The sequence below is a fragment of the Centrocercus urophasianus genome, unplaced genomic scaffold (assembly GCF_019232065.1).
Source record: "Centrocercus urophasianus isolate 14NV4802_14NV808 unplaced genomic scaffold, USGS_Curo_1.0 seq_30, whole genome shotgun sequence".
In the NCBI taxonomy this organism is placed as follows: domain Eukaryota; kingdom Metazoa; phylum Chordata; class Aves; order Galliformes; family Phasianidae; genus Centrocercus; species Centrocercus urophasianus.
The window spans coordinates 4,750,238-4,821,758 of record NW_024884867.1 but is presented as its reverse complement, the minus strand read 5'-3'; the positions used below and the strand labels follow the sequence as shown (position 1 = coordinate 4,821,758).

The 71,521-nt window shown below is 42.4% G+C and overlaps 1 protein-coding gene across 1 annotated transcript; it reads left to right on the top strand.

Annotated features, from left to right (window-relative positions):
• Positions 1-38,899: 38,899 nt before the first annotated feature.
• On the top strand, positions 38,900-69,383 carry ZNRF3 (zinc and ring finger 3). Its single transcript, XM_042828746.1, has 8 exons — positions 38,900-39,120; positions 57,683-57,757; positions 59,293-59,424; positions 60,323-60,433; positions 61,124-61,291; positions 62,117-62,219; positions 62,634-64,379; positions 65,422-69,383. Exons 1-8 carry the CDS (start codon positions 38,941-38,943, stop codon positions 65,463-65,465), a joined length of 2,559 nt encoding a protein of 852 aa, XP_042684680.1. The 5' UTR covers positions 38,900-38,940; the 3' UTR covers positions 65,466-69,383.
• The last annotated feature ends 2,138 nt before the right edge of the window (positions 69,384-71,521 follow it).

The window sequence follows — 71,521 nt, the reverse complement described above, 5'->3', positions numbered from 1 at the left end:
GGCCATTCAAACTCAGGAAGTGGAATTATTTGTGGCATTGAGTCACCATTTTGGATGTTTTCTTTGCTTGTTACTCTCTTAGACAATGAAGACACCTGTGATTGGTTTTCTGTCATTTCCCGTACCTTAAACGTGGTGCTCAGACTTCCAGTAATGATCTGAAGGACGTTGGGGTGATAGGTTTTCTCTGGTAAAACTGAATTCCTGGTACCTGTTTTCAGTTTGCATTGGTGTCACGTTCTTGCGGCGCGGTGTTTTGGTGCTGAGGAGACACTGAAATGTGGGTGCTTAGAATGGGATGGGGGGGAAAGGTTGTTGAGCACTCACTGTGTGGGTCCATCCTGATGCACGGGTGGGAGACCTGGAACCTGTTTGCTTTGTCTTATGTGAGAAGGCTGCCTGAGTGTGATGCTCTACTGCTACCTGTTGGGTTCTGTGCTGTGAGAGGGAGGGATGTTTTTTTTTTCATGAGTTATGAGTTATGAATGAGTAGCTACAGGTGTTGGGAGCATGTGAAGAAGGCAACCCATTGAAGTGTCTTGCTTAGGTTGTTCGTGCTCTTACGCTTTTGTCTTGACTCTGTGAGTTCCAGTCTAGTTATGTCAATACTTGTAGGAGGCTGGTTATTCTGGGCTTCTGAACACAGTATTATAAATAAAGATCTTTCACTTTTATCATCAATGAACGTGGTATAAAACCTAAATCAATGTGGAATTTTAGGGGCTGGTAGCTTAAAAGCTGTAGGCCTGCAGTAAGTGAGGCCTTGGAGCATAAAGACACCTGTGTGAACTGTTTCTAAATGGATCTAAGGCAATAGTAAATGCATGTTTCTAGGTGTTACTACAGGAGTACAAAACTCAATGAGGAACTGATGTTTCAAGAGGAAACTCCTTTGTCTGTAGTGAGCAGTACTGGATGGAATCCTTCTACCAGAGCCATGACAGCACTCCAGGCTGAGGCTGTCCCTTGAGGGCAAGGCAGGAGACAGCGTAAGAAAAATGAGGTAAAAGGTATCTGAGTATGGAGGAAAAGGTGTAACAGAGCAAAAAGTGCTGATTCTTGGAAGGATGAGAATAAAGATGGCAAAGGAAATAAGCTTATGAGTCTAGGTCTTGAATTGAGGCCAGCTAGTGCAAGTTTATTTGCTTCCCCATTTTATCCCTTATTTTTGTCCATAGAAAGTCATTGGTGGCAGTTCAGATAATTTTTTCACGTAGTTCAGTGAGAGATTTTCAGACTTAAAGATTTATGCAGTTGCATCCTTGCCCTTAGCAGGATGCTGACTGCTGCCTTTCAGGTACTCCTGTTGCTCATTCAAGAGATGGCACTGGGGCAAAAAAATCCCAGAGGAAAGACTCAAAAATTGTTAAACTTGGAGCTGTTTTGAGAAGTTTTTCATTTATATGTATTTACGTTAAGACTGGATCTATGTGAATATAATGGTTTAGATATAATTACAGTCTGCTTTGCAGTGTTACCAGCGCTTGTGGCCAGCCGTGCCCCACGGATAGGACTGGCACACACTCACCCTGAGCACACTGGATGTGACTATAGGATGGGTAACTTTGTTTTAATTGCTTTGTTCACAAAGGGCTTCTGAAATGGCTCTGGGTGAAGCAGGTAGAGGTCATGATTTGGTGTGGCAGAACTTGATAAGAACAAAATGTAGGCAGCTTTGCTCAAAGCGGGTCTTATAGGAAAGTCTCGAGTAGTTGTATAAAACCATTGATTAGCATACATTGTAATTTTCTTTCAGTTTATACCATCTTGTGGTGGAGTATGTATTTAAAAATGCTCCCTTTTTTATTACAGTCTTCCAGTCGTTTTGTTTTGGCGTTTCAAAGTGAGGCCCTTCTGGACCAAAATAACTTTCACAAGCATAGTTTTTCAAAGTGTGAATGCTTTCAAGAGGCCAGCATCTTCTTGGTTAAGGAGAGGTGACATCTGGAGGCAGCAGTCTGTCTTACCCTCTGTGTGAGTTCTTTACCCAGCTCTGGAAGCAGTGCAAGTATTTGCATTAATACCTAATGCATTAAAAGTGCTCCATTTAGGAAGTGTTAATGTTTAACTTGAACATACTATCTTCCTTTGGACATCTACACTTTACTATGCAAGCGTGGTCAGAACAGGGGTGGTTGTGTCTGCATATGGAGACAAAATGAATGCAAGTTGAATGTTTGGCCTCGTTTCTTGTGCTTCCTGACTTGAAGGGAGAGCCCTTCACATTAAAGAAGATTGGCAAAGGAAGAAGAGATTGTTTTCAAACAAAGACGTGTTTTGAAATTGCTACAACACGAGATTAAAAAAATGAATGCGTTTTTTCTTGACTATCTGACACTTGAACCAGACATGACCAGGAAAGTGTGACTTTTATTTTTTTTATACATCCAGTAGAAACCATCAAAATGTGTACTTTACTGCACTCGCGCCACTGGTGGAGCTGTGTTTATGTTGGGACTGAGTAGCAGCGCTCAGAGAAAGGATTGTAGTGCCTTGGAGTGTCTCTTCACAGTGATGAGCTGCTATCATTCTTTATTTCCTTTTCATGCTTCTTTAAAAGACTTCTGTTGTTGCATTTGGCTTTAAGATGAAAAACCAGTTTACAAAGGTTGATTAGGTGCCTGTTATGTTCCAGACACAAGTACGCCCTTAAATATGCAGCTTAATATATGCAGACTCTAGGCTTCCCAGACTCATGTTGCTCTGTACCATGTTCATGTTTACTGAAGTAAAGATTTTTCATTGTTTTCTAATGCTGTTGGCAGCTTAATCTTTCTGTTTGTTTTCTGGAGCTGAAGCTGTTTTATTATTTTGCATCATCGTTAGTAATCAAGCGAGCTGAAGCCTCAGTGAGGAGGTGAGGAACTAAGGGACATATTTGAGAGTCAGCAGTGGTGGTTGGAGTGCAACTGTTTAATTAGCTGTACAGGCACAAATGTTGCAAGTATGTGTCTCCTGCTGTGAATTTATTGCGTGCGCTTGGTAAGCAGCTTTCAAATGCTTCTGATTGTAGTGTTTGAAAAAATTGCTTTTAATTCAGAAGGACCCTAGTTTGCACAGTTTCTGCCAACATCTGTTTTCCTAATTTGATCCTTTTGATGCTCGTCTGCTGTAAAACAAAAAATAAAAGTAGTAATTTTGGGTGGGAGAAATCCTTCTCTATTTCTCACTCTGCCTCTCCCCAGCACATGCTAACCTAACTTTTCAATGGATTTACTGTTGGAACTGAAAGCTTCCAACCTTAGAGCCAAGCATGCATTTGGAGAAGCGACTTGGAATTATAGGAACTATTCTGTTCCTTTTTGTACACAAGTGTATCAATTATCTTAAGTCTGTAGATAGTGGGGAAGAATCTATATTCAAGTCTGTGCCTTATTTTCTGCAGAAACCATCCTCGAAGGCTTATGGACTTCTCTTACTTGAGCCTGGCTACACGGTGGCAGCTGCAATTCAACCCCAAAATAATAATAATGGAATCTGTATCTCCTAGATAAAATATTATACATATAATGTGCCAGTTATGCAGATTAGTGCTCTGTTCCTTTTCCACTGAAGTCTTACTGCTCTTTGCTGGTTTTGGAGGTAAGGATGGAGGTTCAGATGCTCAGTGTAGCAGTTGCTGATTTTTTTATTTTATTTTATTTTATTTTTTTTTTTAAAGACTGGCAGTTCTCTTAGGGAAATGTCCAAGGCCCATAGATGGTGTGTGTCTGTAACATGAAAACAATACAGGTTTGCATTCTAGTGTTGCATTTTACAAGGATCCACCTTACCCTCTCTTACTTGTTTTATATCTACTTAGCATCTGCTTTAGGGGGCTTTTGTCTTTCATGCTCTGATGATGAAGGATTGATGAATGCCTGATGGATGCCAAGCTGGCAGACATCCTGCATGGTGCGCAGCAAGACCGAGGGGAACTTGTGAAGCAGAGCCAGGCGGTGCTAGTGAGTTCAGTAGCTAATAGGAGCCAAGGGCTAGAGAGCTGTTTTTACTCAGAGGCAAGGTATCCCCAGTCTGCTAGTTGGCAGTGTTCTGTCTGTTTCGAAGATAATATCTTTTCATCCCCGCACTGCATTGAAAAGGCATTGTGGAGTAGTTAACACAAAAAAATTCTCAAGGTGTGATCTGCTTGTCTTCTGCTGTTTGAGAAAGCAAATGGCTCTGGCTCTGTGTTGCCAGAGCTCCTCCTTCCCCACCACATTTTTTTTTTTTCAGTGTATCTTTCAATGTTTTGATATTGGGAGTTTACAGAGATATTTCTGCAGTAAAATGACAGGACTGCTGTGGCACACTGGGATAAACTTATCAACCATATGTATTTTGTGTATATTCAGTTGCCTCTGGGAGCTGTCTCCCTAAATAAAGGAAGTTAAAGATAGGGGTTTCCTTTCATCTATCCCTCTTGTCATCTTCAGACAGCCATGAGAAGGTTCAGAAGTCTTGAAATCTTTCAGATAGCTTTAGTATTAAGCATAGGTCTCTGATGTGGAACGGTCAGCCAATGTTTGCTTGTGTGTGATGTATGTGGTACAATTAAATTGAAGTTGCACAAGGGTGAAGCTAGGAAAAATAGTTTTTAAACTATGCAAGTGGTTTCTTTTTCCACATCTTGAAGTGTGCTGGAGCCTGGACAGACATTTCAACTGTGCAGGCAATATGGGAAGAAGCTACTGTCCTTGTCAGGTCTGAAGTGTCCTGAAAGAGTTAAGCTCTAATTAGCTCACTCATAAGGTATTTAATATCCTTATTAAACTCAACTACTGGTTTACTTTTTTTTTCTTCTTATGGTGAATAAAATTTCTTGAAGAGCTGAGCCTCTGCTTCTCAGATCAGAGGCTCACATGTTGAAGCTGGCAGTGCTAGAGGCTAGTTCCTATCTGTGTGACAGCATTTTTAATTTAACAGGACCGGCTTTGATGTGCTCGAATATTTATAGGAAGCTTCAGATCACTGCAGTATATGTTCTTTTTAACTGGAGCAGAAGTTCCTCTTCATGCAACAAACTTTGATTCTCTCTGTTTACTCTTGGGTCCCTTTTGGATTTGCAGTTATCTGAGAGGTTTTGTGTTACAAAAATACAGTTTGAGTGGGGGAGGAGCTGCTCAATTTCCCTTCTAGTTTCTTCAGTTTGGGGGGTGGTTTGCTTACTGCATCTTAGCTCCTTGTTTCAGCCCAAATACAGCTGGTGACATTGTGGGAGAGACTGATACAGTGAAATTGAACTTAAGCGAAATGCAGTTATCATACAACGTTCTCCCATCATCTGTGGGAGCTCTCCTGTGTCTGCAGGGTCTCAGACCTGAGATTTGTTCAAGTCAGAGGGCACTCAGGAAGACGTGCTCATGTCCTGGAGAATGGTTGAGATTGGAGGGGATCTCAGAGGTCCCCCAGCCCTGCCGTGTGCTGGCTGCCCCCAGCTCAGGCTGCTCATCCATGGCCTCGGGCGCCACACCTCTGGGCAGCACTGCTGGGGCCTCACTGCCTTCTGAGTGAGGAATTGCTTCCTCACATCCAATCTCAGTCTCCCTTCTTTTAGTTCAAAGCCTCTCCCTGGTGTCCTTTCACTATCAGACTGAGTAAAAAGTTGCTTCCCTTCCACTTGTAAGCGCCCTTCAAATACTGGAAGGCTGCAATGAGGTTTCCCTGGAGCCTTCTCTTCTGCAGGCTGAACAGCCCAGCTCCCTCAGCCTTTCTGCACAGGAGAGGTGCTCCAGCCCTTTGATCATCTTCGTGGCCCTCCTCTGGACCTACTCCAACAGAAATAACAAGAATAAGAGCTTTCAAGTCACTTTGTGGCTTAAAGAGGAACTGAAAATTTGAGGTTAAGCTCTCAGTGGGAGCTGATCAGAAATTATGGGGGGAGAGAAAAGAAGTTTTAGGTGGAATTTGCCTTTTTTTTTTTTATATATAACTATTCCACTTAGATGGTTTGGCTTACGTGGAACTCTGTTCGTGCTCAGGCAGCAATCCTAATAAAAGAGTACCCAGTGGGTCAACTATCAGCTCAGAGTTTTACTTCTCACCTTTCTTTGCCTGGGCAGCTTACCAGGCATGCTGTCTCTGAACTGGAGCCCCTCCAGCACCAAGAGGTGGGCTCTGTCAGAGCTGGCACTGTAGGCCCTTTCCAAAACAGTAATGTGGAGTTTTTGCCACTTTCGCTAGTTTTGGTATCTTAGAAAGGCATGATTGTGGTTGGAATCTTTCTCTTGATTGTGCCAGAAGAGGAAGTGTCTATGTCATATGAAAGTGTTTGTCAGGCTAGCTATTCCAGTAAACTACTTTCTTCCTTTTTTTTCTGCTGTGTTTCTGTTCTTCCTACTTTATCTTTACAACTTTGTTGTGGATCTCTTGTGGACTGCTTTATCATTCTTACTCCTTCCATAGAAAGCCTTATCATGGTCAACTGGGACATGAAATCATAGAATAGAATCACAGAATTATAGAGTATCCCGAGTTGGAAGGGAAAGCAAAACAGCAGTGTTTTATTTCCTAGAGTTTTCCATGCGGATGCCAGCAGTTGGGGCAGATCTCTCTAGTTTGCTCTGCTTTATTGTTTTCTTCACAAGGTTCTGTATGTTTCATGTCATATGGCTGTGTAATTGTGACTTTTTCTATTATGCTTAATTGGGAACTCAGTTCTCCAAGCAGCAGATTTCTCATGTAAAAATTCAGCCTTTCAGGAATGGTAACTTTTTATGCGTATTTTAATGCATGTCTTACACTGGAAAACATTTGTTAGTGTAGACATTCCTACTGCAGATGCTCTCTGTTGGTACAGCCTATTCTCATTCAGCAATTGATTTCAATTATGTCACTGTCTGCATAGCTAAATAGTGACAGGGAGTGACCGCAGGAGAAGTGATTGATTAGCCCCACTGCATTTGTGCCTGTTTGATGCAGGTAGTTTGCTCAGAGTAATGCTGCTCTTGTTAGGGCAGTTCTGCAGGGGAACAGGGACCTGCAACTTAATGTTGAGCTTCTAAAGTACACCAGCGAACAGAACTGTGCTAGAAGTCAGCTTATGGAGTCTGAAACTACAAAAAATTAGTATGATATCAAGAGAAGAGCTGATCAGAACGTGAAGCAGCTGTGCAGTGTCTTCAGGAAGTCAGCATTGTTCGCTAAAGCTGATGTGAAGTCTTCTAAATTGTGTGGCTGCTGAAATACAACTTTGGTGCTTGTGTTGATGGACGGATGTGTCTATGACCTCTTTTTTTTTCTGCAGCATCCTTATGAGATGGGAGAATTTTTGAAGTATCAAATTATTCGATGCTTTTGTCTCTGAGAAGGGTTTATCTAAAGATGGCGATGGTTTTTGTTTGGTTTTTGTGGAACTTTGGTAAAGCTGTAAAAGAAAGCTGATACTACTGATGTGAGGCTGTGTCTTAATGAGTTTCCCTCTTGCCTCTAGCATATGGAATTATTGTAGTTAAAAGGAATTACAGAATTCAAAGGGAACAAAATGCAACCTGTGTATGGCACCTGTGTGACATGTTGCGGTTAGGCCAACATTTTCTCACTGTTAGTGTTCTGTTGCTGAGACAGATGTCCTCATCCTTGTTCAGGGGCTGCAGTTCCTTCCTTGTGGCTGAAAAATCTCGCCTGAAGTCATCAAGACCAAGGAGAAGCTGCTGAAAGGGCCCAGATGCTCTCAGGGCTTTTGACACGTGATATCCCATGATACAAAGGATGGGAGAAGGAATGGAATTCTCCATTTATAAAGTCTGCTTTTCCTCGCTCTTTTCTTGCCCTTTTCAAGTGATTTGAGATCATATCAAGTGTTCAAGGGCTGGATGGACTTAAATAAACCCTTATGCTAATAAGATGTTCTGCAGAGGAGTGTTGTGAATGTGACCACGATGTCTCAAGGTGCAGCTTTCATGGTGAAGAAGTTCTGTCAGGGAGGGATTATTACAGAGCTTGTAGCAGAGACTTTGATCCTGTCAGCATCCACGCTCAGTTACTGGCACAAATGAGAACTGTGTTTTTATTGTTCAATTGTTTCTCCAGTTTCCAACTCTGCTTCCCCAGTGAATATATTTTTCAGTGATGTTTTATGGTCTGAAGTCATTGATAAACACATATGCAGGCAGTGGCTGGAGCCATTGTGGCTGAGCCATTGAGTCTACAGCTTTATAGTCTTCTCAGGTTACTCGGATGGTTGTACTCTTTTAAGTGAGCTAAACAGCATGTGCTGCACTTGACAAATGTTACTCAACCTATGTTTAGAGAAGGAATGGACTTTGGAAAATTTTTCAACTTTGGAAGGGGCTACTTCCATCTGATGAAGGATATTGAGCATCTCCTGCGATTAGAGGAAAAAATGTTTGGAAAGCATGTTTGCATATAGAAAGCTCTTTTTCTGTAATTTAAATACATGAACATTGAAACTGTTTTTAAAGAAAGATAGTGTCAAGCTTTTGACCCCCTTGCGTTTAATCTGCTCTGCTTAAGCTATTCTTATTTAGTGTGATTATTCATTTGTATAGTTTTAATTTTGCATAATGATTCTCTCATGCAGATCAACAGGCAATCATATTTCTGCTGTCTTGGTATTTTCTGATGTGTTGCCTTAGGGGCAAAAAAATGAGTATATAAATTAAATCAAACTAAAAGAGGGGAGACATAAGGAAGAATTTTTGACACTGAGGGCAGTGAGGCACTGCACAGGGTGCCCAGAGAGCTGGTGCTGCCCCATCCCTGCACACAGCCACGCTCAGGGCACGGAGTTGTGAGCACTGCTGGAGCTGTGGGTGTCCCTGTGCACTGCAGGCAGTGGGAACAGATGGCCTTTGGGGGTCCTTTCCAACTCCAACCACTCTATGATGCCTATTTGTTTGGGTAGCATCTCAGAAATACGTATGACAACACCAATGTTGTTGCTCTGTGGAAACCCAGTGTTGTGATGTTTTGAAATGCTATGAGTTCTGACTGATGGTGGAGACCCTACTGTTGTTGAAGAATTATAAGCAGGCTTTGCAGACGCTGTATTGCTCTCGCTGTGCTTTTGTGTTAGGAGGAAGCAGCAGACAACAGCATACATTTAAATCAGTCCTATTGCAGAGGCAATTTTTGCCAATCAAGTGTAAATTATTTTCTGTCCTTAAATTAGAATAGTAGAATCATAAAATGGTTAGGAGGATGTTGAAGAGCACCCAGTTCCAACCCACCTCCGTGAGAAGGGACACCTCCCACTAGACCATGCTGACCCCCAAGGCCTTGAGCACCTGCACGGATGGGGCATCCATCACTTCTGAGGGCAGCCTGTCCCCATGCCTTGCCACCCTCAGCTATAGCTGGTTTCCTTGAATGGGAATTGGTGAAGCTAGGAGGATGTTTGCTCCCTGTGTGAGCAATGTGACATACTGTTGCTGAAAAGGATATTGCTAGTGAATAACTTCCTAGATAAAGATCTTTTTTGGACTAGGTTATGCTGCCTGGGCAGCTGAAGTATAGATTTAACAGTTGTACTGTCCAAATGCTGCTGAATCTTGAAACCCAGTGATTATAAAGATATTCCAGATAAAATAGTACATTCTTCAAAACAAAACACAAACTAACATAGTAAATACTGGAGGTGAATGCTGATCATAGTCTTAAGGTAGAATTCTGATGTAGGTAGTTTCCTAGGGAAGGTTGAAGAAAAGTACAGATCCTGAATGTGCCTTAAGGGAAGGTGATAGGGAAGGAAACCTCACCTTTTTACATAGCATTCTTGACAGAGAATGAGACACTCATTAGAATGAAGAGAAGAATGAACTTAGAAGAGAGAAGCCCTAAAGCAGTCACTGGGTGTAGATCTGAGTCATTGGAGAATATGCTGTAGCACTTTCTTGTGTCTTTAGAGACTTTGCTCTAGGGAGAAGCCTGTGAGCTTCAAGAAAGAGGCTGGGTGATGACTTTTAGCAGAGAGCTATGGGAATGGTTGGAAGATCAGTGGAATGGGTCAGAATTAAATCAGTGCTCTGCTTTGTTATGGGCGAGTGTGTGCTGCCTGCTTAAAGGGATCACAGAATGGTTTGAGTTGGAAGGGACCTCCAAAGGCCAACTGGTCCCTGTCCCTGCAGTGCACAGAGACACCCACAGCTCCATCAGTGCTCACAGCCATGATGTATGCCACCCATGAACTGCCTCTGTTCTGTCCTTAACACCAACACCTAACAAGCAGGGATATCCATCTCTTGTTGGATAAAGTTTGGAAAGGAATGGAAACTGATAACTGATAATAGTATAGAATGCTGAGGAAATGGAGCTTGTCACAGTGATTGGTATATGGAGAAGAAGAAATCAGGTGTGGCCTTCTGCAGCAGAGCTTTTGTGCCTTTGTGTCTTCTTCTGAGCCTTGTTTGGTACTGAGTTAACATCAGGTAAGAGAAGGAGCTGTTGGTGCTCTTGAAAAGCTCTTTGAACTTACATGTGTTGCTGAGCTGTGTAGCAGCTGATCAGAAACAAACACTTATGTTTGTTACTATCTTAATTTTTGCCTTTCTCAAAGGGTTATTAGAGTGTGTCTAGGTGAAGAACAGCAAACCTGATTTGAGAGCGGTATGCAGAGCTGAATCCTGTCGTATGAGCCAAGAACATGACTTCCTAAATAAAGGCTCTGCCCGTATGTGTGTGTTACACTGTCTGTTTGGACTGTGGGAGTATTGCAGCCTTAGGTTTCTTCTGATTGTGACATGGTGTGAAAATAAAGCTTACATTAATAAATCAAAACTAAATCCTTGCAGATGATTTGTCTGGCCACCTGCACTGGTTTGGGAGAACTGGAGAAGATGAAAATTAGGACTATTCGAATAATCTGCTTCTAAAATACAGTTAACTATATAACTATGTAAAGTGAACTATATAAAGCAAAAAAGCCTATATCTGAGGGCTTTCTCAAATGGATCTGTGGTGGATGTCTTTGCCTTAACTGAAATAGAAAGCAAGACCATTGGAGTCCTGTTGTGCAGTAATAATTGTGGCTTAGTGGATGCTATGATATGTGAGATGTTCTGACCCAGCACCCATCTTTGCAGGGTGAATAAATGGTGGGTTTCTGCCTGTTTTCCTTTGGAGGCACAGCATTAAATATTCATCAAATGTGTGTTGAAAATCTGAAATAAGATTTGTCTCTTTATGATGGCAGTCTATACCATTCCCCTCTGTGAGCAAGTAGGCAGCATGAACAGCTTACTTCTTCTATTGATGATTTTCAGCACACGTGGGTGTTTCTGTATAGAGCAATCTGTTACTTGAGAGGATTCAAGCTTGAACTTATACAAGGATACAAGGTGTATTAGAGCAGGCAATAGTATATTTGGGGAGCAACTTCAAGGAGTCAGATATTTTATGCTTCATTTAAACTTGTGTATCTGTAGATGGATATTTGCAAATGTTTACCGTGACCAGTGGAGTAGAAAACGGGAGGAAAAAAATAGGATAAACCAGTAGTTCAGAATTCTTCTTATAATTAATGTTTGTGTTCAAAGGGAGAAACTCTGGTTTGTTTTGAAAGGATATGCTTTTAATCTTGAGCAGGGTGTACCTGATACAAGCTAATTGCCTTTGTTTTATCTGGACTTAAGTGCGTAGTGAGAGAATTGAGGAGAGGAGAAATGATTGCATGTGATGCTCCCTAACTGGTGTTTTTAGTGTCTTATCTCCATCCTTCGTGATGGAGGAGGTCTAAAAGGACTCTGAAGGGAAATGCAAAGGTGTTCTGGAACCTTGGTGCTCTCGCCAACCCTGTGCATGTTGCCTGCAAAATAATTACTGCTAACCTTCATGATTAGCTCATAGATATGGAATATTTGCAGTGTTCCAGTATTTCACATACAGGTTGGATTCATGACAAGCTGCACGCAGAGGAACTAGAGTTGGTATTTTTTTTTTTTTTTTTAAGTTACCTTAAATTAATTACAACTAATTAGTACTGCTTTGGAAAATCAGTTAAGTCAGTTTGGTACCCTTCTTAAAGATTTGAAGTCAAACCAAGGAGTCTGACAAAGAATTAGAGCTGAGATAAAGCAGATCCAAAAGTTAGCTATTAAGCATATATGCCACAAAGTTACAGTGGGATTTAATTTCTGCTCCAGTGTTGCATAAAGAAGGGATCTCCTACATACCTGGTTGTGTCAGTGCACCAATCTGTTAGCATAGGAGACTTCTACCTTAGATTTGTGTGCTTGAAGTTCATCAGCTACTTTCACTTTATTGCCAGTCTTGCAACATGAAGCGTTTGGCTTTTTTTCAGTTGCCCCCATAGTAACTAATCCATTCATAAAAGCTGTCAGTGTGACTTCATACGCTTCCAGGTAATGGTGATCTCTCGTTAACCTGTTAAATAGTTTTGATTCGGTCCTACTTGCTAGTTCAGCACTGGTAAGGCTTGGAGTGTGAGAATCTGCCTTCAGTGCTGTGTTTGACATTCAGCCTCAGACATTACTGTGTGACATCCACATTTCCTAAAGCTGATGTTCTTCTGTATCTGTCTTGGCCCCAAATACTAAGAGTGCTCTTTAGCCAGTTTCATATTTGTACAGAATTGTCTGACTTGTAACTTTTCAAGTAAGGAGGAGATCTTACAGACAGAGACTTTAAATTTCTAACCCTTACTTGTCATAAATGAATTTGCAGTTTTTATGCTACTATCTGTGTCTCTTACTGTTTATATACCTTCGTGTGAGTGACAAATATAATGACAAGGAGAAATACAGAACTGGCAGTTAAATAATAATACTGCTTTGGCTTCAGGAATTTAAACTGATATATGCAGGCTGAAGTTTGAAGCCTAGCGTGTTTGTAATAGACTTTGTCATTGCATTTGTCTATTTTGAAGAGTTCAGCATGAGACTCCTTTCTTGCTGGGCAGGTGGAAACACTTGGACTGTCTTCCCATTTCCCCCCCTACTTCACAGTCCATGCTCTGTGTGCAGGAATGATGGAGCTGTGATTTTGCTCTGTATCCAGTGCAAGTCTTAAGTCTTTGCATCAGGATTGTAGTTCAGGAGTTTAATAACTCTTCATTGTCCTTTTTCTCTTGAATTTGTCCAATACCTTTTGAAAGATTGTTTACAGTACATATAGCAGAGAATGCTACGTAGCATTATATGTAGAATCCACTTGGATTGCAATGTCCGTCCACAGGCTTGACCTGTGCATGGCATTTCAGTTGATTTAAGTTGAAGTATGCCCAACCATCTGATGAAATAGGGTGCTGTGAAGTAGAAAAGTAAGTGCTCAGTTGACAGCTGGTGAGTGCAGTCCTGGAACACCAAGCCATACCTATGCAGGAAGGGATGTTTGTAGCAGAAACCCTGTACGTCTATACCTTTGTGAAGAACAAGAGTGGCAGTGTCCCACTTGCAGGCACGCTCTCCAGTGAAAAGGAGAGAGGCTGAAAAATGGCTGTCATATGTATTTACTTCTGTACTACTTGGCAATAGAAAGGAGTCGAAGGGGCTTTGACAAATTGAGAGCAAGTCCTTAGGCCTGATGATCAGAAGCCGTCTGTTTTCAGACTTTTCTTGTTCTTGCTCCTTTTTACACTGATTCATCTGTGAAGTTGTAGTTAGAGGTCTCTGTGCTGTGTTCCTCTTGGGAAGCCAGAGGGTTGGAAACATAGCTCAGTGTCCCTTGGCAATCGTCTCTGCTTCTACTTCTAGAGTGTGGGGATGGGTTGGATAACCCACAGAGAGGGGAATCTGAAGATGTCCTCTAAATTCATAAGACATGAGATCCTCTGTGGAGAACAGTGCCTGCTCACCTCTCTACTGCAGTCACCTCGGGCAGATCCTGAAGTTACAGATGACTAAAGTTAAGGAGACGGCTCATGGGCTGAATGTTGAAGATTCTTAATAGTTTTAGGAACAGGTTTCCTGACTTTGCTGCCAGTCAGAAAATGTAGGTCTGGGACAAAGGCACTCAACTCTACTTCATTCCTTAGCACACCCAAGGTGTGTACAGTTAACATGCACACACCCCTTGGTGTTTTATTGCTTTCCACACGTGTACCCCTGACTTCTCCAGCAATTGTTCTGTCCTGCTCTTAAGAGCTTGGGAACTGTGCTCCAGCAAGGTGAGGCTGTTGTAAAGAAAGGCGGGGGTAAAGGAGTTCTTTGACCATCAGACAGAAGACAGCATGGGAGGCTAACTGGTATGCTCTCTAACTTTGGCAAGTTCTGAACGACTAGTAAAAATATTCGTATTACACTTAAGGGTGAACAGCATTGCCTGTGGGTGATGAGAAACAAATACTGTGTGTTCATCCATCTCCACCTCGTTCCTGATGATAGTGCAGCCAGTAGGGCTTGTGCTGTAGCATGGGATGCTCATGTCACCTTCAGAGGAAAGGTTTGTCTTCTGTGTAGATATGCAGCACAGTCCAAATGAACTCCTTTACCACACCATAGCTGTGCTTTGGTTTGCCTGTAACGCTGTACAGATATTCAAGTCAACTGAGCTCCAGAACAAAAAATAATGTGTAGAACAGAAATGTAACAGGAAAAGTGGTGTGGACATCCTCATCCGTAAGCCAGAGTTTTGCATGAAGTAGGCAGCCTCTGTTGCTTAATAACCAAGCAAAGTCAAGTTTGGATCTTGTAAATTCTAACAGGATCTCAGGTTTTGCAGATTCTCTAAATGAAATACATGATTGTATACACTAATGTCATATAGAGCAAAGTGGCTTGTTTGAGATCAGAGTTTACCCACCACCTGTTTTCAAAGATGAGCATCCCCCTGTGGTCTGTGTGTGGATGGAAGAGTAGTTCCAGGTGTTGGTGTGTTAATGACTGTGGACCATCTTAGCCTGAAACAAAATCAAAATCCAAGGGCACATGAGAAGTAGAGGAGTGTGGTACAACTATGATGCGTTCCATGTAGTGGGGAAATAATTGCAAAGCATGGACTTCAGACTTCAGGAGCAACCTCAAACACAAGAAAACATTTTACTGATCCCATTTTCCAGTAAGAGGAGCACACCTGGTGTCCTCTTATCACTCCAGTTGCCTCCCACCATAAAGGCATCCAGGCAACTTCAATATTTTCTGTATTCTTATTTGAGACTTGTTTGCAACAAAAGCCCACCGTCTTGCTGCTTGCTACTATGAGAATGAGTGGGAGGCCAAGGGGTCATTTCATCTACTGATATTTGTACCGTAGTACTGAACATTGGGTCCTTGGAGGGTCCAATTTTAGAGGATATTTGGGTATTTATAGCTGACTGTTTACATGATTGGAGTAATGGTTTCTTGCAGAAACAATCTTACGGTGTCTTATAGAAACAATCTGTGTAACTATCATAAGCTTTTAGAAATATTTTCCCCATCAAAGCAAGAAAGAGGAAAGATGAGAAGGCAACTATTGGTATGTCACTTTTAATTTAAGTCATTAGCCTAACACAGTCTTTAGACTCCTGGTACCTTCTTTTCTTTTTCTTCACAATCCTCTATGGAGTGTGTAGCTTACTGGTTACTGAAGGGTTAAATCATCTTGCTTTTGGAAGCAGCTGGGCAGTTTACACTCCTTGCTGGGCTGTACAAAAATACTTTTCCTTTGAAGTACTGGGAGGAGCGGCTAAGGGTAAAACCTGGAATGGGGTTGCAGCTTGCAGTTTGTAGTGGGCTTAGCTGCAGCAGGCAGCTGTGCCTGCAACTGCTGTGTGAGATGGCAGCGAAGGTCAGGGCTGCTTTCTCTCTTGCCTTTGCAGTCTCAGTTGGAAGACTTTCTTTTTGAAATTCTTTAAATGCTATTGTTGGAAAATTCTTGGATTGGGACAGGTTGCAAGAACTATAGATTTAAAAATATCCCTTCCCATAAAGACGGGACAAATACAGGGCCCCCATTGAATGCTCCTTGGCTGCCTGAGATTTGATCTGGTAGTGAAATACAAACTGCTGCTGGTTGTGGTGAGAAAGATTCACCTCCACTGAGTGGTGGGAAGGAAGTCAAACTCCTTTGCATAATGTATGTGCTAAGAAGAGCTTTCAGGGGTCTTGTTTCCAAATTTGCTTGAATCTGCAAAATCTCATTCCTGATGCCAGGTTTGGAACGTGATGAACTCACTGTAGCAGTGGAGCTACTGATGGGATGAGAGTTCTGCATCCAGGCTAAATAGTGGTCACTGTGCTTCTGAGGAGCACTGTGCAATAGGAAGCCTTCTGTTGCATACAGAATACTACATAACTATGAATGAAATTGCCTGATATGGCTCAAAGCAAATGTTTTCATAGATGAAACCTGATGCAAGATGACTCCAGTGCACTTGCCAGCAGTGAAACTAGGCAAAATGTAGTGACTCTGGTTTTTTAGGGTAATACTTGGCAGACTGGTAACTGGTTATGGAAAATATTTGTATGCTTCTTTGGGGGAAGGTTTGAATCTGAGAGAGATAATTGACACCATTATATTAAACTGTGGAAAATAAACTTCCCTTTAGTGATCGCTGCCAATAAAGGTGATTAAGAGCAACTTACCCACCAAGCAATAAGAAGGTGACATTATAATGCCTTTGTTCTGTGTTGGGAAACCTGCAGTCTGCTTTTCACTTCAGGAAAGGGCTTTATTTTCTTTAATTCTAAATCAGCAGCTTATCAAATGTTAGCCTGCTTCAGGAACTGAGGGGAATTCTTTGGTGCTGTCTTGGAGCATTTTGGTGGGGGGACAGAGGGGAAAGTTGCTTTACATTTACTTCCTATCTGAACTTCTTTAACTGTCCCCTGCCCTCATGTAAGTGAGTTTGTAAGCTGTGTGTGCACACATTGCCTACCATCGTGAGATGATGCTTTGGATGTGTTCCTGCTGGGCAGGTGATAGTGCTACATGTCATCTCCAAATTTCTGCTTGGATTTCTCAACTGCCCTTAATCCTGTCCCTTATTTTTTACTCATAAGGGTCTGACAGTTGGCTGTTAGTAGCGTCACCCCATTTGTTTCCTGCTGCTCTTTAGTTTCCTACATTTGCCTCTTTTTTTCCTGAATTCAAAAAGCATCAAGAATTGACCAGCCAAAAAGCTGAATATTTATCAGCACTTCTACTCTTTTGATTCATATGAAGGGTTCTATCCTTGAAATGCTTATTAATACTTGTAGTACCTTGCTTTCCCGTTTAACTACTCAAATTCTAGGGTAAATATTTAGTAACATAGACCTAAGAATCTCAGAAGAGGTAGTTGGCATTATTCCAAAGCTGTCACTCAGAATCTTCACTGATTAATGCTAAACATGTTTATTTTCTGGGAAGGCAAGGGTCAGTGCCGTGGCAGAAGTGAAAGCAAATGGTCCTAGAACAGGGTTTTGAGGATATTCTATTTCATCAGACCTAGATTCTTTTGTGTTGACCACGTGGGTCATCTTAGCTAGCACTGCATAGACGAGAATTAAAACCTCCATCCCATTTACCATGCCGTTGATTTGTGACAATCACGATGCTTCCATTTGATGCCAAGGATGGTTCCTACTTATTTATTATGAGAGAGAAGTTGGTCACTCTTCATATTATTATTAAATATCCTTTTAACTAAACGGAGTCCAGAGAAGCAAGAACGCATGGCTGGTAGAGTGACTTTGCTGTGCGTAGCTGAAAGGCTAATGCAAAACTGTCACACTCAACTTTCTAACAGTAGGAAAACTGTAGTCTGGCCAAATGTTGTTACAGTGGCATACGTGCACTGACTGTGTATTTTTGTCTGTCTCTCCAGGCCATGGGGGTGCACACACTGTTTCAGCGTGGTAACAAAGCTGCTCTTGGGCAGGAATGGGTGCTCCTGCATTGCCCAAAACTGTGCAAGCAAAGCAGATATTATCAGTGCTGGCCCTGGGGCATAAAATAGAAAGATCAAAGCGCATGGCAGCAGCACAGAGGCTCTTCAAAGCCTGAGTAAGGCAGGATTGATAGAGAATGAGAGAGCTCTTGCTGATGTAATCACAGCCTGTGAGACAGGTTGTGTTGTGCTTTTTTTTTTTTTTAATTTAAACAAAGGCACAAAGACAGTCCTTGTTTGTTTAGAGGGGTGAAGCATGTGCCACAGATGTAGGGCACGGATACCTGAGTATTTAGAAGCTTTCCATGGGTAGCACAGAGCCCAAGATTTTAGAAGTAGCTTTGAACTCTCAGCTTTGCTTTTTATTGTGCATGGCTTCTGCATGTGGTATTCTCCCACTTGTGGTGTCCATGTGGGATCAAGTAGGAGAACGGCAACAGCAGGAGTGCTTGTGTTCAGACTGCCTTCATTATTAGAGTGGAAACTATTTTGTTTTCTCTCAAACTCCCACTAAAATGCTTTTGGATTTGTTTGATTCCACCTTGCCTGTATTCTTTTTCAGAGGGAAAAGTGATAAGCCTGGTTTGGTGTCAGGCAGCACAGGCTTGTCCAGGCACAAACCATGAGTAAGGAAGAAACAGTTTGTTCCCCCTTCATTTATGTCAAAAGGAGGAAGAAGAGGTGTGACTTCACTGTAACAGATGTGTAGAGATGGAAAGAGTTTTCCTTTTTCTCTTCTACAAACCTCAGTTTCTTTATATGCTGTGGCTGCAGAAGTGCCACAGAGCTGTTTCTGAACTTCTGTTCTGATTGTAAAGGTGAAGGATAGAAAACGGCTTTACAAAGGGAACCTTGTGAAATTGTGACCTAGGGCATGATAGTGTAGCTTTTCCACCCAAAGATATTTGTACAGTGTATGGTGGATGATGAGCTACTGCAGTCTGACATGCAAAAACTTGGTGGGCATGGTACGAAGACTGTATTACCAGAAACACAACCTGTATTATTTGGAGTAGTTGCATTGATTTTTTTTATTTTATTTTATTTTTTCTTTTTTTTTTTGTAAATATTGGAAACTCAGGCAAAACAAGCTCACCTGCTTGGACTGAGAGTAAAGCCTCCATGCATGTGTCTGCTCTTGGTGCAGACTTCAAGCGTGTGTATGTGAACTGCCTGAACATGCCCCATGGGGGGGATAGCTGCTCTTGTTAGTCTCTGGAGAGCTGTTAAAATTCTGAAGCTGAAAACTCATTTCACCATTCTGCATTGTTTTGCATACTGATTGTTTTAGAAGAAAGATCTAATGGTATTATCTTGGTCTCAAAACTTATTGCAAGATGCTGGAAACCACAATGATTATTTCTAGTTGGCAAATCCTCCAGCTTTCTTTCCCCTGTGGCCATGAGATTCTTTACAGTGTAATTCAGATGAGTGCCCAAAATTGTGGCACTCTTAAGTTTGAAAATCTGTCATGGTGGAAAGGATGGCTGTTGATGTTAATGCTTCTTTCCAGGGTTAAAGCTACTTTGTAGTCTGCTAAATCAGTTTATTATCTTAATAACAAGTCCTGGCTCACAGTGGTGCATCCTCTTTTGTCAAGTATCTGAGATGATAGTGGTGTTCCTAGTGTTGTCTCATATGGAAGCCTTTCCATTTTGCTCGCTAATATCAAAACTTCTTCTCCCTCCTTGCCTTGAAACTTCACTTTTGCGATGCTCTTCCACAGATGTCTGTTTGATACTTTACACTAGCAAAGGATCTTCAATACAATTGAAATACACTGCTTTTGGTTTCCATTTACCAAACCTTCAGGCACCAGGAAATCTACGTGTCTTCTAGAGCTCTGAGATGGGCTCTGACATGCACTTTTCTTAATGCTGCAGGCACTTCCCCTCATGATACAGAGAGGCTTGAGAGAAATTCTGGGATGGGAATTCCAGCATTTACCCTGACTTTCTAGGAACTCATGCATCCACTTAAAGATAAATAAATAAAAATTCCTGCTGGGGAATCACAATGAGATGTTGGTGCAGCCTCACCTTGAGTACTGTGTGCAGTTTTGGGCACCGCAATGTAAGGAAGGTGTAAGACTTCAGAGAGCATCAAAAGAGGACAGTGAAGACAGTGGGGCTCTGGAGGGCATGATGGATTTGTGGCTGAGGTCCTTCAGTTTGTTCAGCCTGGAGCAAAGGAGGCTGAGGGGAGGCCTCACAAGGAATGATGGGGAGTGCTGAGCTCTGCTGACTGTGACAGGGTTCAAGGGAATGGTGTGGAGTTGGGTCAGGTGGGTGTTAGGGAAAGGGACTCCTCCAGTGGGCATGGAGCAGACTGCCCAGGGCAGTGGGCACAGCCCTGAGCTGCCAGAGCTCCAGGAGCATTGGGACACTGCTCTCAAGTACAGGGTTGGGCAGTCCTGTGTGGAGCAGGAGGTTGGACTCCAGCGTCCTTGTGGGTCATTTCCAGCTCAGGATGTTCTGTGGTTCTAAGAAACTGTAGTAATCTGGTCTGTTGTAAAGAGAACAGTTGGTGAAGCAGGTTTTCTATCTGTAGGAGAAAATGCATTGCAGGGTACAACTATTAATATGGCATCCCCATGGTTTCCCTTTTAGAGACAATAGGATGAAAATAAGATATGCTGGCTGATTCCTGTGTGCTCTACTGAGTGCTCTCCCACTTCTGTCGGCAGTATCTGTGGCCTTTCGATTCATGCAGCCACGTGAATTAACACAACTGCCACACCAAGTTAGCCTAAAAATTAATCTGCTTCAGTGACTTTCTCTGGCAGAATCTAGTTGTGGATACTTAAGAAGGAATATAAGATTAAAGAAAGCACATGGGGAAAATTCTGCAGCACATGCTTCCAGGCTCTACTGACTTGTGCCTTAGGACTTCCTGTTAGCATCAGCTAACACACACAAGCACTAGATGGCTATTTCACCCGCTCTTTTTCCACTGTGTTGTTTCACGGATTGCTTATCTGACTTTGAGACAGCAAGATCCTGTTTTTGAGAGCCCTTTCAACCATTTAATGCTATGACATCATACTTACTTTTGAAGAGTAAAGGAGTCTGAGTTGGTGCATTGCAGTGCAGGAGGCCTAGAACAGCAGCTTAATTGACACCTAGTTAAATTGCTCACTAACACAAATGGAAGGACGAAGAGTAAATTTCCAGAATTATCTCATCCTTACTGGTCAGTGTAAGTTTCATAGGTTTCTCTTTCTGAGCTATGGGTGAAAATATGTTGCCAGGAAGTCATTGTTCTTTCTGTCTTTCTAATTCTGTGCAGCAGCTGCGTTGTCTTTAGCTGCTATTAATGTTCAGAGCTCTTTGAACAAAGGAGTGTTAGGCTGATGTAAAATCTTCCTCTGCAAGACATTCTCTGTGAAGCTATCTTTTGTCTTGATGGCTCTATTGTAACCATTCCTGTATTTGTGAATGAACAGGAAGCTGGTGATGATAGTGAGCAGATGAGTTTGATCTTCAACGGGTTTTACTCAAACTTCCACTTGAGGGAGTTTATGTAGGAGCTGAGCTGTACTGCTATCAACTGCAAAGTCTGATCATTTACACTTCCTTTCTTTAAAGAAGCTGGAAAAATGTATTGATGTGAGAGGAAATGTGCTAAACTTCTGTATGTATCATATCGTATCTCAATTAAAATCTAGGAATTTTGTCAGTCACTTCATTTTGAAGTAATGAACTCAGTCATGTTTGATTACTGATGAACAGGACAAGTGACAGAATTTTGTGTCTGAACAGATTTGTGCATTTCCAAAAATATTATGAGAGGTAACTTAATGGCGCCTCATGTAGCAGTGATCAGTGGCTAGGAAAAGGGAGGACTTCTTTCCAACAGCTCTCCTTCCATGCATGTATACTTTAAAGCATATTACTTCAGACTGATGATGAAACAAAACATGTCCTTAAAGCCAAACATGAACAGCGTTAAATGTTGTGGAGGTCTTGGCCTTTCTCTTCTGGATTGGCAGCATAGAAAGTGGAGTCATCAGCCAAGTAGTAGCATAGATGTATCCACAGTGCACAATATTAAGTTCCAGCACAGCGAGCTAATTTAGGAAGTTTATTTATTGAAAGATGATGTGATCTTGCACAGGAAGCTTTTGTTAGTCTGTGTAAGTGTGTGAAATAGCAAGCTGAATGCTTGTGCTGAGCTAACAAGGAAGAATGGTGGGAGTAAAGGGTTCGCTCCTTAACAGTGGAAAACCTCACAGATCCTGGGCCTGGAATTGCACCTGATTCTGGCAGCAAGAAGTAGGGATTTGGAGTCAGGTACTACATTAGTTCCACAGTAAAATGTCATGATAGTGTTGGAATCATTAGGTAAGGAGCAGAGTGAAACAAAATCTTATGGGTACATCCAGCCTCCAAATGTCTGCATGTTGCACGCTGTTCAAGTCAGTGCATCCTAAAATTGGAATGGAAGACTTTAATAAAAAGCTGGCAAACAAATCACACCTTATGATTTACTTGCCTTATGACACAAGTTAAGACTTTGAATAAAGTCTGATGTAGAGATGGTGACTAAGGAACAATTATTGGCTATTCCTTACAATATGTGGGGATTTCCAGAGTCTAATGAGTGAAATTAACAAAGCAGCCTTGGCGTTAGTAAAATCATGTATAATTCTAACACAGCAATTTGTGTTACTGTGGGATGGTGTTGAAGCTAAAAGCATATGTTGTCCAAAATAAATTAGGCAAAATTATGGAACACAAATGTGTTGCTTACCCAACCCATTAAACCCAATGATCTGGTGAGGTCTCACCTCTGGAAATCTTTTCGTCATCGGTAGCCTTAATTAAGAAGCATCTATTCTGCCTTTTTTCTCTAGACTGATGCAGTTGGTCACTGGTGGAGGTAGGACACTGCTGGATGGCTATTTGAGCACACCCTCCACCGTTGCTTTTATAACTTCCCCAAGTTTGCAGAGGAACTCTGTGGCAGAGGAAGCAATCCAGTCTCTTGGGAAGCATTCAGCTGCTTTAACCACAACACTGTGTTTTCTTTTCTCATAGTAACTTACCTCATTCGCTGCATACTGTCCAGTTTTTGTAACGTGTGAGGGAAACATCCTACAGACAGGATTCATTCACCCCATAGTACTGCATGACTGGAGTAGAGTTTACACCATTGATTTCCCATTCAGCGAGGCATACCTCCGTGGTGAGGAGTGCCAACAGCAGATACACAGCACTGAACACGAGCCAGTAAGCTCTCCTGGACTTGTTAGAGTGGGCTGTATGCCAGTGCTACAGGAGTTGGTTTAAAAAAAAAAAAGAGGTTTTTGTGGAAGAGAGGAAATGAAGGGGTAGTCTGAAAGAGAGACTAGTCCCTGTGTTAATGGCCACTGGGAGAAGGAATCTAGCAAGAGGTGGGGAAAGAAGGAAAATTGCAGCTAGCCTGGTTTGCTCTACAAACTGGATCAAATTGAGGTTGAAAAAGGAAAGTTTCACGATCAGTTAAATGATAGTGTTTGCAGTGACTATTTCAGCAGTTTGCTACATTAGCGTTAGAATAACTCTGAAATAATCTTTTATTTTCTCGCTCCCTACTACAGAGGTTCTTCAGAAGCCGTTTAACATAGAGCTCATCTCATTCAAAATGGTTGCCATTTGCCACTTGGAACAATAGGACTGAAGCCACAGGCTGCCATCAGGTGGCTGTTCTTAAGAAGGGCATTTTTCTTCCAGCAAATTGAAATGCTCCTTCTCACGTGGTGACATAGAAGGTCTCAATGTTCTCTAAGTTCTTATGTAATAGACTCTGAAAACAGTGCAGTTATTCATTATTTTATCTGAATTGGAGAAGCCAGTGCAGCAGGTATTTTCTTTTATAGGGAGATAGTACTATTAATCTGGAAGCTGTTTTTGGGAACAACTCTTTGTACCATGTTTATGTGCCATAACACTAGGCACAACTTTTTTCTTTTTCCTTTTTTCCCCCCTAAGTATTCCATTTCTCTCTGTGCAGGGACTTGTTTTCCATTTGCTGTGAATGGTGGAGTTAAGCAGAAGAAAGGAATGCTTTTTTTATGTGGTCTCACAGGGAAATATCTGGAGCAGAAATCCATTTACCTCCATCTTCTGTTAGGATTAGATCCAGTGAGTAGGCCTATCTGTTCTTCCTATTGTGGAGCAAAGGCAATTATATTCCTTTGCATACACCTGAGCATCCTCTCAGGTAATTACAGCAGAGGCTTTTACTTCATCTCTACTTCAGAGAGCCTGAGAGATTTGTGCTGGTATCAATGATGGCATTGGATCTGACTAAATAGCTGTATTTAAAGCTAGAGGCAATGGTTTCAAACTAGAAGAGGACAAATTGGATGTGAGGAGGTCTTTACCCTGAGGGCAGTGGCACAGGGTGCCCAGAGAGGTGATGGGATTTGCAATAAACAGGTCTCTTTCAACTTAAATGATGTGATCTGAAGTTTAATTCGTGTGCTGACCAAAGAGATAGGGTGCATCTGTAAGGAATTAACTGTTGTGTCTTGGTTTTGAGAACTCTTTCCGTGTTGACTAATAGAAGTGCAAGTCAAATATCTTCTGCTTCCTGGGTGGTTCTTCCAGACTGGCTTTCATCAAGGTGGTAATCAAGAAGTTACTAAATGCTGGAACTTTCATTTCCATTGACCTTTGCGTTGGACACCAGAGTATTTGTTCAGAGCACGTCACTCAGCCGTTTGCATTTTCACTCAAGCTGCTGTTTGTTGATGCCAACTGAAACTTCATGCTGCTCTAAAATGTGCATTGTAGAAGTGTCTGTACTTTAGCAAGTGTCATCTGCTTCCCTGCTTTGTGTTTTAAGGAGGATTCTAGGAATGAATTGGAAGACAAATACCGTGGAATTATTTTCTACCCAGCATGATACATACATTGGCTAATATTTGAGGACAGTTTTTAGTTTGGATCACTGTCCCAAGCTCAAACCGAAGGTATGTTCTCATTTTCTGTGAGAAGTAATGAAACTGCAGCTGGTTGTACATCCTCTGCTGTACCTTCTCCCTGTTCCACTTCTAATCAGTGAACCAAAGTCTTAATTTTGAATAGAACAGAAAGTCTATCCTATGTGTTGTCATCCGCCTGCTTCTCCCTTCTGCTGCTGTTATTCAACAGGATGTGTCCTGATGAGTCTAAACAGCATTTCAACTATCTGAAATGCAAAACAGGGTGGATAGAAGGATGCAAACATCTCGGCTCTTTCCCTTTTGTGCTTTCCCTGTTGCAAAGTGCAAAGCTACCCATTTGGTATTTCTAGCTGGAGCAGCTCCAGTGCTGTCCTCCATCTCTGAATTTCACTGCAGCCCCAGGGGAAGCTGCACCTCTGTGGCTCTCTCGCAGCTGCTGGACTTTGATGGGGACATGCCTGCACTCTTTCCACTGGCCTCCCTTGGCAACCAGCCCTTTGAAGATGACCTCTTGCTGTTTGCCTGTTGTCTCTCATGTGTTGGATTATAGATGAGAGGTTGGCATGAGGGGTGGGGGATGGGATGGAGTGTTGTGCGTTTTAAGCCTCTTTTCTTTCTGCATTCTCAACTTTTTTTCCTCTTTGGCTTCTACCTCTGTATTTGGTTAAAATGTTGCCATGCATACAGAGAGCAGCCTCTGGCAGAAACACGTGGATCCTGCTTGGAATTTGTGTATAAGACAAAAGGAGTTCTATTAATTTTGTGATGAGGACAGTGCATTCTTCTTGTAAGAATCTATTCCTATTAGCTCCTTTCCTCTCACACCCCATTTTTTTGAGGACAGTTGTTCTTAATTGTAGACACAGAAAGGCTGCTTTACGTGTTCTGTGCTCCTCTTCTCTCCCTCTGGCCCCATTGAAACACGTTCTCTCAGTGACAATGCAGATACGTCACCTTGTTAATGAAGATTATGGTCCAAAACGGAAAGAGAATGAAGCCCTGTGGCTGTGCTGCATTTTGCACAGACTGTGTGTCAACTTCTGGAAGTCCAAACAACTAAACATTACTAAATACTAACCAAATTCTTCTTTGGAGTGGAAGAAGGGCTGAAGGATAATAGTATCACAGACTGGACAAAGCACAAGTGTCCAATTTCATAGTGAAATGTTAACAAGTGACTTGTCCTAGCACAGAGCACTGGAACTGTTTACTTCTACACATTTTACCACCTTCTTTCTCGTGTGTTTTCTCCATGATCAAATCATTTTAACTTATCTTTATCAGCACTCAGTCTGAAGTTTCTGGGCGCAGAGAATAAAATGGTGGTTGACACCTGCCATTGAATGTTGATGAATAAAGTCAGGAATGATGTACATTTCTTCACGTTCGCTGCAAAATGTCCTGCAAATAACTGGGTGTGCCTGTGAGTGCAGTGTGAGTGCCTGAGTGCAGCATAGCACCTAAAATCAGGGCAGGATGTTGGAGGAGTGCCTTTGATCTCTGCATGTAACTAGTTCATCCTTACCTGGAATGCTTCTTAACTGGATGCCCTGGTACTGTCATCTCTTCAGGAAACCCAGCCTCCTTTTAACCTCAATTAGGAGTAGTAATCAAAAGATGTAAACTAATAAAGGTAACAGATTATTCCCTGGACATGAGGCTTAATGAGACAAGTGCAGGGATGGCTGCATTTCTTCTGCTGCTTCTTGAGAAAATCCAAACATTGTGTCTTTTCTGAACCTACTACCTTCATGTGATTTGCTTATTCTTATGCAGCCTGAACAAAAGTAGGCCATGTAGGCTTAAACCTTGTTCTTTGTGTTCTAGGAGCTGCTGGTGTGGGTAATGCAGGTGCACCTGAACTTTGGGTAGTAGGCAGCACCAGCTTGGTGTGTCTGTGCCAAGTGTGTAGAAAACCAAGCAAAACTGATGCTTGCTAAGTCTTCCAAGTGCTTTGACTGGGAAATGGACTGATATGCAGAAGGATTTATGTTTCTGGGTAAGGAGTAAGAATATGCAGGTGAATAGCTAATTAACGTTGGAATTTAACAAGCTAATCCTTTCTTTGTTGATTGGAGCATGATGAAACTAACCAGTGGGCTTGCTGTAAGGAAGACAGGACTTTCTGACTTTCTCTCTGTCTTTAACATTTCTGGTCACACAACAGACTAGAAAAGGAAGGAGAAGAAAAGTGAGTCTTGTGCAGCCTGAAGTAACTGTGCAGTTATCAACCACTGAAACAGCACATGCTTTTGTTCTAGTTACTCTTCCAGTCCATGCATGAGTTGAAAGTCTCTCCTGAATAAAACCATTAGCTTCTAAATAAACTCTTAGCTTGTTTAGATCAAATTGTATATATTCTATAAATACCATTAACCTGCCTTATTCACATGTCTGGAAATTTCTTTAAGGAGTCTTCATACAAACAGTTCTGAGGAACTGTTTTGTTACTTTTCTGCTGTATAGTGACATTCATCCTTTCCAGGCACTGAATAATCTCTGGGATTCAACAGATAGACCCCATTCTGTAGTGCAGTGTTAGTCTGGATCTCTTCATACTACTCCATTTTTGTGAGAAAACTTGCTTACGAAATATTTGAAGCTCCATATGAGGCCTTTAATTTAAACTTAAGTGATTAAATGACACTAATCTGATACTGGCAGTTTTGAGTCTCCACTGAGTGCTGTGGAACAAATGGATTACCTTGCATCTCACGAACTACTACTTTTTCCCAGCCAATTATGACTCTGTTTAAAGTTCTGGCCATTAGTTTATTTTTTGAGGATTGCTGTTTTCTGTGTAGTTCCAGAACTCTTATTTTACTTTGTACCTACTGGCAGCATTCTCTTGCCCAAATGATCTGTGAATATACTGTTTTACTTCTGATTTTACTTCTTTTTCCATCTTCAGTGGTATTATGCCTGCATCTCTTGCCAGCATCTTTCTGCACATTTGAAGGGGGAAAACTATACTATAATCATGACTTTGTTCTGTTAGCTCTGTTGCTACTGTTGTAGGAAAATGCGGTGTAATCAAAACACTTAAGCTCTTGAGAGAAGAAATCTGCCCTCAAATTTACCTCAGACTTGCATCTCTTCTTGGAATTATGCGTTTGAGACCCTCTGAAGGAATGCAAGTCCGGGTTGCTGTTAGAACAGTCTGTAAGCTTCCCTTGCAAGGTGTTTGGGATATTTGGTGTCCAGCTGCTTTGTCGCAGTAAATTGCTCAGCTACACTTGATCTCTGTGCAGTAAATCTAATGCATATGTGCTGCAATTACATATCTGTTAGAGTGCATGGGCTGTGTCTGTCTGTTGCGTATCTCATGGAGCAACCCTGGCAGGACAATGTCTGGGAGCACGCTGCTGCTGCTAGGTATGTCTTTTTGCTGGCAGCTTTCTTCCTCTCCTAAGGGATTTGTGGCTGAGCAGTGGAACAGGTGAGTTGCTCCCATATACTTTCCATGGCCTGTTAGTCACAGACACGGTTTGGTGTCCCGGTGTCAAAGGTATGGTGCTGCTCTCTAGGTTCAGGTGATAAGCGTGCTGACCAATTAGGTCAGTGCCAGTGTCTTGGTCCCTGCTTATTTTGGCTGCTGCTCAAGGTTTACCTCTAGTGTTCACGAGATCTGATGGGCTGTATATATAATGCTGGCCAGTCTGTTGTAGAATTTTACTGAGCTGTTGTGCATGGTGGATGCTTTCAACTGTGTATCTCTGTTTTAACATTTAATTACAGCACAGACTGGATTTCTCATCATCTCTCTTGGCATACTTCCTGGAGTAAAGTGGACTGTGAGAGGATTTCAGGAATGCTTGATGCTCTGCTATAGAGAAAGTTTGGTGGAACCCACTTGTGGGCTCAATGCTAACCGCTGGGTCGAACCACATGGTCACAACTGATAGCCAAGAAAAACGCACTGCTGGAATGTTCAGGTCCTATAATGTTACATTTTGTGGTGATTTGGGTTTTGGCAGGATGTTCTTCCTCAAAACAAAAAATAAACAAACAAAAGCATCTGAAAGCAAAAAGCAACTGTTTTACCAGCTAAAGTTTTAACTCGTGCTGGAGGCTGAATGTTGTTCTGTACAGCTAAGGTTCGTGAGCAAAAGATGAAGTGCTTCTGGCTTTCACCTTGTTAAAAAGGCTGTGTCTATCAATAGAGTGAATAAACCAACCTTCCCCAAACGCAGTACATGTAGAAAGCTATACAGAGTTGCACGGTCAGTTAGCAGTTCAGTGTGTGGTCTGAAAATAGCTAACACTGGCTAGCTGGGAAGAAGTTGTAGATGCCAAATAGTGGCAGTTCGGTTCTTCAGATTTCTCTATTTTTTCCCTGTTTGTGATTTAATTATTATTGAAGCTGAATTTAGTATTTAAAACTTTTATATTCACCCTCCCTGTCATTTTTATGATTCTGTATGTACTTGTTCCTGTTGCTGGTAAATTGGGATTGAAGATTTGCAGAGAATTGGAAGCTATGCACGGAGTTTTCTTTCTATATGTAGTTCTTTGTTTAGTCTGGTAGAATAGTAAATCATTAATACAATTGAAGTTATGTAATGGGAAGTTTATCTGTTGTCTAATGGGATACGTGTGCTGAATTGTTTTAGGTATCAGACAAGCTCGCTGAAGTCACAGAAAAGCAAGTCCATAGCTTTTGCAAATGATTTTTACCTTAATTTGAAGGACAGAGAGTAGAATCGAAGTATGGTTTTAAAGAGGCTGTGTTCAAAGATTTCTGGAGATAATCTGATTCAGCTTTCCATTGAAAGTACATCTTTGGCCTAGGTTATCCAGGGCCTTGTCAAGCTGAATCTTGAATGTTTCTGGTGAGGAATATTTCACCAATTCTTTGGGCAGCCTGTTCCAATGTTTACTTGTTCTTACAGTGAAGAATTGTTTTCATCCAAAAATAATTTTCCCTGAATTATTTTTGTGCCTGTTGCCTCTTGTCTGGTCAACGTGTGCCCTTGTGAAAAGACTACTTCCATCATCTCTACTGCTACCTGGAAGACAGAACTTCCTGAGCCTTCTCTGATATGAAGAATGGAATTCCTTCGACTCTTTCAATGTGTCAAGTTCTCCAACCCATTTATCATCTTGATGACCTTTCAGTGGATCTTCTACAACCAAAACTGGACAGACATTCCAGGGTCATCTAGAAAGTGCCAAATAGAGTGGAATGATCACAATTGTTTATCTGCTGGCCATGTACATGCAGAGATGCACCCTCTTTGTCTCTGCTCCAGATGCTGCCTCAGATGTTGTTGATGAGGGTACTGAGTACCTCCTGAGTAGTAACTCCTGAGGAGCTCCAGCTTTGAGTAGCTGCCCCTTCAACTTCAACCATTAGCCACCTTTGAGCAAACTGAAGACTCTGAGCCAATTTAAGTTGTTTCCCACCATCTTTTGGCTCACCTGTCTAATCCATACCTTAGCAGCTTATCAACCGGGATGTTTAAGGAGGCCAATGTAAAACAATTTGCTAAAATCGAGGTAGACTGCATACACAGATCTTCAAGTTGATTTATTGTAAAAGGTATTGAGATTGGTTTATCTTTGGTGAATCCAAGCAGGCTTTTTTACTCGCTGTCTTATCCATCATGTACCTACAAGTACCTTCCATAAGGATCTGTTCCGTAATGTTCTCGGGCACTGACGTAAGACTGACTGCTTTGCAGCTTCCTGTATCTTCCTTTCTTCCTTTCTGCAGATAAGTGTAGCATTCACACTTTTCCAGTCATTCCCTGGTCTCTGTGATACCTGAAAGGTAATAGAGAATCATCTTGCAGTGCCAGCTAAGCCTATTTTTTTTTGCTTTGTTACTGCTTTGTGCTGACCCCATTCAGTAGCAGATCTACATGTCGCTCCTACTTGCTGTTAACATACATATTATTCTTAGCATCTTGTGTCAGCTGGACTTTGAGATTTGTGTAGGAAAGTCTGCATGTTTGAACAATATTTTTCTATTTCTGTCTTTGGGAATTTGCCTCCTTTTCCACCTCTGGTTTTCATCTAACTTCTCTATTCCATCCGTTTTCCAGTTTCTGTGCACCCAGGGAAGCTAGAAAGGAGGCTCGCTACCTCTTAGTTTCCAGTTCTTAGTTGACATGTACCTTCTCTGAGGGAACACTTGGAGTAGAATTTGCATTTCCCTGACGATAGACTTCTCATTTGGGTTTGCTTGTTTTCTTTTGCCTTCACTGCAAAACCTCATACATATTATTTCAAAAGCCTGTCTGGTGAAGGAATGTGAACCCGTGTGGAGTGAGCTGAGCCCGTGCCAAGCATGCTTCAGGTGGGAAAGCTATGGTATATCAGTATATCTGTTCTTTCAGATCCTAAAGCAGTAGGGAATTCAAGTCTCAATAGTTCTGCTCAATTATAGAGGTTTATGCAGAGTACTTCTTTGAATTTGCTTTTTTACTGCAGGTATTTGAAATCGCTAGTAATTTTTTTCCCACATATAAAACAATTACTCACTTTTATTGCTGCCTTTCTAGTTTGTCCATGACATTTTTTGTTCACTGTCTGTTGGAGTTCTGTAGTGGTGAAGAGCAAATATGCAGACTTGTTGTACTGTGGTCTGGATTTCAGTTGGGAAACCAGACAGAGCAGATGTCTAAAGTGAAACAGGTCTGTGACCCAGAAACACCCTGGATCCTCCTTGGGCCTGACTTTTTGTTTATGTATTCTCATTTAGCCTTTCTCTCTGGTGTCCTACGAGCTCTTTAAACTTCAAAGTGAGAAGATTCCTCAGTCTTTGTCATATTCTGGCCCCTAGCCCACAAACCCTTGGCTTCCTCCTGTACAATTCAAAGGAAAATGTCTACAGCTGAGGTGTTTCAGCTAAGACCTCTCTGGGACTCTGTGAGAAGGTGGGATGGGGAGATGCTTACTCACCATTTTTTAAAAGGCAGTGTACCTAGTTTTCTACCAGATATGAAACTGATGTATTTTTTTTGTTTTAAATGAAGCCTCCAGAATGCCTGTGTTGTAGGAGCTCAGAGAAAGTGCAAGCACTTCATATGCTCCTCCTTTGCTGAGCAGGAGGGTGTTGCCTGTTCTGCTATCCTGTCCTTATCCTACCCCAGCAGGGATAGTGCAGGGGATGAGGATTTTCTTCTCTCTTGCGTGTGAGAGAATGACAAAAGGAGAGATTTCTAGTAGCTTCTTGTAGCAAGTTGGATACTTGGAACTGGCACTAAAGTTGGCATTTGCAGAGCTCAGCTTTCCAGCTGTCTAAATTGAGCTAACCAAGGAAATAGGATATTTACAAGATAGGAGTCCAGGGTCTTTTAAATGTTAAGCCTTCTCTACTCAGCTCCTTCCTGATCTTCTATTCGAGTAGTCTGTTACTCTCCATATAATCTCTTTAGTTTTAAAACAGAATGAACAAATGGCTTCCATGGGTAGGTTGAGGTGAGGGTGAATGTGAGCTTTAATAGTCCAGTGACGTTAGTAAAGAATGAGGAAAAGCTGCAAGGTTGGTTCTGTTTGAAAAGTGCCTCTAACATGTAGCTTTCAGTGTGTATTTCAGGGAGTACTTAAATACAGTCCATACAGACCCTTTAGCAAGGTCTCAGTTTCTCTTTCCCTAGCACACTAATGCACCGTATATCTCCTGCCCACTGGAGAACCTGTTACAGATTGTCTGCAGTTGGTGCTAGAGCTGCACTGTGAGTTTTCTTTAAAACAAGCTCCCCACCTTCTTGCATGCTGTCAGTGCAGCCTGTGTCTTAGCTTTAGCTTAGGTGTTGGCTCTGTACCTTAAGTACACAATTTCCAAAGTTGTGCTCCCAGGTTGACATATGATTTGCACCTTGAGCGTAGCACTGATTTTCGTATGAGCACACAAACAACAACGTGCTGTGTCTTTTCAAATACTCTCCTACAGCCTTTAGGTCAGGGGTATGTCCCCAGGGCTGTTCTGTGTTCTTTTGTGGATCAAAGTGGTCTTGGAGTTGTTCCAGCTTCACCTCTACAAAGGTATATTTCAGTCTTCTCCCAGCGTGCGTCTGTGAGCCATTCTAAACTCGCTCTTTTCACACTTCTGCCCTTTCTTGTCCCGGTAAATTCTCACTTTGAGTAAATTCGCTGTGTGTGCTTGGAGGGATGGATGGTAGCTGCCTGGAGGATGGGAGGTGTGTGCTGAAAGTCATGTCGGCCCTCACCCAATCCCTGCAGAAGTGTCATTTCTGATTACTGTTGCAAAACTATGAGAATTCATTAAATGTGAGTGACTAAATGTAATTTTTTTTAAAGGGAAAATAATTTTGCATCTTAAAGTATACTGCTATGTCAGAAGTGAAAGAGCCTGAAAAGAATATAAATGGTTACCTGGGTGGGAAGCTCCCTGAATGCTAAACTGGAAACGAATGAAGAATATCCTCTGCTTTGTATCTGTTCCTTTGTTGTATGTCAGACGATGAAACACCTGATTGCTATAAGAGAATTGAGCACAGAAGGAGACTTTGGGAGATCTATTTGGAAAGGTAGCGCTGGTTCTCAGAAGGTGTGTGACTGAAGACTTTTCAACTGTCCAGGTCACGTTATTCGGTCTTGGTTTGTATTCCTCAGCACCGATGTCTTGGCAGGGCAGGTGTAGAGTTGGGGTCTGTTCATACTGTGGTGTTTTCAGTGGAACTGAAATCATAAAACCCGTTTACAGCAACAACATACTCTGTGTGCAGACTCCTAGCACTGTGTAAGGCATGCACATGCTGGTTTGGTTTTTTGGGGGCATTGTTGGGATCATTGTGGTGTGTGACTGTCCTACCACACCCCAGCCAATAAACATCAGCTGTCATGGTGTACCACGTGGACTTAAAGCCTTGGGTTGCAGTCACTGATGATCTTTGCATGGTGTGAGTGTACCCTTTTTCTTTTGTTTAGGCTCTCTGGAATCCTTACTTGTAGTGTGAACTGGGGGGAGGGGAAGGGAAGCTTCCTTTGCTTTTAGGCCTTAGAGTCTCAGCATGAAATGTAAATGAAATGTAATTGACTGTGATGTGAAGATGGACAGAATTCTATGCAAAGAAATTCCTGAGTGGAAGTTGATTACTCAGAGTGATGGACTGAAAGAGTAACTGTAAAAATGTGAAACAGAGGAGTTACTGTAGGGTTTGGTGCCTTCAAAGAGAAGAAAGTTGCAGTAGGTAAAATGGGAGTTAGTGAGTTAACGGATTAAGAAGTGCATTCTCTACAGAAACAGACAGAACAGCGCTTCTCTTTTTTGCCTAACATTTTTACAACACTTCAAAAAAAAAGAGATTTGAAATGGGGAAACCAAGTATCCTCTCCTGGCAGGTGAGCTAGAGACAGAGATGAGGAAGGTGATCAGGTTGCCATTGGTAGTTTACCCTTGAAATCAGGATGAGGTTGATGGAGAATATGGTTTGAGTGGAAGTTTAAATAATATGAGTTAAAAAATGAGTAATATGAGTAGGTGAGAGGAGTTGCTGAAACACAGGAGGAACCAGAGGAGGAGGAAACTTATTGTACTGGAGGTTGAGGACAGATCACAATTCCAGGATCTGGTCATAAGAAGATGAGTGAGTAAACTGTACAATCTAACATCAACCTCATCATGCTACTTGATTAAAAATGCTGACTCTGAGTACTTTCATATGGGTTCCCTCAATGTGTTTGTGGTTACACAGGGCTGTGTTGATCTTGCAAGTCTTCAAGATTTGCTGGAGCAAATAGTCTAGGGATAGTTCAGCCACGTGTTTTTAATTGAACAGGACAGTGTTTTTGACAATGTCAGTTGTCCTTTCCTGAAAAATGACTGAGGGAGTACTGATGGCATAATGTAATTTGTTTTGTTAATTATTCTGGTGAGATTCCACTGTGATGCAACAGAATGCTTGGGAGTTTGTAGCCTTGTGAGTCCTCTATATTTGCCCACACAGTGCCGGAGGCACCCTATTAGTTTTGCTTACTGCTTATACTAGATTTTGCATTTGGGTTTGAGGTTTCTTATGTGCACGATTATTTTGCCAATGTGTGGTGGTTTATAGTTTCACTATTCTCCTGTTTTAGTCTTCCATGTAACGTTAGGATGTGCAAGGTTGGAAAAGCTCTGTGCCTGGGTTGGGTTGTACTGTGGAGTCTACATAGCTCTCAGTTCTGTTTGTCCACAGACAGCAGTGGCAGTAGCAGCCATCATTGCCATGCTGAAGGAGGGTTCTTTTTTGACAGCTGTTTGTTCTGCCTAGCAAACAAACACAGCTTTCATCTATTTAAGCAGATCATTAGTTCGTAACACAACCTTGCTATAGTCTGAGTAAACTAATGTTCTAAGTGGGTACAGTTAATGGATCTGGACAAGAATTTGAAATTCTCTTCCCCTCAGGGTGAATAAAACTGTGGATGGCCCCAGTTCTGTCCTGAGGAGATGAGTTCCTGCTTCATTTTTTCCTCTTTATTGGCAAACACTTCTGGGGTTCTGTTTTCTTACACTCTTGCACAAGGGGACTTCAGAAACTTCCTCAGAAACCAAACTCTTTGTACAAGGCTCAAAAAGCAGGGACTGGTGGTGTTCATTAAGGCATTTCAGAATGCAATACAGTGACCAGTAAATGCTGCGTAGAAGTCAAATTTGTTAGAAAATCTTGGTACTGAGAGCTGAGCGATACCTCAATCTCAGTGTTTTTTCTGCAGCCCAGCTTCATACTCTTCATTCAGTTTTAAGTCTTGTGCAACCTTTCAGACAGATTGCTCCTTTAGTTACACATACTGTTGTTGTTTCTAGTTGTTTTTTAATGCATATTCCAAAATTCAGTTTGCAGGCTTCAATCTTAGTGCTTGGTACCTTCTGCATGACATGCATACATCTGCTAATGCTAGCTATAATTGTCATCTGTGTTTTGTTTAAGGCTGCTGTAAGCACGTGGGACTCTGCTGAGCCTTCTGAATGCATGCAGTGCCTCAGCCATCTTTGCTGATCTGGTGAGGCGAGAGAACTTCTTCCAAATTTCTTTCTGGTTTTTGGACAACATATGCCTGTTTAAGTATCTCTTCTGGATGGCTGGATAGCCTGTCTTCATTTTTTCCTTCTGACTGGAAAGCAGGAGGTTTGCAAAGTTATGCTGTGAGAGTGACCAGCCTTCCTGATTTTGGAAGCTGTCAACCAGTGTTTTTTCATGCAGCACGGGAAAGAGGCCGGCAGTTCTGTCCTGCAGAACCATAGAGACAGTGAATGTGGTGAGTGGTAAACCACGAGGAGATGAGTGCCTCTTTGGAGGTCTCACTGTTCCTTTAGGGGCGAGCAGGTTGCCCAGAGAGATGGTGGATGCCCCATCCTTGGAGGCACTCATTGAAGGTCAGACTGGATGGGGCTCTGAGCACCGGACGGAGCTGTGAGTGTCTCTTCATTGCAGGAGAGTTGGACTGGATGATCCCTTCCAACTCAAATGATTTTATGACACAAAGCTAGAGTCCATGTCATCCAGGAAGGTGAGCTTCTTCAGCTTCTGCTGGATCATGGCTTCTTGAAGGCAGGATCAAATGGGGCAGTTTCCATTGCAGCATAGCTCTGCTCTTTGTGTATGGAAATAGGGCTTCAGAAGCCAACAGGTTGGTTGTTACCGTATTGTGTCTCAGATTGCTCCCTATTTTTTTTTTTCTGCCATTCATCATCATTGGTTAGTTCCAGTGTTTGTTTCTTCTGGGCATGCCTCTTGCTGCAGAAGAGTACAAAGGAAACAGAACTTGTTCTGAGTAGTTATGCTGTGCTTTTTCCTCAGGCTTCTAACCATAGAATCATAGAATCACAAGGTTGGAAACGACCTGCAAGATCATCTAGTCCAACCACCCTCCCATTGAGCACCACGTAGCTAACCTGAGTGCTTTAAACATTAGATTGCTGATGTCTGCTTCAGTTACTCTGCCTCGACCTTCCCCCTCCCAAACTGCATTTTTAATATTTATATCACGGTTGAAAAACTTCTTCCTTTTCTTCTATTTAATGAAATCTACAATTATAAAGAATTGGTGGCTGTGACACCTCGGAAGTAAAGCTGTGTGTGAAGGTGAAATGCACAAGGCAGGGTACCTGAGCAATTGGCTGGCACTGCAAGTTCCTGGCTATTGAGAAAGCCCTCAAAGGACTCCTGCTCTGTACTGCACATATTTTCCTGTCTTTGGAATTATGCACAATCTGCAGCTTTTTGCCTCTAGAAAAGAAACCTGTTCTCAGGAGTTTGGGGTGTTCTTGTTGGAGAAGAGATGTCATACAGTATTGTCATTCTGGCTTTTAAAAGGGAAGGAAGCCCAGGCTTTGCAAGAGGTGGAGATGAGGCTCTTTTAACCTCCTTGGACTTGTCCTGGCTTTCAGGGGTGTAACTGTAGAGTGCATTTTGTGTCTACAATCTGAAGGTCTGCTTATAGCTTGGAAGCTGTAATGGAAAGAGTGTTGTAGAGAAAAGGGATGGCATAAGGAATATTAAGTTCTTGTCCTTCCTCCAAGATGATTTCTGGACTAAAGTGGATAGAGACAGTATTTTAGTATGGCCAAGAAAGAAAGGCCAGCTGTTGTAATCTCATGGCAGAATGTGGAAAGATGTGGAGCTGTCCTGAAGGAGGTTTGTAACACTATAATGTTTCACCCTGGCACTCAGGGAAAAAAAAGGACAAAGGGTGAAAGCTGTCGTGTAATCATCAAGACTGCTTTGAGGTGATTGAGTTACAGCATAAAGTGTTCCTCCTTTGCTGTCAGTTTGCTGTTTGTCTGCTCTGTAACAGTAACCCACTTAAAATTGGTGCGGCCCTTTTTGAAGTTATTTTAAACCCCCAGCAATGTATACAGACACCGTAACCTTGGAGAACAGCACCTCTGAGGAGTGCTTTTGCTTCTGCCCTTTCAGACGCATGGAAAGTGCCAAAGTGCATTTCAAGGATGTTAAACTAGGAACCTCTGGGTTAGGGTTAGGTTCTGGGTTATGGTTTCAGAGCGTGACTGATAAGAGCAGTTCTGTTTCATTAGGCTTTAATATAGATGAACGTTTTCTGTTGACTTTAAAGATTCCCACGGGCTCCTCTGGGGCCTGGTTATGTTGGAATGTGTGCCCTGGCAATTTTGAAGGGAGTTCTTCCACTACCTCATTCTTTTCTTGCTTTTTGTCAGCGCAGAGCAGTTGCTCCATCAGGTCCTGACTTCAAGGTTCCTGTCTCAAACTCTAAACAGAATGAGTTGAACTCATCTGTGTGAGAGGGCAGACAGCTCACAGCAACTCAGAACAAAAAACAGAGCTGGGAGTTAGATGGAGGATTCTGCTCTCTCTGCCTAGTATTGCTGAGACTTGTTTTTTCTCTGAATACAGATGCACTGGTGATGAATCCTGAAAAATGGGTGGTAGGAAAACCTCTGCATTGTGCTACCATTGTGTTTCCCCTATTTCATAGTAATTACTTGAGTTATTCACAAAGTCAGGGCTTCACAAGCTGATCTTGCATTGAGTCACTTGCAAGATGAGAGATGCACGTGGAAAGGGCAAGCTGGTGAAACAGAAGAGATGGCAGAACAAGGGGAACATGTGAAATAGCATGGGAAGTTTGTTCCATAGCCTAGTTCATGCACAAAATTATGCCAGTAAAGCACATCAAAGTTAGAACAGATAAAGTAAATTTACAGTATTGGTGCATAGTGAGCTCCTGGTCATAATAGAACTAGAAGAGCTACTTAGAGTTGAGGGGAGGAGGAAGAGAGTGTCTAAAGTATTTCTTGTTTCTTACACCAGACAGCATAAATGCCAAGAAGGAGACTGAATTTCATCACTTCATGATGCCTCTCTCATGGTTGAGGAGAAGATAGTGACTATTCCAAAATAGTTAGGAAGCTTCTCATCTAATTTTGGATTGTGATAGACGTGTTCAAAAGGGTGACAGTTGGTTTGTGCAAATATTAAAGCAAGTAAGTTAATGCATTTCAAACATCAGTTCTGAATCTGGCTTGTGAAGCTTTTATGAGTGGTTCTGCAAAACAGCTTTTTTTTTTTTTGTCAGTTTGCAAGGAAAAGCTGAAGTAGAATCTTCAAGTATTTTATATCTTAGATGAGGACTTACAATTACTTTTAATTATAGGCATTAAATGATTTTTCGTAAGGTGACAATGACCTGACATGACATTCCAAGATTTTGAACTGATAGCATGCTTCAGAAACATGGAATTCTTCATAATTGCAGCCTTGTATTTCGGTCTTTCTGGTGTACTTCAATAAATACTTGTTATAAACAAAGGAATTCAAAAGCAATCTGCATGTTCTCTGATTTACACTGTTTTTCTGATGGTTTCATACTGATTCTGTTTCAGATGCATCCACTCGGACTGTGTAATAGCAATGATGAGGAAGACCTGTATGAATATGGCTGGGTAGGAGTGGTGAAGCTGGAACAGCCTGAGCTGGAACCAAAGCCATGCCTCACTGTTTTAGGAAAGGTAAGGGGCTCTGTGGGCTGTATGGATTGAATAGTTTGGGGTAAACGCTGCTTTTAACTGTTCCTTGGAAGTTTCTTTCTGAGAAAAATCAACATGGAATAAAATGAGACCTCTTGTAGTGCATGAAGTATTCCCATTTTGCCCGTTTTTTGCACTTGGTGCCTCAGGGAAAGAACGTCCCCTCTCAGTTAGGAGGTGGTGATGGCAAAACGAGCACATGGCCCATTTTGTGCTGTGTAGGAATCTAATGAAGCCCTGCAAAAGCTCACAGTAGTGGTATTTGAGTAGAAGCAGAGTGAATGGCCAGAGTGATGGTGGCTCAGTCAAATAAAGCTTATTATCAAATACTATCAAAAGTAGTTGAAGTGAAAGCTTCTTACTGTTCTTAAGCACGGTTTTCTCAGAAGGCATACTAATTCAATTTTTTTCTGGGAAGGAGAATCCCGAACCCTTCAGGAGACTGATTGCTGTAATTGAGGATAGGTATTGCTGCTAACGAGTGAATCTTAATATCTCAATCAGAGAAATGCAAATTTTCATCTCTGTAGTCTCCCTTTGGAATCTTTGGGCCTCCAGAATCTAAATTCCTTGAAAATCATTGCCCTTTGTTTTATGGTAGTAGAAGAGGTTATTGTGAGTGTTTGTGTGGTAAAATGCATGCATATATGAAAGAGCAAATGATAAATTTATGTTGAGTAGCAAAAGAAAAACTGATGTATGTAAGATCCCCTGGGAAGCTTGGAGTACTGTGAAGTAGAATATAGAGAATACTTGAAAGCTGTCTGCAGTGCTAAATTCCATGGCACGCAAATCTTCTACAAAGATACTTTTCCTATTGTTGATTTTCTTTAATTGTGGTGGTTGTTAGTAAGACCCTGGCCTGTGTTTCTTAATGGCTTTGCCTGACTTTATCCATCTGCTAAATGGGATTGGTAAATGTACAGAATTTAATGTGTCCATTTCCGTACAGATTTTCGAATTGTTCATCCTTCTTTGTCAGATGTGTGTGTTGTAATGAAAGCACAAGAGGTTTTCTTTTTTTTTTTTAAGGGGGGGAAATCATCTTCTGCTAGAGTGCCTGTGAAAACTGGGCTCTGATGGGGGAAGAGGTGTGTGTGGCAGCCGTGATTTAGCGCTGCCTTTGATCACAGTGCAGCCCTGTTTGAGGCAATGCTGCGTGCAGGCGAAGCAAAGGCCTGGGTTTTACTGATCTCATGAGCTCCTGAATAGGGCTGGGAGGGGAGTGACAGAGGAAGAAGAAAGCATTGGAAATGAAAAGGAAACCCCGTGAACCCAGCAAGCATTATTGGCTGGATTTGCCTACCAGGGAGCCGCTCAGTTTCTGCCAGGCTAATTCTGCTCCAAGTCCCTCTCCCCCACCCCAACACCACCTCCCCCTCTCTTTCCTTCTTTTAGACTTTTTGTTTTTCAGGCATGGCTGTAGTAACTGGTTCTCAGGCTGGGAACCCACTGAGCCTGTTGCCATGGTCACTGGGAAGCTCTTCGTGCCATGTGCTTCAAAGGGAACCTTTCCCCTCCTAGAATTCCTGTCTTCTCTGCAGACAGCACAATGGGACTCCTTCCCCTCTGCCTGCCTTGCACAATGCTCCAGCAGTGTAGCTTTACTGCGGAGGAAGGGAAAAGCATTGTTGCCTGCAAATTACCTGTTGTGTGTTTGCATCCACTATGCTGGGGTGAAGCTACCTGTCACCTGTAGGCTGATCTGCAGTCCTCTTGTCTCCCCCTCCCCGTTACTTTTGAGTCAAGGCTACATTGGTTGGGGCCCTGGGCAGCCTGGTCTACTATTAAATGGGGAGGTTGGTGGCCCTGCATGTGGCAGGGGGGTTGGAGATTGATGATCCTTGAGGTCCCTTGCAACCCGGGCCATTCTGTGAAGACACTGTAATACAACTTAGCAGTGCCACTGGTTCTTTATTTCAGTACAGTGTAGACACTCAGAAAATAGTGTAGACTTGCTTAAAAGTAGCACTTCTTCCCTCTTCTGCAGGCTTGAAGGTCCCCAGGGAGGGATTTTGCTTCTTATTTCTCTTCCAGGGCCTTCTGAAGGGTCTCCTCTATATTAATAGGATATGTGTAATTGAGGATGTGCATCTGAGTAGAAGCTAACAAAGAGAGGATGTCTCCACTACTACAGCTTCCTGTTTTCTTCGGATCAAAGGAACCTGTAATAGAAGGAAATTCCTAACAGTTCCCCCAGTGTCCATTCACTTCTTATCTCTGTTTTAAGAGGTTGTTTACAAATACGTTGACACAATCAGCAGAATTTTGTTTTGCCACATCATGATTGTGAATGCACTCCTTAGGTTGGGGACAAAATCCTCATGAGTTCAGTAACACTCATGAGTCATGAGTGTTCAGCCATCTAATTGTGACTCCTAACCTTTTTTTGTCCAATAGTTAGTTTAAATTTATAGATTCTTGGATGGTAATCAAATGTGAAATCATAGGGCTGTGTTGGTCAGTTTCTGAATAGAGAGTGATCTAAGGCTTGAGGAGCTGCAGCAAGTGGGCCTGTGGGCAGTTTTGTTCTCACTTTGTGAATGTGTGTAAATTAATTGCCTGGCTTCTATTTAACTTGTGCAATACTTCTATCCAAGAATACTGTAAATCTGACTGTGAGCTCGAGCACATCTGCACTAACTATGGGAGCGTGCATGCTTGTCTTGTTGAAATGCAGCCCTGTTTAGTTCCCTGTGCTAACAATGATGTTCCTTGGTGAAGCTTTTGGTATAAGCCTTGGAGGAAAAAGGGGAGACTCTGCAATGCATTTGCAAGTTGTATTTTTATGGGAGTCAGAAATGCTCTAATGTGTGCTGATTAAATCAACATACCTGGATGAGCAAGTGATCAGCTGATACATGTCCTTCCTTATGACCTGTCAAAATGCCTCTAAAGAAGTGTCCTTCTGAAAACAGACCTTTTGCAGCAGTAATGGTTAGTTGCAGAAAACCAAGCCTGAGAAGTGCAGTCAGTTTGATTTCCATCCTGCTTTTCTGTTGTGTGAACTGTGACTTGAGCAAATCTTAACTGAATGAGAGTCCCTTCTCAGGTAGGGTGGGTGGTGCTCTAAGTGCATAGAGTAACTCTATCACATATACTTTATAAATAGCTTTCCTTCCTAAGTTACTTTCTCCTACAAATCCATTTCCAAAAAAAAGAAGGTTCAAAATGTTTTTAGTTCTCATGTAAAAAGAACCTTGAATTGTATCATACTCATTTCTAAAGTATGAGCAGCATCTTCGCTTTCTTTAGAAGGTGGATTTGCAGCAAATGAAAATGAAGGCAAATTAAGTGAAATAACTTGTACCTTGATATTCATAGTCTAAATTAAGCATACAGTTGTATGTGTAAGTTAGAATTACAGGGATTATGTAAGCTTACCTTTTGTTTCTGTGTAATATTAACAGCTCTTATTTTATCAAACTAGGATATCCAAGTTTGGGTAACTTATATAAATGGATTCAACTAAATTGCAGAAATGTATGTAGAATAAGATCTGAAATTATGATACGTGCTTGTAGATATTGATACAAGTTTCCCAGACTTTGCTTGTTCAGATGTTTTTAACTGGTCACGGTCATTAGCTCCAGAGATGTCATGCTGCCTGGTGGTCCCTGTGTGTCTGCAGTAGAAGATACTGTCACTACAGGAGAACTTGCATCCTTGGAAGCAGCTGACCCCGTGGTAGTTATTCCATGATGTGGGGACCATTGCTGCCTCTGTTTCTTCTCTGCCAATCTATCTTAATTCTATAAAGTCTCAGAATGTAAGGTAAAGTTTTGATCTGAGAAGCGACCAGCAGAATGGGTGACCTTTAAGCCTTTATTTCAGTTTGTTTACTTGTCTGTGTGGCTACATGAAGGCTTGTATTAGCAGGGTGGGATCCAATGGGGGTAGGAAGGAAACTACAGCAGATGTGCTTTCTTATGGCAGTGCTGGTCTGACTGCACGTCAATTTAAAGATTAAGGAAAGTTGTTCCTCAGTAGAAACTTAGTCTTAGTTATTTTGAGCTCCCATTGACGTTCAGTGACAGTTCTGAATATCCACAGAGACCAGCCATAGACATGAGCACAGTGAGGGGTGGATGCACATTTCAGCTGTGGCAACAGCAGTGTGGAAGGCAGCCATGTTCCAGACAGCCATGCAGATGTTTACAAGTGAGACATGCAGGCTCATGTTCATTGCTGGTGAAAGCACACAGCTAATGGTGGTGACTGTGTTGAAAATGTAGTAGCTTTGTAGCTGAGAATTTGCTTTATCAAATAGTTTTATTGTACTATTTTTGTTTGTTGTAGTTTTCATGGAGATAAATAGGAGGCATTACTTTTGCAGCAACCTGCTTGTGATACTCAGGACACCTGAAAAGTTAGTATCCATTTTAAACAACCACAAAACATTTTCTGTAATTGTATTTGAAGTGATGCTGTTATTTGTGCAAGTAATTTTGGTGTTATTCATCTTCTGACATTCTTCTTTCTCCTCCAGTGCTAGCAGTGTGATGAGGTCTCAACAGCATCTAGGCATAAAGATCTCTGACATTCTAACAAAACTGTATAGATAAGGTCAGAAGAGAGGGTAATATCTTTATTCAGGAAGACTTGGAATCTTCATCATGAGATCAGGTGGAGAAGTGATCGTCTCAGTCTTCCCAGTAGGGACAAATGTTTATTTTTGAATAAGAAAAAAAATCACTTTAAAGCAAAACACGTTGGACAAAAGCTCAGGGCATTTCTGTTGCTCTCTCCTTGCCTTTCTTTCCATCCTCCACAGCCCACGTTCTTAACACCGAGCCTATTTTAACAGACTAAAAAAGGAATTTGAATTGGAAAGAAAAAGGAAAAAATATTGCATGTAGGCGTGTTTGGCAGCAGAGAGCATGGAGAAACGTGTAGGAGCAAAAATGGGGACTTTGCTTGAAGCAGCAGTCTCATCACTACAACTGGAGTCTAGAGTTCACAAGTTTCTCATGTTCCTCCTCTTTAAACTGTCTCTTCTGTGCTTAGTTTGAGCCTTTAATTTCAGCAATGGTTTTAAGAAAGAAGGGAAAAAATTGAGATTGGGTAAGAACTGTCAAGTGAGACAGTGAAGTTTTTGAGACAGTGGAAAGGTTTGTGTTGTGTATGGATCATATGGTGAAAGATGTAGAGGGAAAGAGAAGAGTTGGGCCAAAGCCAAAGAGGGGCTCGCACCTAGCAGTGGGTGAACAAGGGCTGGGATGGGTCATGCAGTTATGAAGTAGATCTGTCAGTCTTTGCTTCTAGGGGGTGGCTGTCTCCATTAGCCAGCAATCTGTTATTGCATTATTTTACTAGCTTCCTTTTCATGTTCACTGTGCACTGTTATGAAAAGCAACAGCTATTCATGAGGAAAGGCTCTCTGTGATGCTTTCCCCCTTTGGGCACTCCTTAGGTCTGCTATTGTTGGATTGATTACTTCACATAAGTGTCCACTTTTAGAGTTGAGTCCTCAGCAGTCCTCACCACCACCCTTGCTCCTCTCCAACCAACTGAAACACAGCTGCTTTTATCTTCAGCTAAAGAAGCAGCTGTTGTTGCACAACATGTGTTACTGGAGTCTTTGCTCAGTCAGAACTCCCAATGAAATTAATGGAAATTCAGGCTGAGTAAGAACTGAAAGTCTAAGGAACAACATAAAAATAATGATAACATGTAAATGTTTTAAGTCTCTCAAGTACTTGGACCCTCATGATTCTGCACTCTTTGTGAGCCTCTCTAACGTAGACTTTGTGCTAATTTATATGCAGAATCTACCTATGGAATGATAAGTAACGTGCAGTTGCACATGCACTGGAAGCACTACAAAAATAGAGCTTGAAGCAGGAAAGCAAATGATCATTCAGGTGCAGCTATTTTGGAGCAGAGATAAGCACAAAAGGCTGGCAAGCAGAATGGATAAATGGGTCAGAAAGTGAAGAAAATAGGGAGCAGACATAGAGGCAGGGGATGGAATTCTGTAGGACTTCATAGATGAGTGACGTGCCTAATTTCAGTGCATGAGAGGCAGGAGGCTTTGTAAGAAATTGGAGAACAGGGGAATGTAACTGGAGCTGCATGAGAGGGACTCCGATATTCAGAGTAAAAGATGGACAGATGTAATAAGCAGTGGTAATAAAGAAATTGCATATATAAAGAGGGGATGTTTTGCAGAAGTTTTTATAAGATTGAAAGAGAGGAAAGAGAAAAGGTTGATATAGGAAAACATGCTTCACATCCTGTTTCTCTGTGATAACTTTCCAGAAAGTTATTTGTCTGCTCTGAACGTGTCTCCATGATTGCCAGGTAGATAATATATAGAGGTGGCTGTTTGAGTGACATGACAACTTGATGTTTATACCAAGTTCAGGGAATCAACTCCTTACAGGTCAAGTATCAATTCATGCTGCACGCTCAAAAACATTAAGTTTGAAAAGGGCTTTTTGGTCAGTGTAGGGAGCACTGAAGCCATTTGCAGTTCTGGTGGGTTATTTCTTGGAGATCAGAATTGGGTGCATTTGTGAAATGAGTTCTTCAGGCAAGTAGGCATATATTATCAACTTCTGCTTGGCTATTGCCTTAGATGTGCTCACAGTGGCTATGAAACTGACTAAATCTATTAAAAACATCAAAAGCTTGTATACATTCTACTGCATTTATGTCTCAGTTGTGGCCTACCAGTGTTGTAATTGGTAAGCCCAGACAGTGCATCACAGACATTCAGTTTTTCAAAGTACTCTAATGACTTGGTTGGCTTTGGGTAGGAAGAAAGGACAGACCATAGCCAGAGGATCCAAGTAGCAAACTTTTTAAGGGAGGAGGAAGTGGAGCTGTTTTCCTATGGGCATGGAATGCATAGACTCTTGAGTCCGTGAATGGTGTCGAAACTCCCAGAGGGTCTGGACCCTTCAGCTGACTGTAAGGGACTAATGAGCCTGCCTGGCTGTTTATGGGCTGTGGTTAACCTCTTGCAAGTTAGGATTTCCTGTCGCCAGCAATGGGCTGTGACCACCAGCACCACAGTGTTAATGATGAGGTAGGGGCTGATGAATGGCTGGACTCCAGACAGCAGCCTTCACTGGCAAAGAATCAAGTGGCCAGAGGGAGAAAAACACTGATGTCTACAAGAGAAATAATGCAAACTCCAGAACCTATAATTCCCATGTTTAAAAAAAGAAAGGGAGAAAGAAACTGGGGACAAATTCAAACCGAGTGAAGCTTTTATCTCTGCATTTTGAATAGAAGATTGTTTTTCAGCAAAACTGGCTGCAAAAGCCAGGCCAGTTAAAACAATATGCAGGCTGCTTGCCTCCAAGTAACCAGAAATTGTTGGCTTGGAGTAGGCTGCTCTGAGGAGCCAACCTGCTGGGAGACGTTATCCAAGCAACGGCCTGAATGTAATTCCTCCCGCTGTGGAATGGCTCTTTGGCAAATGAAGACCCTAATTAAAGATGGAAGGGTTTCTATTTTGTTTTTCTTTAATCCTTACCCTGAGGCCTCAGCAATACAGCCATGTCGCTGCTTGTGTGGAGAGAAGTTTCCAGTTTCCCTTTGTAATAAGAATCCTCTACCTTTTTTATTCTTTTTTTTTTTTTTTTTTTTTTTGAAAGAAGTAACAAACTAACAACAAGGGCCCACCACAGGATGGGACCTCGAAATGAATCTAATTCTAAACCAGGAACCGCTATCAGAAGGACAGTCCATGTCACCTTTTCTTAGCCAACCCATGAAAAGTTGCTACATCAATTGGAGTACTGGGGTGGGCCATTCATCCTCCTACTACTGAGCTTATTACTCAGGCTGATTCTTTCTGAGGAAGAAGGCACAAGTTTGAGGATCTCACTGAGGCACCCGCAGTATTCTACTGGACGCCAAGGGAGTTTTACAAGCCTTTGTTCTTTCAGGGACTGAAGTCCTGTACTGGGAGCTGCATGCCTATTCTGTACTGATGGATGCAGATTCTCTTCCCTGACAAAGGTGACAGAAGCTCCAGGGGAGTATGCTGCAGCATTTTGACTCTAATAGATGTGGAAGTGAAAATACTTTCACTGCTTGACAGCTCACCTTGGCTTCTGTGAGATCTGTCTGACCATACCTGCACAGACTACATGCAGCAATGTAATAACACAAACTGCTTCTCTCTCTGTTGAGACTTGGACCTACTGTTTTACCACCTCACATGAGGACTGTGTTATCTCTGAAATATCCTTGTTTAAGGTAGAGCTCAGCCTATGGATGAAGGCCAGCTGCTTGAGGTTGAGGCCGAACAAGACAGGATGACACTAAGCAGAAGACACTGAGTTTTCTATTGCTATTATTCTTACTTTTGAAAATAGATGCGTAACCCAAATTGACCTTCATCACTCATAGTCTTTTGCACTTAGGCTTGCTTTCATTTCTTTACAGTACTTCTGGTGAGCTGTAGTCATATTCTACCTTGTCCTGCTTTCCTGTTAGAGGATAGCAATATGATGGTACTGATAGGCACAAAGCTCTTGAGCTTTTCAAATTCTGGTTGCTGTAGATGTGTCAGCATATCTTTGATAGGCTACTGCAAATGCCTCAGGCCTGTTCTCTACTCTTGACAGAATTTGACCTGAGCTGAATCTGTTTTGAAGTTTCAGCTCTTCCCTAAAATACAGAAATACTAAAGCTGTGGGTCGGGAATCACAATTCCAGGTCGTTATGTTGAGAAGAACTTTCCACCATAAGCTCTAAAGCATGTTGCTGAAAAAGATTGAATTTCCTTATTGAATTGTCTGAGAGTGGGTGGAATTCCTGCAGGAATTAAGAATTTCAAAAACTCTGTGATAAGAAAAAAAAACTTCTGAATTTGAGACGTATTACTCAGTTTTTCCTTTTCTGTATGCATTCTGATTCCTAATTTTAAATTGGTGTTCTATTAGAGCACGTTTCAGCCTCTGTGATTAGGAAGAGATCAAATGAAATAAGTAGACAGTTAAGAAATAAATAGAACAACGGAAGTAGCCTAGAAGCTGTAGAGGTGAACGAGATAATGAGTGTTTTGGTTCCTAGACAGCAGTGAATAGAAGTCATTCATTTATCATTTTTGTGCCCATGACCTTGTTGTGTTCAAGTGACATTCAAGTCGCTTGGATGTGACCTGACTGGGAGCTGCACTCGCTCCAAGTGTGAGATCTGACAGTTTATATCCACATGACTGGAGTTATGCAAGTACTCTGATCTTCAAAAACATGGCATGGTGCACAAGAACCATAACTCAGCCCTCAGAATGTTAGCTTTGAGTTAGAGATCTGTGCAGATGCTGGGCATATGAAGGCAAGTTTGGGAAACAGAAAGCTGATGTGATTGCACAAACATTTGTCTAATATCTTCAAAATTTACGTGAGCTGATCTTGGTAAATTTGGATTATTTGGTGGTGGTATAACCTGGCATTCAGAAAAATTTCTTAAGAAGTGAAGTGCTTAAAGGAATGGCTGTATTACGAAATCTAACTTGATATCAGAGAAACCCTTCTATGGTGCTGTGATTCTCTGATTTACTGAATTATTTTAGTTTTGGTTTGCTCTATCTTTGCATTGTAGATAACTAGAAAAAGTGATGTTATATTACCACAGTTATATTATTATTACAGTATTATTACAGTTTCAAAAATGAGCACATCTTGTGACTATTATATTTTGGAGGTTTTTTGTCTGTAAGAATGCTCATGCCCTGAAGGGTTATAAAATGTAACAAGATTTCTGAATGACCATTCATTTCTTGGTTAGTTGTCATGAATGCTTCTTGCTGGGCCACTGTTACATAGTTCAAGAACAATGCTCTCTTCCTGTGCTCACCCTTCTTTCTGCAACTGACTTCTCGTATCAAGGAGAGTTGGCCTGCGCTTGGACTGTAGCAGCAGGGCAGGATTTGGGGAACGGAGTCCCTTAAATGCAGTAGGCTTGGCTGTATTCAGCATTAAATGAATGCCCTGTTCATGTTTTTTTTCTCCACTCAGCCTAGACTATGAACTAATGGCAGTAGTTCTCTCTAACCCCGGAGTGGAGAGGCTCTTGTGGTTTTTTTTCTTCTTAGTTTTAACTGAGAACTACTTAGTGCTGAGTGGTATGGGTCTATGGATCACACTGGAAGCGTAGAATGGTTGGGGATGTAAGATGCCCCCAAAAGTTGTCTGTTCCCACTGCCTGCAGTGCACAGGGACACCCACAGCTCCAGCAGTGCTCACAGCCCCGTGCCCTGAGCGTGGCTGTGTGCAGGGATGGGGCAGCACCAGCTCTCTGGGCACCCTGTGCCAAATGTGATTATATAGCATATGGGTGTATGTCTTCTTTTCAGACCTGAAGTACATTATGTTTTTTAATAGCAATAGTATTTTTAAATATAGATTTATAGTTTTGCACTTTCAGTATTGCTTCTTTGATAAAGCAACTGTCATAATGCTATATATTGCAGTATCTGCAGGATACTTGTATTATAAAAGCCATCTCAAAGTGCCAGAGCTGCTAGATTGAGAATTACTGACAGGAAGAAATTTTATGTTAGTGCAGTCCTTTGATGCTTTACTGTCTTGTTCTGATAGTGTTTGCTTTTGCAGACAGAAATCTAAAAGCTCCTTTTTCTTTATCTGAAAACAAGGTTTGAAATGCATCCTGCTCGTGCTTTGCTGAACTCAGTGTTTCTGGAAATACTGGGGAATTGTACATTAACAGGGCTGAGGCATCAGTTGGTTAATCTGTAACTTTTCTTCCTTTTCTCCTTTCAGCTGCCTGGCTTTCTAACTGTGGTTGTGGCTCAAGGGGCAAGGTGCTTTTGATGAATGTCAGCACCTGATAGCAGCATAGGAGGGGGATAGGAGGGACGGCCTGCGTTGTACAGATACAGCTAACATTCTCTGTTGCTCTGAGAGGAAAAAGATTTGGGAGTTTGTAATTAAAAAGTATATTTGACTCAATGCTGTGAGGTTTGTGCAAGATTGGCAGTGATAAGCAGAGCACAGCAGTCTGTTATGGCAGAACATCTTTCTTTGCTTGTGGCTGATGTTCCATGCTTCTCAAGTAAAATGGGTTTTGTTACCATTTTTTTTAAGTGATACCATTCCTGTTGTTGAAAATCAAATGTTATGTCTTTGTTCTCAAATCTCTGCTTTTTCAGTATGCTTATAGCTGCTATCTGCACAATGGGGCATGCAGTTCGTGCTCCCTGCTGAGTTTACAATAGAGTTCTTCAAGCTGCAAGATGAAACCTGCATCTCTTGCAGTCGAAGTTGCTGAAATCCATGACCACTCCAGAGGAATAAATCACGACACTGGACCTTCTCATCAAAAATCATGTTCCTTGGAGACATGGCACAGGCAAAGGGATTGCTGCTGAGTGTTGATTACATGTTACCAATACGCTGTGTGAGAAGCTGGCTGACTTCTTCAGAGGACCGAAGACAGCTGATGATAGAATCGGCTACAAAAGGATTCAACCTCACGCAGCTTGTGTAATGCCACTCTTTTGGCAGATTAATGACCGCTGAGTCCACAATGTGGAGAGTTCTGATGTGGAATATTAGGTTGATGGGCTGGGTTAAAGTAGAAGATATGCCTGAAGTTCAGTAAATCTTAGTTCATAGAGAAAACAAGAGGGAAAAACCTCAAAAGCTGACAGAAGAAGTGCAGGTTTGGTTAGGCTGGCTCAGTTATCAACTAAATGAGAATGTATAAACCAATTCTCCTGATGACTCTTATTTACTTAGAGCAAACGTATTATCATATTTTCTGCTGCCTGCCCCCACCCCAGAAGGAGATATATTTCAAAACAAAAAGAAGAAAAAAGCCCCAGTCATACTTGGTACAGCTGTGCAATGAGGCCCCACTAATAGTGCATACTGGGCACCTGATGGAACAGTTAGGTAGCTTGCTAAAAGCAGCTTACTGGCATTTGTACTGTGGTTAGCACCTAAACCATTGCTTAATCCTTCTGTCTTGAGCATTTTTTTCTCCAAGAGAATAAATCAACTCCTTCCTATACCTCATCCTACAGACATCACTAATAGTTTGTACTTACAGTGCACTGAGTTTTAGAACCAAATTCATGCAGTTGGATCTCTAGAGGCTCATCTGGTAAGACAGGTACATAGTTCCAAATGTAAGAGTATTTGTGAGGCTGAAGTACTAGCAGTAAGTTGTGTCTGTGGCTTTATACAGGTAGCAGATACTTCTGAAGCATCCTTTCCTACCGTCAGTTTAATCTAGGAATTTAGCTTAAAAAAAAATAAAGTGTGTTTTTGTTGATAGCTCTCCATGCAAATTAAAATGCTATGGAAACAGATGAATCCTGTGTGATGTTTGCAATAAAAATTTTTTTAAAGGACCTTAAAATGTGTAATAAACACACTGCATCTTTTTGTTTGCATAGATTTTTCAGCACAAGAAGTTTCATAAAGTTAGAGGCTGGTGATGTTTAAGGGATTGAGAAAAAGCAAATTCAAAGGTGGTTCTGTAGCTCTGATTTTTAGTTGCTCTAGAATCATCTATGCCTAACATTCAGTTATGGGGTAAAAAAAAAAGTCTGCCTTGCATCTGAATAAACTGATGCAGAACTGACTTTTTTTTAAGAGAACCCCTGGGTCTTTGTGTTCCTTGCTGGACATCTTACTTTCAGCCCATTCACATTACCTAACCACTATGCTTCATTTTGTGGAATTTCTAATGCACAAAACCAGCATTTTTAACAGCTTGTTTTCTTCCTGGACTTTCTGAGGGGAAAACTCAGCTACCTTGCTTGATTGTTCCATGCCTGGTTTATGATTAACTGAAATATACTTAAAGCATTTTTAACCTGTTGTGTACTGTGTCTCACACAAAGCAAAATAATCCAATAGAATCTGCTGCAGAGATTGGAAAATACAGTTCTCAAACAGGATAATTGCTAATGAAATTCTATTAGTTACTTTAATTCTTCAGTCAAGACGAGTAGAGGCATTTGTGCAGTTCTAAGGTGAATTTTTTTTTGCACATGTCAGGGAGCAAAGAAGTCACAGCACTTGAAGCCAATGCAGAAAACATCAGTTGAAATGGGTTCTGTAGCTGTATATAGGTAAAATCAGTATATGAGACAAAGTTAGAGCAGGGGGCTGGATACCTCTCCTGTGACAAAAGGCTGAGGGAGCTGGGGTTCAGCCTGGAGCAGAGAAAGCTGCAGGGAGCCCTTGTGGTGACCAAAGATAGAGAGACTACTTATGAGGGACTGTAGTGATAGGACAAGGGTAAGAGCTTTAAACTAAAAGAGGAGAGTTAGATTAGGTATTAGGATGAAGTTCTTCTACTAAAGATGACACTCTGGAACAGGCTGCCCGAAGGAGCTGTGGGTGTCTCATTCAAGGCCAGGGTGGATGGGGCTTTGGGCAACCTGACCTGGTGGGAGGTGTCTGCCCATGGCAGGGTGTTGGAGCTGGTTGGAACCAATAGATGGTTGTGTGCTGGAGTACTGCTTACAGTATTTGCTGATGTGATCGTTGCAATACATGGCTACAAACCTTTCAGAGCAGTTATGGACTGAAATTCTCTCCGCATCCTTTGCTACCTTTGTTCTCTGTGTTGCTTAGATAAACTTTAAACATACATATCGTGCCTCATCAGTTGTTTCCCTTCACCTGTGTAACCACAATGTTATCATGCTCTGCATGGACCTCTTCCTGTTCTTTTGCCCTTCACTCAACTTTAAAGATTTGTTCCTCTCCTCTAATTATGCTTCTGCATGACCAGTCTGTTATCTGCATCCACTGAAAGCACCGCTTGTGGCTCTGTTTTCTCTTTGGCTTGTTTGCACGAAGCTGGGAATGGATTATGGCTCATGTTGGATGAGAGCCACCCTTTAAGCGACACACCAAGAACCTGCTTCATCCTCATACCTTTCAGACAGTGAAAGAAGGTTGTTAAAGAAGAGAGCTGCTTACAGAATGGCTGACGTTGGAGGGACCCCTGGATGCCATCTGGTCCACCCCCTGCTTAAGCAAGGACACCCATTGCCCAAGAGTGTTCAGGAAACTTTTCTCTAGGGATGGAGACTCTGTAACTAACCTTCCCAGGCAACCTCTGTTAACTGTGTTTCCTGAGGTCCAGATGGAATAGGAGAATAAGCTTGTTATGGGAAAGTTAGCTGATTCTGCTCTGTACACAAGCACATGCTTAAATACCAAAAAACAGAGGAAACAAAGGATTGAGTGCCTTATCCAGAGAGCAGATTCAGCTATACACCCTGATTTCTGTTTCCAGAGTGGAATCACCTTCCTATTGTTACAGTTAATGTCGATTTAGTGTTTCATTATTCTTTGTACTTGAGGACAAAGTAATTTAGGAGTTGCCAGTAGAGAGCTTCGTGGAAACTGTTGTCATCTCCAGTCCTCCTGCTCACAATGAGTGGTTTTTGCACTATTGTGCCTAACGTTTGCACATGTCAGAGTTAGCTGTTGATGTGCACAGATGATACAACAACTTCCATGTAACATCAGTCAGGATCACAGACCCATAGAATGGCTTGAGTCCGAAGGGACCTTTGAATGCCATCTGCTCCCAGTGCCTGCAGTGCACAGGGACACCCACAGCTCCAGCAGTGCTCACAGCCCCATGCCCTGCCATGGCTGTGTGCAGGGATGGGGCAGCACCAGCTCTCTGGGCACCCTGTGCAGTGCCTCACCAGGAGGATGTGGGAGCACTCTTCAGGAAGAGTAAAAGTTAAGATGGTGATGATTCTACTTGGTAGCCTTGTCAAGCAAACAGGTCAGAGCCGTTCTATAGCATAGGCTTTTGAACTCAGAATGTGAAGAAGAACTGGAAGGTGACTGTCATTATGAACAAAGAGTAACTATTTAAATTACTGAAAGTATATCGCTGCTTTTTTTTTTTATTATTATTTTTATTGTGCCTTACAAAAGAGGAAGAACACTGCGATGCAGTAAAATGTCATTTATTTTAAACCATTGAAGGGAAGTAATCTCAGAAACTTCTATTCCTGGCTTCTTTACTGCTTTCTGCTAATTGCACGGAAATTGAATTGGGGAAATACACGTTTGACCTTGGAGTTGTGAAGGTAAAGCAGACGGCAGTATGACTTCTGTTCCTCTCTCCCAGTTGGTGTGCCTCTTTGTGATCTAGCTTTTGGCCGCTTCGCTCAGAAAAATGTGTTTAGGGAGCAGTCTTTAAAGGGTTGAATAGCCTAATATGCAAAAGTCACATGCCTATTATAGACCGGGATCATTTTAATTGGGACTTGTATTGGCTGCATTATTTTGAGCTGCCCTGATTGCTAGGGAGCAGATAGGATGTTTTCAAAGATGTTTTGGCTTTAATTACCCAGCGGGTTTGGGGATCAGAGGATGGAAGGGTGTCCCTGCAGCCTAGCCCTGAGATTTTTGGAGCTGTGGGTGTACGGTGGGCCCCCAGTTTGCCCCCCTTCAACCTATAGGAAGGAGAACATGAGATGAGAGAAGCGGCTGTGCTCAGGCCTCAGCCTGCTCACACTCGTTTGCTTCTCAACAGAGCGCTGCGGTTTTAAAAACGAGTTTTAGGGGAGGAGGAGGAGGAGGAGGAGGAAGGGGGAGCGGCGAGGAGCGGCAGGCTGTGTGGTGTGTTTGTGGCTGCTCTCTGATCTCTTGCCAGCGAAACCTGGAAGGTCAGGCCGGGCTGCCGCCAAGCGGCGGAGCTGGAGCCGCAGAGCGCTGGAGCGGGCGCTGCTGTGTGCTGCTTCATGGGATGGGGTGAACGAGGCACGTGGGAGGGGTGGGAACCCCTGAGATCTGTGCACTGTGGAACTGGTCTCACTGCGGAGACCTGCCTTGGTGGAGCCGTGCTGGTTGTCCCCTCTCGTGTGCCTTAGCGTAGCTTCCAGGAAGATCTGTGCTGTGATCTTTCCCGGCACAGAGATGAGGCTGACGGGTTGGGAGTTCCCTGGGTTGTCCTTTCTACCCTTCCTAAAAATGAGTGTGACACGGCCTTTTTGCAGTCACCGGGGACTGCCGTGACTCCAAATATCATTGAGAAGACTTGGTGACTGTGTGAGCCAATAACCTCAGAAGTTTGGGATGCATCTCTTTGGGACTCACAGACTTACAGATGTTCAGTTTCCTCAGGTGGTTGTGAACCTTACAGCAGGAATGTCATTGCTGCCCCATCTTCCACCTTCTGAACCATCTGGTACAGATTGCCCAGACATGTAGTGGATACCCCATCACTCATGCATCTGGGAGACACCTAAGCTCAGGGGACAAGGCTCTGAGCACCTGATGGAGCTCTGTGTGTTCCTCTTCACTGCAGGGGAGAGGGAACAGATGGCCTTTAAAGATCCCTTCTGACTCCATCTTCCATGGTACCGAAGAATCAAAATAATCCTGTGACATATCATGATTAATTTTCAATGTATTGGCTTGACACACAAGTATTAGTGGGATTAAATAAAACTTGCTGTGTGTAAGTGTTGGGAGGGATAAAAATTCAGGTAGAATGATAAGGGAAACCCTCTGATAGGTACAGTACTACTGTTGAGCAGCCTTATAGAAAATGTTTCCAACTGTATTACTTGGGGTTCCTTCCAGTTGTCTTATACTGCTTACTATTGAGACATGGCAAAGAATGTTACCGTCTCCAGCACAAATTTTGAACCCAGTTGGTATTTTTAATTTCTAATGTAGAATGGCTGAGGTTGGAGGGGACCTTAAAGATCACCCAGCTCCATCCCTATGGGACTGGGTGCCCACCCCCCCAGCTCAGGCTGCCCAGGACCCATCTGTGGCCATGGCCATCTCCTGGGATGGGGCACCCACAACTACTTTGGACAGCCTGCGAATACTGATTTTGCAGTAGAGAGTAAAACATACAGATTGCATCTCGTTCACGGGAACTTAATGAGTTGCTGTGCCGTGTACTGCTCATTTGATGTGTTTGCAAATGAAGAATTTTTCTGAACCGACCTCTAAATCCTTTTTAAGAATATTTCCAGAGATCAAAGTGCCTCGCTTGTTGGCTGACCATTCTGAAAGAACAGCCTAAATACCCTGAACAGTTCTACATATGCTGCATGTTTGTAAAAGATGCCTCTTAGGGAAACAGGGATGAGTTTTCACCTCAGGGCCACATCTCCTCAGTGGAGAATGTGTACTAAATTCCTTTTAACTTTTCCTCCCCAACAGCTACTAGTGATTAGCCAGGTGTGCTGACTTCAAAGAGGACAAATACCTGCTGCTCTGAGAAAGAGACTCCGTCTGGGTGTTGGTTTCCTTCATGTGCCGTCTGATGGACTTTGTTGGTTTTAAAATAAAAATGAAATAGAAGAATAGAAAAAAGAGAACTACCTGAAGATGTTCAAATTCACAGTTTTGTTCTGGCCAGCAGGCGTCTGATAGTCACAGGACATGGGGGAACGGCTTTAAACTAAAAGAGGGAAGGATGAGGTTTAATGTTAGGAAGAAATTCTGTGCTCAGCGGGTGATGGGACCCTGGCACTGCAGCCCAGAGCTGTGGGTGCCCCATCCCTGGAGGCATTGAAGACTAGGTTGGATGGGGCTCCGGGCAGCCTGAGCTGGTGGGGGCAACCAGCCCATGGTAGTGGGTTGGGGCTGGGTCATCTTTAAGGTCCCCTCATTCTGTGCTAAAGCACTGTGTGATGTTTCATAATCCACAACTTCTGGGTGCTTCCTTTATATCTCAGGTTCAGGTTTTGCCAGTCTCTCTGCAGAGCCGGTGTCCTCTTGTTTAGTCTGTGATGGTGGAGGAAATAATACTTTGCTGTCCGCATCCACCAAAGGTAGAAGCAGATTTGAGAAGCTTCTGGCAATGATTGCTCTGTGGAGCTGCTGAGCATCTCTTGAGTGAAATGTGGAGAGGCACAGTGGCAGAAACAAATAACACTGTCTTAGCCTAGATGGTTAAAGTACTCTTTTATCTATCTCAAGGGATTTTAATATGTTCTAATTATTTATTTATTTTCCCCCCACTGTTGGTAACTCCAGCTTTGGATGCTATTAGTTAAAAGCTTCGCATTTAAACAGCTCTGATGCTGAAACATTATGTGCAACAGTTCTGACCTCCAGTGGCCAGAAAGAGCAGTGTTCTCTGCAGGCACTTTGTACACAAGTTGATACCAAGAGCTTGTTATGGCCAAGACACAGATCATAAAGAACCTGGTCTGCCTTTATTTTTCTACTCTAGTGAACTCGCATCTCACCCCAAATCACATGGTATGCTTTTTGATAATGCTTTGAAGTAATATGGAAGGGGGAAAAATAAAAATATTATATTTAAAATCTTTGAAGGGTCTTAATGACATGTGAACTTATTTTAAACCTTGTTGAAGAAGGAGTTTCAGTGGGAAAAGGCAGAGATTGCAGAAGCTACAGTGAAGTTTAACCACGTTCCATGTTGGTTCCATGACTTTGTGTTTGCAATGACTCTGTCATTTATTTTAACTACACAGAATCTATTGATGTGAAGTTTGCTGTCCTGAAATGAAGAAAGAGAGTAATTTCAGTGGTGACTGTGATCTTTTGGGATAAGTCTGAGGATGGTGTCTTTCCTATTGCAGGCAAAAAGAGCAGTGCAGCGAGGAGCCACAGCGGTCATCTTTGATGTTTCTGAAAACCCAGATGCCATTGATCAGGTAGGAGGGAGGGAGCTTGGTTTTATTACACCCTCTGTTGGACTCCTTTAGAACTGCGGAGGCAGCAGCACGGGGTAGGCAGGGCTCTGAGCACAGCAACGTTAAGACACGCAGGTTCTGGCCAACTCCTGCCTATCTTCTGGCAGGCAAGAAGCAATGGAGATGCTGAGAATGATAGAAGGAGAGGAGCGTGGGGAGTTAGATTTTTCTTCTAGCCTTTGCTAGAATCTCGAATCCAAAACTGGTACTGCATTTTTGAGAAAGGATAGGGGCAAATACGAGTGGCCTCGAGGCGATGAGGTTTCTGCCCAGCACTGCATACAGGGGGTTTGGCTGTGCCCAGCTTTGATCAACAGCATTGTTGAGCAGCTGTTATTTTTGAGATTGTAAAATGGGCTTCAAACTTCAAACAAATTCCTACAAAAAAAAAAAAAAAAAAAAAAGTATAACGATTTTTTTCTTATTTGCAGCCTTGAATTTTGGCCTAAGTATTGTGTGGACCAGCAGAAATATCTGTGTGGACCAGCAGCATTTTTCTTTTTCTTTTTTTTTTTTCTTTTTCCCCAGGGGTCACTGGGGGAGATGGGTGAGGTAATATTTCTGTGAGAAGCTTTGAGAAGATCCTGCCAGGCAATTTCAAGTTAACTGAGTAGAGAAAACGAGCTTAACAAGCATGAAAATAGTCTACATTTGGTTTAGTTTTCTTCTGTCTTAAGAAAGCTACAGCAGAAAGAAGTGAAGCGGAATATTTTCAAGTGCAGCCTGAATTTCCTGGGGAAAGAGAGACTCTCTGTGTTTACATTTAAAAAGCTGGCTTTGATTGTGAAATTAGCATCTGTTGGTCTGAGGAGTATGGACTCTGCAGTAGGTACTTTGGGAGCTGTGGTCTGCATGTGCATCAAGGCTACAGCCTTAATTTTGCAAACATTCTCAGTATTTTTTCAAAAATTATCTCACAAGGGTGTTATCTATCTTGTTTCCAGTCTTTTCTCTGTATTGCAACTTCCAATTACTCTCAGCCATCCGTCCATCTCTAAACATGCAAAGCTGAGTTGCTGCCTCTGTGTCTTTCATCTACCAACAGCTCTCCGTCCTTGACTGTTGCTAATTAACTGGGTGCAGCTAGCTACAGTGATTGGAAAATTAGTTGATTATTGACTATTTGCATGAACAAATAAAATGGAAAGAGGTTAGGGCAGCAGCTGGCATTGTAGGCTTTATTACAGGACAGAGCAGCAGCTTATGCAAACGCTCACAACCAGAAGATGAATGACAAGACCTAGTTTCACATACACCAACCACAAGTGGTACTTGATTGACTGCTTTCTATGCAGTTCTGGACATTTGTGTGTCATGCATTTTGATTCTCAGCCAAAGGACCTAAGTGAACAGTTAGGTTTGTAGTAGAGAAAAACGATTGGTGCTGGAATCGGTTCTGCTTTCACGTTCATTTACTCTTCTTTCCATTCTCCAGAAGAGGAGAAGTACTTGTGCTGAGATGTGCCTCCTGAGCAGATTTGTTGTTGTTGTTCTAGCTGAACCAGGGCTTAGAAGACCCTCTGAAGAGACCAGTGGTGTATGTGAAGGGTGCGGATGCTGTCAAGCTAATGAACATAGTTAACAAGCAGAAAGTGGCACGAGCAAGGATCCAGCATCGCCCCCCACGGGTGAGACTTTAAGAAACTTTATCTAAACGTTGCCCTGCTGTTACTGCGTGCAGTGCTTGCTAACTGCAGTGCAAAGACTTAACAGATGAGAAATTCTGCTGACCTAAATCAACTTTACTGTGGACAAGTGGCCATGTTTGATTTAAGTGTAGAATCCACAGTGTGGGACCTGATGTCTTCCATATATATGTTCTTTAAAATTTATAAGTGGCTAGCAATTTTACATAATAGAGGCTTTCCTTTTTCTTAGTTATGTACTACAGTTACTGTATGCACCTAGCAGTTCAGATTTGTAAGATAGCCTGCCCTGTGTTAATTAATTTCTTGGGTGGTATTTTAAACATGGGTTAGTTATTTTGTATCTGATATTTGTAATTTTAATAGAAAATGTTATTCTAGAGATTTTTTTAGCACCCATTACATGTAGCTCATATAAGAAGAACAAAACTAAAGGTCAGCAGTGACCCAGTTACCACTTTGGTTTTGCTGTATTTTTAAGGAATACTTCTGATATGAAAAGTGAGAAGTGCACCATTTGCTGAAGATGTAATTACTCATTTTTACTTGCTTAGATATGCAAGCAAACCAATAAGAAAGGAAATTTGTACTAGTATAATTCAATTTAAAAAAACCTCTGTTTTCATGTAGAATTAGCCCAGAGCTGCTGTGAACCTGACATCTCCTGATTGGCACTCTGTGTATTTCATTCACTTGCAGTAACGCATGTACCTCAGGTTTGTCCCATAGAATCCTTGTTAATGAGCAGAGTGCATTGACTTAACATTTTCTGTGTAGGTATGTGGCACTGACCACTGAGAAAGTAGAAAAAAGAAAGGAACAGTAGATTTGACTGTGATAGAAAGATAGGAAAAATAATAATGTTGTTCTAATTTTTAAGCAACCTACTGAGTACTTTGATATGGGAATTTTCCTGGCCTTCTTTGTGGTTGTGTCTCTTGTTTGCCTCATTCTTCTTGTCAAGATCAAACTGAAACAACGACGTAGTCAGGTAAGAGCAGTAATGGTTTATTTATTGAATGCTGAAAGTTAGTTTCTTTTACTTCGCCCTAGAACTTGCAGCCTTTAGGAATAGAGGATGCTGACTTACAATAGCCATCTCTGGGGAAAGGTTTTTATCCATGGGTGTAGGCCTTTGAATGGTTGTGACAATGTCTTTAAAGGAGATCTACGCTGACCTTTGATGTCCCTTCAGTTAATTTCAGACATTGAGTATTGAACGAACCACTTAGCCTTTGGGAAGGAAGAGTATTTCTGTTCAGAAGTTGAGTATCAGTAATGCTATTGTACTCCAAAAGAAGTCCAAACGTTCATTCATGTGTTGTGGAGAGATTGTAATGATTTAGAAGAAATCACAGCTCTTTTTCAGTAGAGTAATATCCTTTAATTCTTAGCTGGAGAAGGTTGTGAGGTATAAAATGTGGTAATTCTAGATGAGGTATTTTTTCCTATCAGGCATGAAAGAGAAAGCAAATAGAAGCTAATGGACCTTGCAGTTTGAATTTGTAAACTGTTCAGTGCGTGGGTATGCATGTATAAGGAGTGCAAAGCACGGTGCGTTAGTTTGAGCCTGCTGTGATTTGAAAGGTACATTAATTTGATGTGGTGGTGTTTTCTCTGCTACTACACTACAGTCCCTTATGCAGCAGTGTTGCCTTTTTTTCTTCTTCTTATGTTCTAGAATTCCATGAACAGGCTTGCAGTGCAAGCACTGGAAAAAATGGAGACCAGGAAGTTTAAGTCTAAAAGCAAGGGACACCGGGAAGGTAGCTGTGGTGCTCTGGATACACTCAGTAGCAGCTCTACCTCTGACTGTGCCATCTGCTTGGAGAAGTACATTGATGGGGAGGTAAAGGATAGAACGTTTCTTCAACATAGGCTGAGAATATAGCTTATAGCTTGATTTATTTTAGCCCTGTGACATGCAGCTAGCTGTTGGATGCATCATGTATTGAGGTTGTGCCATTTGCCGGACAGATTGCATTGAGCAGCCAGCTCAGCCTCAGCTGCACTGTGCAGTCAGCAATGTAAGTCTCAAGAGCTTTTCACCATGCTGCAAAGTGAGAGCTGAGGTTTCACTTTGTAGGTTGATCCCTCCCTCAGGCTGCACTGATGGGAGACCAGAGAAGGGAGGGAGCTCCACAAGGTTCAGGAGCCAGTTTCAGCCTTCTGTTTATCATTTCTATGTTGATGTCAGCGATTGCCTGCTCTGACGTAGTTCTACCAGAGAAAGCAATGAAAGGATGAAGTAGAAAATAGGCCTGTTAAGACAGCAGCAATCAATAATCAAAGCTTTAAACCTCCATATAAAGAATGAAAGCGCTGTTAAATGGACTCCATTGATCTTTGTTTAAGTACATTTCATATTTTGGGGATTACTTTAACACTTTAGTACGGGTTCCCCCAGCTCATTAAGGCACAGGACACACAGTAAAAAGCACCCTGAGAAATGCTGGTTACTCACAATGAAGTTCTAACATTAGACCACTTTTTCAGAGGGTTTATCCCTAACCACTGTGCTTTTGGCTGAATGTAGTGGGGTTTTTTTCCTCCTTACTGCTTCTAGAGCAGGAATTTGGTTATGTTAAAAAAAAAAAAAAGAGCTAGGAATAAAGTGTGAGGATTTACTCATTAGGCATCAGTACTTTTTATGTCCCTCCATGTGTTCCTTTAGGAGCTGCGTGTCATTCCCTGCACTCACCGATTTCACAAGAAATGTGTGGATCCTTGGTTACTGCAGCATCACACCTGTCCTCACTGCCGCCATAACATCATTGGTATGTCCTGCTAATGAGGTGGGGATGCTCAGCTGCATTGTGTGTTTTGCACTTCAGGCTTCACAGCATGAAACAGAAGCTATGCCTGTAGATAAATCTCTGTAAAGCCCATAGTTTTATGGTAGTGCAACCCTAGAAATGCAGTTGTTTAAAAATGACTGCATACTCTGGAATATCAAGCCACATTTCTGTTTTTCCCTTGTTCTGGGCACAGTGCTCAGCAGGGAGCAGCATTGGTCAGCCCTTGAACACAATGAGGACAATTACATTTAATAGAATTATTTAATAATTTTTTTAAAAACTGGTTTGTGTAAAGTAACGTGCAAAGCAAAAACAACAGCATTGACTGCCAGATTCGCTCTTAACCTGCACGACTATCCTCCTACTTCTTCACTCCTTATTTCTCTCCTTCAGAACAGAAGAAGGGAAACACAGGCCCAGTCTGTCTGGAATCCATCAACTCAGCACGCAGCCGGCAGCAGAGGGTGATTCTGCCTGTCCATTACCCAGGCCGAGTGCACAGGGCGAACCAGATAACAGCGTATCCTACACGGACAAGCATGGACCCTCATGGAAATCCCATCACAGTACTTACAGTTGAGCGACACGGTGAACAGAGCCTCTACCAAGCCCAATCTGCAGCCTATATCCGAAGTTATCAGCCTATTCATTTGGACCATGCTTTAAACACACACCACTGCAGCCTGGAACATAGGGCTTATTCTCCAGCTCACAACTTCCGACGACCCAAGTTTGGAGGACGAAACTTTTCTAAAGCAGCGTGCTTTTCCCAGTACGAGACCATGTATCAGCACTACTACTTCCAAGGCCTTAGTTACCCTGAGCAAGATGGACAGCCTTCAACTGGCATTTCCTCAAAGGGTCCTTCCCGTGCCTTTCAGCCTGGTAGCAGTGTGCTTTTCCCTCCTGTGGTACACGTAGTGCCCTCATCTCGCTTGGAGAGTGGCAGTACCTCCAGCTTTAGCTGCTATCACGGTCATCGTTCAGTGTGCAGTGGATATTTAGCTGACTGCCCTGGAAGTGACAGCAGCAGCAGCAGTTCTGGTCAGTGTCACTGCTCCTCCAGCGATTCCATGGTTGACTGCACCGAGGTCAGCAACCAAGGTGTTTATGGGAGTTGCTCCACCTTCCGCAGCTCTTTGAGCAGTGACTATGACCCATACATCTACCGCAGTAAAAGCCCTTGCCGAGTGGGTGAGGCTGGTGGTACAAACAAGGGTGCAATTGTTCTCTTGGAGGACCCCCATCAGGATGAGCTTCCAGCTCACAGTCACAGTCTGGTGAGTGCTGACTGCCGGCCTGTGCCAGCTTCTTCCTCAGGGGACCAACTGTCTAATTGCAGCATGGATATGAACTATAGCAGTAATTCCTCACTAGAGCACAGGGATCCAAATGGCACTACCTCAGAGGGAGGACCTGAGGCCACTCCTGGTGCTGCCTTGGATGTTAAAATGAACTGGAAGAATCCAGAGATAACAGGGCCGCTTATGGAGCAAGCATGCGCGTGCTGCTTTGAACTCCAGCACTCTGCCCTGGAGCCTAGAAATGGGGCAGCTGACTGTAGTGCACTCTTCCTCAGTTCTCCGCTGTGGGGGGCATGTGGCCCAGGGTTAGAACCACAGTCAGGGAGCACCCAGGGCTTGTACAGTATTAAATCAGACCACTTGCATAGGACAGATAGGGTAAAATACGAAGGGTTGCCATGCTGCTTCTATGAAGAGAAGCAGGTAGCCTGTAGTAGCAACAGTGGCAGCGGAGGCGGTGGCTGCTATACAGAAGACTATGCAGTGAATGTGCAGTACACGCTTCCTGATGACACCTTGCCAAGCTGTTATAAGGGTGTACATGATCTGGGTCAACGCATTCCCATCATTCCTGAAGACAGAGACTGTGAGCTAATTCTACCTACAGAGTGCCAAGGGACCCACACAGGTGGCTGTAGTTCCTGGGATGGAACATCTGAGCTAGATGCTTACCTGCACTGCCAAGGTATAGGAGAGGTACAGGATGAGAGGGAGGTGTGCTATGAGGCAACATCTTTCCTACGTCAAAACTGCTCTCAGGAAGAGGAAACCAGAATGCTCTTTCCTAGTTCCACTCCGCACTCCCAGAAGTTGACAGCGACCACGCAAGTCACAGGTAATCAGTTTGCTTCTTTTGGTTACTCCCTACCTTTTAACTGTAGCATATGAAATGCGAGATCCCAGTTTCCCAGGTATGTGCAGCCTTAATGGTTACTGCAGTCTTTTGCATGAGAGCTGGTTATCAGTTAATCCTTCCCCCAGCAGTGTTATTTTGTTACCTATGCTCATTTGGCCTTAGCTAGAGGGATAGAAGATGGTAGTTAAGAGCTTTCATTCTCATACTTTGTGGGGACTGCTAGTACCAGGTCCCCAAACCAGGGACGTCTTGCTGGTCTGGGAGCTTTGATATGTTTGAATGGATAACACCAGAGTAGGCAAGGCCAGAGTGCCAGGAGGGGACTGACAAGATGCAGCTGAAAAATAAGAGTGGAAAACTTGGAACTGCTGTAGGAGAATATATGAGAAAATCTTTGCCACTGACCTGCATAAGGGGAAAAAAGAACCACTCATGGAACAAAGGAAGTTCTTTCTTATCTGCCTTGCCTAAATGAGTTTATTAACTCATTAACACTTATTAACAGAAACATCCTAGGCTGGAAGAGTCCTTGAGGCATTATCTAGTCCAGCTCCCTGCTCAAAGCAGTCAGCTCTGAAATGACACCACGTTGTTCAGTTGCTCAGGTTAGACTCAGTTTATCCAGTCCGATCTTGACAGTCTCCATGACAACCTTCAAAAGACATAGACTGCACCTCTCTGCCCCTGTCCCAGTGGCTAACTGTTCTCATAGAGAAAAGTTTCTTTTTATATCCAGTCATATATCCATTTCGTGTCTCAGTGAAAGCCTGTTACCTCTTGTCCTCCGTGCATCACTGAGAAGATCTCAGTTCAATTTTGATGACAGACATAGCATCATAACTGCAAACAAGCCCTGTTTCCTCACCCTCTTGTCACAGGGCAAGTGCTCCAGCCCTCAGAGCACCTTGGCTCTGTGCTGAACTTGCTCCAGTCAACCACAGTGTTTCTTGTACTGGTGGGACCCAAACTGGACATGCAGTGTTCTTCAGTTTTAACCAGAGATTTTCTCTTTATCGTTCAGGTGCTGGATCTCATCCCTTGGAGAGAAGCCAGACTGGTGACTAGACTTGTCCAGATGACACCAGGTGGAGAAGTGGAGCTTATCACAGACTCCAAATTCACACGGACTTCAATTTGTTAAGCTTTGACAAACACACAAAAGTGGTAATGTGGAGAAGTCCCTCCCCCACTTCCTCTATGTCCACATCAGCTTGATTATCCTCTTTCTCCCTTTTGCCTGAAGCCTTCAGGCCTCCATTGGTGTGCAAAGCCCATGTGGGACATGGTGTGGAGCATTCTGAGCTCTAATGCTGTTTCTATATTAATGACAAAATGTTATTTATATTTTTCTTTTTAGAAGTGACCGTGTCAGCTCTTGCTGAGAGGTAACACGGTGTGTTAAATAAGCCAGGCTATGTGTAGACGCTGTTACCTCCTACTTAAAGGAGTCCAGCCTTTGATAAGCTCAGGGCTACACCTGCCTTAGAAACCAGATAGCACCTTGAAATAAAGTAGTCCAGAGGGATACAGCTGCTGAATGGATATTCAGATATCAATTAATCCTAGTAGCAAATCCTAGTAGCCAGCAACTTATATGCGTGATTTTGAGAGAGGTGAAGGATTAGACTGTCTCCTTCTTCCTCTCCCCTCCCCACCTTTTATGCTGCTCCAATGATTTGGCTGGGGAGAGTCTCCAGCCATCATGATTAGTTTTAACAGACTGGGGGTAGGGATACTGTTAGCTCGGGTTGTTCATATTCCCATTTCCTGCTAAAACATGGACCTCATTGTATCTTCTGACTGGTGAAGAATGGTGGGGGGGGGGAGGGACACCCTTCCCTCAAACAGGTGGTAGAAGAAAGCGTTTAGAAAGGGTGAAACCTTTGTAGATAGTCAATCTTGGCTTCCATAGGAAGTTTTACAGGCACTTGTAGCCCCCCTCGTGGCTGTGGGAAATGCTGGCATATGCAGGACAATAGGGTTTGCAGGGGGCTTGCGCTTGCCTGGCTCACGTTGGAAATAGGTCAGAATCTGTCTTGTTCCCTTATAGCCTGCAAGCATGCCTAAGGGGAAGCAGTGCTTGTCACCCATTGCACACGCGGGGAAATGAGGACTTGGTTTTAGTCATGGTTTCCTTGGTTGCTGTGGATGATGTAAGCTTCCATAGATGGATCTGTTTTAAAGGTTTCTTGGGCCCAGCCAGTTGTGCTTCATTTTTGTCTTGTGTACAGAGCGTTCTCTGTACTCCATTAGCCTGGGCACATACTTTTGTTCTTGTTCTTGTACTAGTGGGGACATTGGTTATCATGGGATAACGTCTGTCGTCACTTCTGATAGCAATTGTTTCCTGTGGAAACAGCAGCTTCTGAGTAAGAGGCTACCATAGCATGGTTTAATTGCCTGTCATGCTGCATGTGCCTGAGGACACAGTGTCATCCTGTCTGCTATATTCACAGCAGGAATTCTCCTAAAGGGAAACTACTTTGTTAATGCCCACACTGCCAGCCTGCTGCAAAGATTGGTCTGAAGTTCAGTAGGCTTCGAAGGTATTTAAAAGTCATGAAAAGGAGTTGCATGCTTCACCTTATGTTTGCAACCATAACGTCCTTGACAGCACTGGGCTGATTGTGAGTACCAGAAAAGGTAACTTCTTTTCTGTATAGTCCCGAAGGAAATACTTTATAAAATGCAAACAACCAAGAAAGAAACAAATTAAGTTGGTTCATTTACTTTTCCTTTCTGTACTCGATAAATTAGGAAAAAACAATTCTGTTGGAAGCAGTTCCCATTAGATCCCTCTAAGTGAACAAACGCCCTGATCCAGCTGTTCAGAGAATTGACACAAGCCAATACTTGGGTAGAAAACTGAAACAAAAAAGTAAACAGATTTCCTGTGTATAAAGTTTATTGAAAACGTATTCATTCTCTGAATGACTGCAGTAAGTGGCATGTGTTAGGAGAAGCAACTTTACGAGGCTTTTTTTTAGAAGTCTTACCTTTCTCCTTCCTCCACTCAAACGAAAAGCACTGCACACGTCAGGGGATGCCACCTGGATTACCTTGCTTGGTGTTTCACCAGGCACTGTGAGGCCACTGAGATGCACTGTGCTCCATAGCTGCACGGCGCCGGGTGGCAAAGCACGGTTCTGCAAAAGGTATTTGAATGTTCTGGCTCATGGTGTTCCTGTACCAGCCTCCTTCACGTGTTGTGGGGATCTCTGCCAGTCCCACAGTTCTGCAGGCCTTACAGAGATGCCCTGGTTTCTGTGTTTGGCTTTATGGTCAACGTGTCGTTCATCCTCATGTCTGTCCAGTTGTCGGCCAGCTGCCATGATAGGTGGTTTTGTAACAAAATACCTTTCTACTGCTTCCATGAACAGTTGTCATTGTGTTTGGCTCATGAGGCACTATTTAAAATGTTTGTTGTTTTGTTTTTTTTTAATGATCTTATAGCACTTAAAATTGTTTTGTATAAAATTTGCTGTAAAGATTTGTAATATGGTCAAAGGGCTCTTTCTCCTTCATTACCATTTTTTTAAATGTTTTAAAAGCTAGAAAGCATCCTGTATATATTCTGTATATGTATAGCAGCACATTTCATTTATGGAAATATGTTCTCAGAATATTTATTTACTAATATATTTATCTTAAGCCATGTTTTATGTTGAGAGTGTGTGACATTATTGTAATAATCATTGAAAATCACTAACACGAGGCCCTGTAAATACATGATAATTGCACACAAAGATTTTACAGTACTTGCCGACCAAAAATGATTTAAGAAAAGTTGTAGTTACCTGCAGTTTTGTAAGAAAGTGTACAAATGTCTGTATTAAAAAAAAAAAAAGGCAAAACCACGCAAAAATACAGTTTTATTGCATACATGTGTGGAAGTCGTCCTTATTTGTAGGGAAAGGACACAGCTGTGCTTCTCCAAGTGCAGTCCTACGTGAACTGCTTTCAGCAGCAGTGCTTCTTTTGCTAAATAGCAGGTAGGCACATCTATGCATACACACACAGATACAACAATGGGATTAAAAAATGCAAAGTTTTCTTTTGTGATTTATTTTTTTTCTTCCCCTTTGGAGACAAGCTGTAATATTCCATCCCAGGACCATTCAACTTTCAGGTAAGTGCCACGCTGGAGTACACAGAATAAATCAGTATCTTACTGGGCATTATGCTCAGTGTAAGGCCACTGCTGGATTTTAGCTCCTTCCTAATTGTGTTTCCAGCAGCCTCGCTGCCTGCTGTTTGCTGTCCCTGCTCACAGCTGGCAGGTCTTGCTGTTAAGGAGGAGGAAGTTAGATGTTAAAGGTTCCAAAGGAAGGGAGGGCAAAGGTGTAGAGACAGAAGGAGGAGAGGAAGATTGAGGCCGTAGCGCACCAAAGCGTGCTGTGGAAAAGATGGGGTTAAGTGCTCTGCTGTGGGAAATGGGGAAGGAGATGCAATGAAGCTTGACACTGCAGGGTGGCAGTCTGTAACTACCAGGGCAGTTCTTGGACTTCTGTGTAGAAAGAAGGCTGTGTGAGAGGGTCACACAGGTCTCTGAAGGCTCAAATCACATGGCAGCTGGCACACACCTGCTGGAAGGCGTCCTCATTTCTATTTGGAACCTGCACGTTTCCTGAAGCAAGGGAACTTATTTGTGCTTTAATTTCAGATAAAAATAATCTATTGTCCTGAACTATGACTGCTTTGAGGCCCGAGCCATCATGGTGCAAATGGATGCAACAAATGGAGAAGACATGTTGAACAGATAGGCTAAACCCAAATCCATGCCCCGGCTCATGGAATCACTGGTTCCATTGCAGTTAAAATCAGCGTTGTGCTGCTCTCGTCGTGTCGACAGAGGGCATAATATGATCAAAGACATTCATTGACACATCGAAGAAAATGGCTTGGATGTGATCACTGGTGGTTAACGATCTCCGTGCATGTATGTACACGTGTAAAACACAAATATATGCTATTGCTGAAATAGTTTGCCTCTGTATGTTATGTGTTCTTCGTGCAGTGACACAAAAAGATTCCATTCTCCTTTGGTTGCTTCCATCTCACCAAGGTTTCCACCTGGTAACCCTTTGGATTAGGGTTCTTCCCCCTCTCACCTGGGCCTGTTCCAGTGCATTGTAATTCAGTCACCTCAGAATTCACCCAGGAGATGAGCGTTATTTCTTACTAAGATCGTACACAGTGCTAATGCTGGCTGTTGGAGCACGGTCTCATTTTGGCAGTAGCAATTTGGAGTGTGTCTGCTGAACTCTAAGGCAGATAGTCGACAGTGTTGGTCATTGATGTTTTGCACAGCGGTTTGTGCAGGATGCAGTGCTCAGTTTCGGTGGGCTCCTCGTGTGGTGAAGGTGTCTTTTGGAGGTGGCTGTGTTCTTACAGCTGGAGCCAGCCTGCCCAGGTCTTTGTCTGGGATACAATAGACCCGAAACCAGATCTTTGATGGGAAAGGGAACCCCTGAGCTTCTGTGACTTGCTTGATGTGAAAGGATCTCATTCAGAGTAAAGAATACATTTCTCTCATGGGAATGAAGAAAAAATAAAAAAATAAGGCAAACGTTTCCAGAATAAACAAGTTTAAAAGGAGTCTCATAGACTGGATGGCAAGAAAGGAGAGCACAGCAATCCCCTCTTGTGCAAGAAGAGACCGGTGCCTGTGTGACAGTGGTGTTTCTAAAAGAAAACGAGTTTTCTTGGGCTTCTCCCCCTGCCACGCAATGCTCTTCTGCACTTGAGCAGCACAAACTGCTCTCCTCCCGCGGCAATTCACTGCATTTAATTTTTTATAATTGTTACTTGCAGCCATTTGCCGAATGCGGGATGACCACATAGAGACGCAGCACATACTTCAGCGGTGAGTCATCTCAAGCAGGATTTGTTCTTTTCTTGTCAGTCTGATTTATTTCATGGGATATCCCCTGGATTTACAGTAAATTGTCTTTCAGACTGAATTTTGGAATGCAAAATTTCATCCTGAAAAGCACAAGCGCTCGGTAAAGCTGAGAGCTGCATTACCCGCATGCACTGGGGGCGGTGCTGTGGGAATAGGGCTCCACTTCTCATTCCAGTTAGCAGAATGATAAGTTTACTCAAAAATGTCTAGGATGATATTCAGGTGAAACTCTCATTAAAGTGTATGTCATCAGAGGGTTGGGAAATAGGTTTCTGTAAGCTATTAAGAACTAGCTGGGCTGGTTGGATTGGGTATTTGTTGAGAGTTATGGTTTTGCAGTAGACCCTTCCATCTGTAAAATGGTGCACTAGAAAATCTTTAGCAGTCTTTTGCAATGGCTGAGAAGGCTCAGTGAGCAGAAGGTGACACTGGAACAGCTTGTCACGCTCACCCAGCGGCATCCAACGCCTGCTGGTGTGCTGGCCTGGATGCATTTAGGATGCTGCTTCATTTTCCAGTAAAAATCTCACATTTATACCTCTGCAGGGAATCCTGGACTACAGAAACCATAGTTCTGCAGTGCTGTTGGGTTGTCTGGATGAGCAGCATTATAAAGCCCCAAGTCAGATGATGTTAATGTTTAAATGAATAAACAGATGAAGATGTTGGATGTTAGGATGGTCCCAGGAGCATATGCACATGAATTAGCAGGATTGGATGAACAACCAAATAAAAATACAAGCTAGACACGAGATTCAAAGGAAGAGGGGCACCTGAAGCAATTGTTTCATCACTGCTACCAAACTGAGAGGCTGAGTTACTCTCCTTAGTGCCCTTCTATCCTATGTACCAATAAATTCTGTTTTTTTTTTTTTTCCCATGATTACAATGTATTGAAAATTTATTTTTCTCAGAGTGTAAACTAACATCTTCCTATGAAACGTTAGCAAGATACAAGCATAATATCCTGTATTAAATAATTTCCGATACATATATAAATATATTACTATGACATCACACTTTTTTTTTGTTTTAAATTATAGTCTCTATTTTCTCTCCAACTTAAAAAATATTAAGACGAAAGTACATACAAAATCATTTAGTCAACAAACTATTTTTAAAAGCAGATTTTGAATTGGGAAGGCCACTTCTCCTGCTGGCCGCCAGCAGAGGTCCACGCATTCTGTGGACTTCTGTAACCAACGTGCTGCATAGA

Excerpts from the sequence above, each read along its gene's own strand:
- ZNRF3 (XM_042828746.1), top strand. The coding sequence starts at position 38,941 with ATGTTCTCTGATTTACACTGTTTTTCTGATGGTTTCATACTGATTCTG. Across the intron at positions 57,758-59,292 it reads ACCCAGATGCCATTGATCAG|CTGAACCAGGGCTTAGAAGA; the intron begins GTAGGAGGGAGG and ends TTGTTGTTCTAG. Across the intron at positions 64,380-65,421 it reads AGCGACCACGCAAGTCACAG|GTGCTGGATCTCATCCCTTG; the intron begins GTAATCAGTTTG and ends TTTATCGTTCAG.